This window comes from Zingiber officinale, chromosome 8B, assembly GCF_018446385.1.
Source record: "Zingiber officinale cultivar Zhangliang chromosome 8B, Zo_v1.1, whole genome shotgun sequence".
NCBI lineage: Eukaryota > Viridiplantae > Streptophyta > Magnoliopsida > Zingiberales > Zingiberaceae > Zingiber > Zingiber officinale.
Window position 1 is genome coordinate 27936573 of NC_056001.1, and position 65064 is coordinate 28001636.

The 65064-nt window shown below is 38.0% G+C and overlaps 4 protein-coding genes across 8 annotated transcripts; 1 reads left to right on the forward strand and 3 right to left on the reverse strand.

Annotated features, from left to right (window-relative positions):
- Window positions 1–19628: 19628 nt before the first annotated feature.
- LOC122015328 (histone H2B-like) lies at window positions 19629–20333 on the forward strand. The gene has a single exon (XM_042572160.1). It carries the CDS (start codon window positions 19705–19707, stop codon window positions 20170–20172), a length of 468 nt encoding a protein of 155 aa, XP_042428094.1. The 5' UTR covers window positions 19629–19704; the 3' UTR covers window positions 20173–20333.
- Window positions 20334–21827: 1494 nt separating this feature from the next.
- Window positions 21828–22653, reverse strand: LOC122015327 (histone H2A-like). The gene is made up of 2 exons (XM_042572159.1): window positions 22409–22653; window positions 21828–22326 (listed from the first exon to the last, which is right to left on the reverse strand). Exons 1-2 carry the CDS (start codon window positions 22625–22627, stop codon window positions 22078–22080), a joined length of 468 nt encoding a protein of 155 aa, XP_042428093.1. The 5' UTR covers window positions 22628–22653; the 3' UTR covers window positions 21828–22077.
- Window positions 22654–23645: 992 nt separating this feature from the next.
- Window positions 23646–35010, reverse strand: LOC122015326. Of its 2 annotated transcripts, none has more exons than XM_042572158.1 (23): window positions 34795–35010; window positions 34642–34710; window positions 33493–33679; window positions 33328–33385; window positions 32625–33018; window positions 32458–32526; window positions 31842–32043; window positions 31587–31689; window positions 30063–30719; window positions 29791–29883; window positions 29622–29703; window positions 29468–29527; window positions 29339–29391; window positions 29075–29241; window positions 28404–28551; window positions 28239–28296; window positions 28103–28159; window positions 27762–27998; window positions 25564–25622; window positions 25426–25482; window positions 25185–25278; window positions 24854–24988; window positions 23646–24716 (listed from the first exon to the last, which is right to left on the reverse strand). In XM_042572158.1, the coding sequence occupies exons 1-23, from the start codon at window positions 34954–34956 to the stop codon at window positions 23793–23795; spliced, it is 4125 nt and encodes a 1374-aa protein (XP_042428092.1). In that variant the 5' UTR covers window positions 34957–35010; the 3' UTR covers window positions 23646–23792. The 2 variants fall into 2 exon arrangements, with proteins under 2 accessions (XP_042428092.1, XP_042428090.1); XM_042572156.1 differs by having other exon boundaries at window positions 31833–32043.
- Window positions 35011–56445: 21435 nt separating this feature from the next.
- LOC122017986 lies at window positions 56446–58692 on the reverse strand. 4 transcript variants are annotated; one of them, XR_006121517.1, is made up of 5 exons: window positions 58646–58692; window positions 58143–58566; window positions 57028–57418; window positions 56874–56956; window positions 56446–56780 (listed from the first exon to the last, which is right to left on the reverse strand). XR_006121517.1 is itself a non-coding variant. In XM_042575719.1 (4 exons), exons 1-3 carry the CDS (start codon window positions 58508–58510, stop codon window positions 56940–56942), a joined length of 303 nt encoding a protein of 100 aa, XP_042431653.1. In that variant the 5' UTR covers window positions 58511–58667; the 3' UTR covers window positions 56446–56780; window positions 56874–56939. The 4 variants fall into 4 exon arrangements, 1 of the variants encoding a protein (XP_042431653.1); XR_006121518.1 differs by having other exon boundaries at window positions 58143–58217; window positions 58304–58667; XR_006121516.1 differs by having other exon boundaries at window positions 58143–58667.
- Window positions 58693–65064: the final 6372 nt, after the last annotated feature.

Sequence of the window (65064 nt, forward strand, 5' to 3'; positions counted from 1 at the left end):
CGCTCTGATCGGTCCCCAGACCGATCATCCCTTCACCAGATCGCACTCGTGCTACTGGAACTCACTGGATCCACAATACTCTGGATCGGTCCGCAGACCGATCAGATCTTCCCTGGATCGGTCCCCGGACCGATCCAGCCACTGAAATCAGAACTTCTGATTTTCTCCCCGGGAGAAGTTCAGAAACTCACAGAAAATTACAGAAAATTCGAAAAATTGTGAAATTTTGAGGATACATTCCTCATAACATATACTATCATGGAAAAATAGTTTTCTATGAAAATAACTTCCATTTTTCAATCTTGATACAAAGTTCAAAAACTTTGAAATCGTTCAAGTTTAACTCAACTTTGTATCACAATGTTCAATGATAAATGCTATCACTAGGAAAGCTTCATCAAGGTTTTTCAAATCAATTTTAAAATACTTTTAAAACCATTTGAATTTAGGACCATAATCTTAGGGCTAGATATACATGACTTGTACACAAGCTTTCCCTATGATCCTTAATTTCTTGAATTAGGGTCATCTAGGTACAAGGACAATGCACCTTGATCCTAACTCATGATCCTAATATCTCACACACATCTAAGGTGTATCAAACCACATTCAAGTCAATTTGATGTGAGATATGGGTTAAGGTCAACTTAGGCTAAGTTCTCATGCATTTTCTAAACACCAATTTGATCTCAATATCAAATTATATGTTTGTCCTCAAATCAATTTCATTGATTATAATGCAAGAGATGATGACATGGCATATAATGATATCATAAATAAAAACATGTGCCAATGTCATGATGTCATGGCATAAAGTTTGAAAACTTAAATAAAGCATGACATATAAACTAGCCTAAGCATTATCATGACATTTCAAATGACAATAAAACTAAACATGATGTCATGACATGTGAGGACAAACAATCATGGCAAGATTTAGCATAAATAAATATACCTAGATTACCTATCTAAGTATCCTTAACCACTTTGCTAACCTAAAATTTAACCCTTTGATTGCCCTAAAATGCCAAAATCCTAATTTTGACACTTCTTGAACTCTAGATTAATTCATGCCACTTAAAGATCAAATTTATCCTCAAAACTTGGCATGTTTCATTTTTCCTCGAGAGTTCTCTAGATTTTCCCAAATTGTGCCAATTAGAATCATTATTTTCCATAATGACACATTTTACTCTTCCAAGGAGTAAATGATAATTCCATTTCATTTTCAAAGGTTCACAAAACCTTGAAAATGCTCCTTGAGTGTCAATTTCCTCAAAGTTGGGTTAACTACCCTTCTTATTGGAGTTGACACTCTCTAACCCATTTATGAGGTAGAGAAGATGCTCCTAGGAACCCAATATCTATGTGAGCTCATTGGGTTCACTAAATATTCACTAGGGATGACTTCCCTAGCAACCCTCCTAATGACCCTCTTAGGCTTTGAAGCCTTGGTCATTTGGGACTCATCAAGATCAACTCTAGGGGTGACTCCCCTTGTGACCTTGGTGGTGGTCTTCCTAGCCCTAGGTTTTGTTCCATAATCGAATGGAACACTATGATAAGTGGGCTTGACCACTTGGGACTTAGGTTTGTGACCCAAACCTTTCTTGTCCTTGGACTTGGGTTTTTTACTCTTAAACCCTAGAGATGACTTCTCCATGTTTTTAAGAGCCTTTTCTAAATTATCAAGTCTTGACCTCAAGACTTGATTTTCCCTCTCTAATACCTCAAGTGTTAATTTGTCATTATTCTTTGAGGCATTCCTAGGCATGTGTCTAGTTGATTTGGGATTCCTACCTAGGTTTTCCTTAGCCTTAGATGGGTTAATTATAGGGTTGGCTTTCCTAGTGTTATCCTTATCTAGGCTCACATGTTTGGCACCTAAGCACATATATTGATTCCTAAGATCATCATGCTTATCATTCTTGACAATTGCAATAAAACTACTAGCATGAGTCTTATTATTATTGCAAGAATGTGCCTTAAATGTTACCTTAGGGTTTGCCTTAGCTCCCTCTATCGACGTGCTCGGTCTCTTGTCCTTGTGAGATTGCCTCCCCCTCGGACATTGACTCCGATAATGTCCCCTTCGCTTGCATTGAAAGCACACCACGTGCTCTTTGCCTTTGCCTATCGGGACTCCGGCTTTCTTGACCTTTGGTGCCGGTGGAGACTTCCTAACCCTCTTTGGACACTTACTCTTGTAGTGCCCAAATTCCCTACACTCAAAGCACATTATGTGTAATTTGTTAGGAATTAAAAAGCTTGAGTTACCTAGGTTTGAGGATGGATGAACGCTCTCTCCTTCATCCCTTCCGGAGGTAGAAGCTTCTTCTTCTTGCTCCGAACTTGAAGAAGAACTCTCCTCTTCTTCTTTAGATGTTGAGTGGCCCTCAACTTCTAAATCCATACCTCCATGATGTGAGCTACTTGGCTCACTAGGCTCCTCTTCATGGCTTGAAGTGGGGCTCTCCTCATGGTACTTGGCCAAGTTATCCCACAACTCCTTGCATTGTTGTATTTACCTATCTTACACAAAACATTAGTAGGTAATGAAAATTCAATTGTTTTAGTTACCTCATTGTTGATCGTGGATTGGTGGACTTGTTCCTTCGTCCACTTGTTCTTCTCTAGAGGCTCTCCTTCTTTATCCATTGGAGGAGTAAACCCTTCTTGTACACAAAACCAGTTCCACATATTAGTCCTAAGAAAATACATCATCCTTACCTTCCAATATGCGAAGTTGTCGTTGTAGAAGGGTGGAATGGTGATGTCTTCTCCGAATTGATCCATCTCTAGCTTGTGCTCCCCCGGGTGTTGATCCGTCGAAGAGCGGCCTCGCTCTGATACCACTTGTTGGGATCCTACGTACTCGGCTAGAGAGGGGGGGGTGTGAATAGCCGCCCCAATTCGCTCGTTTCTTCCTACAATTCGTTAGCGCAGCGGAAAAATAGACTAGAAACGAAAGGAAGAATATCAAACCTTAACACAGCGATGTACGAGGTTCGGAGATGATGCTCCTACTCCTCGGCGTGTCCGTAAGGTGGACGAACCCGATCAATCCGTCGGTGGATGAGTCCCCGGAAAACCGGCTAATAAAAACTCCTTCTGGGTGGAGAAACCTCGCCACACTTGTTTGCAACAGCAAACAGGAGTACAAGTACAAAGAATAAGCAAGAAATACAATATGAATACACAAGCACTCTACCAATCTTGCTTTCTCGTCATTGAGTCCGGATGAAGCTTAAAAACCCTAACAAATTGTTCGATCGGGAAGCTCACGCAAGCTTTCGGGAGGAACTCGCAGAGCTCTTATCGCGATCTTGAAGAGAAGAAAGAAGGAAGAAGAAGCGTCATCGCAGCAGCAGACCTCGACCCCTTTATACTGCGAAGAAGACAAGAAACTAGCGTTGCTACGCGGCTAGAACTCGACCGATCTGATCGATCGGGGGACCGTCAGGGCCTATCTTGATCGGTCCCCGGACCGATCGGAGGCTTCACAGAGTTGCCCAACTCTAGGAAATCGATCCGGACCGATCGGCGTCCTGATCGGTCCGGGGCCGTCGGGCTCCATCTTGATCGGTCCCGACCGTCAAGAAGCCTGACCTTACATTTGTTATCCGATTGGTCACCGCACCGATCAAATACACAAGCGTATCCTGGATCGGTCTGCAGACCGATCCAGGGATTTTGCCCAAACCAAGTCCCAAACCTTCCAAACCAATATCCGGTCAACCTTGACCTATTGGTACTTCATCCCTAGCATCCGGTCATTCCTTGACCTGCTAGAATTCTCGCCAAGTGTCCGGTCAATCCTTTGACCTACTTGGACTTTCCTCAACACCGGATGTCCGATCATCCTTGATCTATCTGGATTTTCCCCGCTTCACTCACGGGACTTTCCACTGCCTCACTCAGGATTTCCTACCGCCTAACATCCAAGTTAGGACTTTCTCACCGCCTGGCCTCACTCAGGACTTTCCAACTGCCTAACATCCAGTTAGGACTTTCCCATGGCTTCACTCACGGGACTTTCCAACCGCCTAACATCCCACTTAGGACTTTCCCATTGCAGCTTCACTCACCGGGACTTTCCACACGCCCTAACATCCCAGTTAGGATTTTCCCACTGCCAGCTTCACTCACCGGGACTTTCCGATGCCTAACATCCCAGTTAGGACTTTCCCTCGTGCCAAGCTCCCTGCTTGGACTTCTCCGTGCCAAGTCTCCATACTTGGACTTTTCCAGTGCCAAGTCTCCATACTTGGACTTTTCCCGTGCCAAGTCTCCACACTTGGACTTTTCACGTGCCAAGCTCCCTGCTTGGACTTTTCCAGTGCCAAGTCTCCACACTTGGACTTTTCCGTTGCCAAGTCTCCATACTTGGACTCTTTCCCGAATCAGGTCAACCAGGTCAACCTTGACCTACGGTTGCACCAATAATCTCCCAAACATCTATTCTTGTCCTATATCAAGAATACAACTCTTCCACGAGTGTCAAACATCAACATGCAACTCAACTAGGTCAACCTTGACCTAAGGTTGCACCGACAATCTTCCTAAGTCAAACATCAAAATACAACTCGAGTCAGGTCAACTCGAGTCAGGTCAACTCGAGTCAGGTCAACCTTGACCTAAGGTTGCACCAACAGTCATGACATGTGAGGGCAAACAATCATGGCAAGATTTAGCATAAATAAATATACCTAGATTACCTATCTAAGTATCCTTAACCACTTGGCTAACTTCAAATTTAATCCTAGATTGCCCCAAAATGCCAAAATCCTAATTTTGACACTTCTTGAACTCTAGATTAATTCATGCCACTTAAAGATCAAATTTATCCTCAAAACTTGGCATGTTCATTTTTCCTCGAGAGTTCTCTAGATTTTCCCAAATTGTGCCAATTGAGATTAAAAATGAAATTTCCAATCTTTAGGCACATTTAACTCTTCAAAGGAGTAAATGATAATTCCATTTCATTTTCAAAAGTTCTCAAAACCTTGAAAATACTCCTTGAGTGTCAATTTCCTCAAAGTTGGGTTAACTACCCTTCTAATCGGAGTTGACACTCTCTAACCCATCTATGGGGTAGAGAAGATGCTCCTAGGAACCCAATACCTATTAGAGCTCATTGGGTTCACTAAATATTCACTAGGGATAACTTCCCTAGCAACCCTCCTAATGACCCTCTTAGGCTTTAAAGCCTTGGTCATTTGGGTCTCATCAAGGTCAACTATAGGGGTGACTCCTCTTGTGACCTTGGTAATGGTCTTCCTAGCCCTAGGTTTTGTTCCATAATCGAATGAAACATTATGATAAGTGGGCTTGACCAATTGGGACTTAGGTTTATGACCTAAACCTTTCTTGTCCTTGGACTTGGGTTTTTGACCCCTAGACCCTAGAGTCAAATCCTTAAGAGCCTTTTCTAGAGAGTCAAGTCTTGACCTCAAGACTTGATTTTCTTTCTCTAATACCTCAAGTTTTGATTTATCATTTTTCTTTGAGATATTCCTAGGCATGTGTCTAGATGATTTGGGATTTCTATCTAGATTTTCCTTAGCCTTAGATGAGTTAATTCTAGGGTTAGCATTTCTAGAATTGTTCTTATCTAGGCTAACATGCTTGGCTCCTAAGCACATGTATCGATTTCTAGTGTTAACATGCTTATCATTATTGACAATGGCAATAAGACTACTAGCATGCATCCTACTAGAATTGCAAGAATGAGCTTTAAATGTTACCTTAGGGTTTGCCTTAGCTCCCCCTTTACATGTGTTTGGCCTCTTGTCCTTGTGAGGTTGCCTCCCCCTTGGACATTGACTCCTATAGTGTCCCCGTTGCTTGCATTGGAAGCACACCACGTGCTTCTTGCTCTTGCATGTCGGGACTCCGGCTTCCTTGACCTTTGGTGCCGGTGGAGTCTTTCTAACCCTCTTTGGACACTTACTCTTGTAGTACCCAAACTTCCTACACTCAAAACACATTATGTGTAATTTGCTTGAAATCACAGTGTTTGAGTTACCTAGGGTTGTGGATGTGGATGAGCTTTCTTCTTCATCCCTTCCGGAGGTAGATGCCTCTTCTTGCTCCGATCTTGAACAAGAGCTCTCCTCCTCTTCTTCCTTGGATGTTGAGTAGCCCTCAACTCTCAATTCGCTTCCTCCATGATGTGAGCTGCTTGGCTCACTAGGCTCCTCTTCATGGAATTTTGTCAAATTGTTCCACAATTCCTTGGCGTTGTTGTACCTATCTATCTTGCACAAAACATTATTAGGTAAAGCAAATTCAATGATTTTTGTTACCTCATCATTGATTTCGGATTGTCGGATTTGCTCTTTCGTCCACTCCTTCTTCTTGATAGGTTTTCCTTCCTCATCCATCGAAGGGGAAAACCCTTCTTGTACACAAAACCAATTTAACATATTAGTCCTAAGAAAATACATCATCCTTACCTTCCAATATGTGAAGTTGTCGTGAGACTCGTAGAAGGGTTGAATCGTGACATCTTCTCCATAGAGATCCATCTCTAGCCCGTGCTCCCCCGGGTGTTGATCCGTCGAAGAGCGGCCTCGCTATGATACCACTTGTTAGGATCGTTCGTACTCGGCTAGAGAGGGGGGTGTGAATAGCCGCCCCAAATTCTCGCGTTCTTCCTACAGTTAGGGTTAGTCGTAGCGGAAATACAAGGAAGAAACTAAGGAGAAGAAAAACAAACCGATGTAACGAGGTTCGGAGATGAACTCCTACTCCTCGGCGTGTCCGTAAGGTGGACGAAGCCTACCAATCCGTCGGTGGATTAGTCCCCGGAGAACCGGCTAAATATGAGCTCCTTATGGGTGGAGAAACCTCGCCACAACTACTTCTTGCAACAGCAAGATAAGGAGTACAAATACAAGAGAAGCAAGAAGTAAATACACAGCAAATGTAAACAACCCTTGCCTTCTCGTCGACTGTTGAAGAAGCAACAGCTTCTCAGACGCCAACCACAGCAGCAGCTCAGTCGGAGAAGCTCACGCGAAGCTTGCGAAGAAGAGCTCAACAAAGCTCAAGCACCAGAACAACAGCTCTGTAGCAGAAGAGAAGAGAAAGAAGCGGTAGCACAGAAGATGCCCTCGTCACCTTTATACCTGTGAAGAAGAAACAGCGAAGAAACTAGCCGTTGCGTTGCAACGGCTAGAACCTCGATGCGTGGATCGATCAGCCTACGATCGGTCCCCGCACCGATCGATCGAAAACATTACATGCGCACTCGATCGGTGCGTGGACCGATCTGCCACCGATCGCCACGACCGATCGAGCTCTGATCGGTCCACGCACCGATCGGCGCCTTCTCGAGGCTCGATCACCTTCGATCGGTGCGATCGATACCGATCAATAGCACATCGATCGATTCGATCGGTCACCGACCGATCAGATAACTAGTGACTTGGTTTTGCCCAAACCAAGTCCCAAGCCTTCCAAACCAACATTCGGTCAACCTCGACTGTTGGTACTTCATTCCTAGCATCCGTCACTCCCTTGACTGCTAGAATTCCCCGCCAGTGTCAGGTCAATCCCTTTGACCTACTTGGACTTTCCTCAACACCACTGTCCGATCATCCCCGATCCATCCGGATTTTCCTTGCGGCTTCACTCACGGACTTTTACGGCTTCACTCACGTGATTTCCACACTGCCTAACATCCCAGTTAAGACTTTCTCACTGCCTGGCTTCACTCACCAGGACTTTCCAACTGCCTAACATCCCAGTTAGGACTTTCCCACTGTCTGGCTTCACTCACCAGGACTTTCCATACTGCCTAACATCCCAGTTAGGACTTTCCCTCATGCCAAGCTCCCTGCTTGGACTTCTCCGTGCCAAGTCTCCATACTTGGACTTTTCCAGTGCCAAGTCTCCATACTTGGATTTTTCCCGTGCCAAGTCTCTACACTTGGACTTTTCGCGTGCCAAGCTCCCTGCTTGGACTTTTCCAGTGCCAAGTTCCCTGCTTGGACTTTTCCGTTGCCAAGTCTCCATACTTGGACTCTTTCCCGAATCAGGTCAACCAGGTCAACCTTGACCTACGGTTGCACCAATAATCTCCCAAACATCTATTCTTGTCCCATATCAAGAATACAACTCTTCCACGAGTGTCAAACATCAAAATACAACTCAACTAGGTCAACCTTGACCTAAGGTTGCACCAACAATCTTCCTAAGTCAAACATCAAAATACAACTCGAGTCAGGTCAACTCGAGTCAGGTCAACTCGAGTCAGGTCAACCAGGTCAACCTTGACCTAAGGTTGCACCAACAATTTGGACTAACATTATTTTGTAGGACAAAAGAGCAAATTTGTCTTTGGATGAACAGTGTCTAAGGTGCTTTCAAGCAGTGAAGGCGTTTTCGTACTATTCATAGAAGGCCCCTTCTATGGCTATGAAAGGCATCTTCCACAGGATGAAATTCTGACTTCGCCGAGGATAAGTGTCGGGTTGTTCAGGATCAAATTTTCTAAGTTGAAGGCACCTTTAATAGCTATGGAAGCCGCCTTCCATGCCTTATATAAGGTAGTCTCGAGAATGCTTTAATACAACACTCATATACGAGCTACTACGCATCTGTTTGAGCTTTCGACTGCTCCAGGCTTTTGCTACGACTCTACTATGAAGCTACTGCGCCCGATGACTATTCCGAGGACTTCCAATCGTGGTCGATAAACCGACACTAACACATGAACGCTCTCGCACTCGATCCTTACGTGTTGGTAACAGGTTCTATTTTGTGTACTTAATTACTGCAAGTACAGTGTGTTACATTTGTTCTAACTTTCTTGTACTCGATTCTCTCTTTCGGATGTACTGGAAGAGACTTTTTAGTGGATTATCCATCGATAAGTTCACGAGATCTAGGTCTTGGAGTAGGAGTCACCGAATGCTCTGAACCAAGTAAACCAACTGTATTTTCTTGTGTTCTTTGTTCTCGCTTTCTTATTTCTTTCTCCGTTACGTACTTTGCTTTTAGATTTTAAAAAGAAAAGACGAGTTTTTGAAAACCACGTAATTCACCCCCCTCCTCTCACGTACATATCGATCCAACAGTTCCCAACCGTCTAAACCTCGCAACCTGCTCAATAATTATATCCCAATCGATTGACCAATCGATTGGGAAAGCTTTGATCGATCAACTGATCGATTCTGAGTGCCTCTGTGCTCTTATTGTGCTACGTAGAAAAACTTCTCCCAATCGATTGACAAATCGATTAGAAAACTCATTATTCTTCGTGAAGAAATGCTCTCAATCGATCAATTGATTGATTGACAGCTTTAATATATTACCTAATCGATTCAGAAGCTTATTGTTCGTTCACAAGTTCTCTCAATTGATTGCCCAATCAATTGGGAAAGATCTTGATTGATTACCCAATCAATCAAGACATTTTGCACTATTCTTCATCAACCAATCAATTACCTGATCAATTGACCCTCCAATCGATTGATAGGTAGCAAAATGTGTAGAGATCTAAACGAGCTTCGTTTCATTTCCTAGATCACCTCATTCTGATATCCGAGTCAAAAGTTATGACATTCGGAAGTTTACTATGTTTGAATTCCCTCGTTTCATGCCAACTCCCTATTGGACTTACGATCGTCAAGTGTTCGGTCAACCTTTGACCCTCCTGGACTTTCTCTTTACCAACTTCTTGTTGGACTTCCGATCACCAAGTGTGGTCCTCCTTAAGCCACTTGAATTTTCTCTTTACCAACTTCTCATTAGACTTCCAATCACTAAGTGTGGTCCTCCTTGACCCACTTGAATTTTCCTCATGCCTGACTTTACTCATCAAGAATTTCTCAACTGCTTAGCTTCACTCACTTTGACTTTTCACTTGTCTTCACTCACAAGGATTTTCCAACTTTCTGACTTCACTCACCAAGTGTCCGGTTAACACTGACTCACTTGGATATTTATCTTCTGCCAACCTTCTCGTTGGGCATGCCATTTGTTGTTGCAATATTCCCAAGGTCAAGGTTGACCTGGTTGACTGAGTTTGAATTGGGTTAAGCTCGAGTCTTGATGTTTGAGTTTCGATGTTTGACAATACAAGTCGACAACACATGGAGATTGCAGGTGACATTGTTCATGTGGGGATATTGTGAAGGAGAGTCAAGTAGGTCAAGGTTGACTGGATACTTGATTGGAAAATCCTGGTCAGTGAAGTCAGGTGAAAGTCCTAACTAGGAGTTTAGGCATACTGGAAAGTCCTGGTGAGTGAAACTAGGTAGAAGAAAATCCTGGTGAGTGAAGCCAGGTGAAAGACCTAGTGAGTGAAGCTAGGCAGTTGGGAAATCCTAGTGAGTGAAGCTAGGTGAAAGTCCTGGTGAGTGAAGCTAGGCAGTAAGGAAAGTCTTGGTGAGTGAAACCAGGCAGAGGAGAAGTCATAGTGAGTGAAGCTAGGTAAAAGGGAAGTCCTGGTGAGTGAAGCCAGACACAGGAAATCCAGATGGATCAAAGTTGATCAGACGTCTGGTGTTGGAAAGACCAAGTATGTCAAAGGGATTGACCGGATACTTGGCACGAGGAAATCTAGATGGATCAAGCTCGACCAGACATCTGGTGGAAGTCCAAGTGGGTCAAAGGGATTGACCGGACACTTGGTAAGGAACTCCTAGCAAGTCAAGGGTGATCAGATGCTAGGCATGATGTACCGACAGGTCATGGATGACCGTATGTTGGTTTGAGGGATGTTTGGACTTGATTTGGCAAATCTCACATGGGCTGGATCGATCAACCGATCGATTGGCTCATACCCAATCGATCGGTTGATCGATTAGGTGAGTTCTGCGGAAGGAGAACCTTCCAATCGATCAGTGGATCGATTGGGGAGAATTCCCGATCGCACAGAAAGTCTCCCAATCGATAGACCGATCGATTGGGAGCCTCCAATCGATCGGCTGATCGATTGGGAGTTGCGATTTCATGCGATAAGCCCTGGATCGATTGACTGATCGATCCAGGTGTTGGAGTGTATACTGAAAGCCTAAGCTTTGTAAACATTCATTATGAATAAAGAATCACATTTGGTCAAATTGTCTACATTTAGTTGTAGTTGTTCAATTAATTTATATTGTAGATAATATAGTATATGGTGCCACATACAGAAGATGATATTATCAGTACCTTATAAATTATAAACAGTAGCTCGCGACCAAAATGGAAAGGAACAAACCATTAGAAGGTCGTAGTGTAATTAGGTATCAGTTTATCTTGACTGTATAATTACACTAGTACACTCAGAGTGTATTGAGTAGGACCATTTGAGGTCGTTTCTTTTATACTGACTTTATAAAGAAACAAAGACCTTGGTTATTATGGAAGTGTGTGCTCTTAATCCTAATATAATAACAAGCACATATATTTGATATTTATTTCTTTAATTTATCAATGGGTGAGATTTAGTTCGATGAATCAATAAGCCCGATAAGTTGAGAAATGGTATCACTTATAGTGTGTGTTGTTGATTATAGAAGGAAACTGTGTCCTAGAGATACTAGGTTGATAATGTCCTCAAGAGGAGCTCATAAGGATTGTCATGTTAAACCCTGCAGGTGGACTTAGTCCGACATGATAATAAGGTTGAGTGGTACTACTCTTGGACTAAGATATTAATTAAATGAGTTGTCAGTAGCTCACTTAATTAGTGGACATTCGATATCTTAAACACAGGGAGACTAACACACTCATAATAAGAAGGAGCCCAAAAATGTAATTTGGGATTGGTGCGGTAGTTCAATAATAGTTCTCTAGTGGAATGAATTATTATTGATAAAATTAAGTTGTGTGTTCGGGGTGAACACGGGATGCTTAATTTTATCGGGAGACCAAAATCAATTCCTCCTCTCGGCCCCTATCGTAGCCTCTTATTTATAGAGTACTATACCCACCTAATAGGGGCCGGCCAAGCTAGCTTGGGAACCAAGCTAGGGCCGACCTAAGCATAAATTGGGGTGGCCGACCCTAGCTTGAACCCAAGCTAGAGGGGCCGGCCAAATTAAATTAAAAAAGAATTTTAATTTTAATTTTTATTATGTGGAAGATATAATTTATTAAAGAGAATTTAAATTAAAATATCTCTCTTATAAAAGATCTACAAAAGATTAAAGAAAGAGATTAGATCTCTTTCCTTATTTGTAGATTGGTGAGATATTTTATTTTCTCTTTAAAAATTATTCACATGTTGTAAAATTAAAATTATGGAAATTTCTTTTTATCAACCATGAAGAGATTTTTGAAGAGAAATTTTATTTTTAAAATTTCCGGAAACAAATTAGGAAGTTTTAATTTGTTGATTAAAACTTGTCTAATTTATTTCTTTTGATGTGGCCGGCCATTATAGTTTAATTGGGGAAATTTTATTTTATTTTTTTCAATTAAATCATGTCAAGGAAATTAAGGAAATTTTATTGTAATTAAATTTCCTAATTTGCCTAGGCCAAGGAATATAAAAGAAGGGGTGGGGTGCCTTCATGAGAGACAACCTCTATTATTTCTCTCCCTCTTTTGTTCCTTGGTGTGGCCGGCCATCATCATCCTCTCCCTCTCTTCCTCTTGTGGTGGCCGAACCTCTCTCCCCTTGGAGCTCTTGTGGTGGCCGGATACTACTTGGAGAAGAAGAAGAAGAAGGAGAGAAAACTTACATCTCTTGGAGCTTGGTTGGAGTTTTGATCTTCTTCCTTGGTGAAGCTTTCTTATTGTTGGCCGAACCTAGCTAGGAGGAGAAGAAGGTGGTTGGTGGTTTCTCATCTTGGAAGATCGTTGCCCACACAACGTCCGAGGTTAGAAGAGGAATACGGTAGAAGATCAAGAGGTCTTTCTAGAAGGTATAACTAGTAGTTTTTCCTTTTCCGCATCATACTAGTTATTTATGGAAAAATACCAAATACAAGAGGCTTACGATTCTAGTATTTCGAATATGTTTTTCGATGTTGTGTTCTTTTATTTTATTTTTCCTTGTGATTTGATTGTTCTTTTCGGTTAACCTAAAGTTATTTTAGGAAATTAAATATTAGCTTTCTATAAAAGGTTTTGTCTAGTCGGTGGTGGTTGCTCCCATATCCAAGAAGGTCATGTGCCTCGCCACGTTAGTACTGGGAACCAATTATGGAAATTAATATTTAATGGAATTAATAACTTAAGGTGATTTGGGTCGAACGTGTTAAGTTCCGCAGGAGACCCAAGTTAAAACCTAAAAGAACAAATAGATTAAGTTTTGGAGCAAACGTGTTAAGTTCCGCAGGCGATCCAAAATTTAATTTAAAAGAACACATGGTAGCTAGGAAAAGGTTCAGACCTTTGTACAAAATTTTTGTACAGTGGAACCTCTAGGTTTCCGAGTAGCAACCAACACCAGGCAATTCCAGAGAGCACAGAGGCGCTCTGGACCAATCGGTCGATCGATCCAAAGCCTCCCCAATCAATTGGGAGCAATCCAATCGATTGGGATTCGACCGTTGGCGTCGTATTTAGCTGTTGGCGAGCATTTCTCTCGACAGAACTCTCAGCTTTCATCTCCAATCTTCACAGCAATTCCACAGGCTCTCCACAGAGTTCTCACCGCCAGATCTTGAAGGTTCTTGGAGGCATTTCCAAGTCAAGAGGCGGATCTACAGCAAGAAGAAGAAGTTAGGGTTAGGGTTTCTTGTGTAAATTGTGTAAGCTTTCCCTTGTATTTGTTTCTCTTTGTTTCTTGTTGTATTGAGAGTATTGTAGGGCTTCTCCGCCTTCGGTAATTACCGAAAAGGAGTGTTTACATAGTGGAGGGTGCGTGAGTGTGGATCCTTGGACTAGTCACCTTTTCTTGAGGTGGATACCAAGTAAATCCCTAGTGTTAGCGTTGTGTGTCTATTTCTGTAACGACCCACCTTCTGGGTACTGGCTGTAAGGCCGGTCGCTACAGTTATGCTGTGCTAACTATTCCCTGACCATCTCTAAAGCCTAGATGCGGAAACTGTACTAATTGAAATTTTGCTCAACTATTAACTTTTCATGATTCTATGCATGCTAAGGGGGTGTAGTCTAAGCTATTCATGTCGTCATTACATCCCCCATGGTCAAGGAGCTGAGATAAACCCTTCTTAGCCGTTTTCAGACCTCCCAATCGATCCATTGATCGATTGAAATGGTCGGATCGATCCAGTGATCGATCCAGCCGGCTACTGTGCTCGGACGATAATTTGGATCGATCGGCTGATCGATCCAGGCTGGCCAATCGATCCAGTGGTCGATCCCGAAACCTTCTGTTCGCGACAGAATTGACTCGATCGATCGGCTGATCGATCCAAACGCCTTCTGTTCGCGACACGAGTTGCCCAATCGATCTATCGATCGATTGGAAACCCTCAAATCGATCAGCTGATCGATTCGAGTTACTGATTTCGTGCCAATTGTCTGATTTCAGCACTTATTCGTGCCGAAACTACTTGTAACATTTCTACACTAAATGCCAAACATTCTATCATCACAAAGATAGTATTCTAAGCATGATAGGGTGCATGATTAACTAGTTCATAACATTTAACATACTAGAATGCATAGCATATGGGAAAAGAGAACAAGACTTTAATAACTAGGCTTGCTACAAGTTCTAATGCGTAGTAAAATAAAACTAGATCCCTAGGATCTTTATTCCAGTTCCTGCCACACACATCCTCATCTGCACTGACCTCCAGCCTCCACTGCTAGTTCATTTTCCTTTTACCTGTATCTGCAGTATAAGGAAAATAGTATCCGTAAGCTAAAAAGCTTAGTAAGAAACCATCTACCTCACTAAATCATGCATACGATGCAAATATGCTTTTAAATCATGCTGTTTGAAAAACATACTGAATATGCAAGCATGGCATGGCATGGTATCATACAAAGCATGGCATAACATAAGCTGAGCATAAAATAAAATTGATCATAACATGTCTATAACTGTATATGAAGCTATCATATTTAACAACTTAAATAAGCTGAGTTGATACAAAAGTGAGCTAAGCTGAAGCTGAGCTAATACGGAATTTCATTATGTTTTAAAACTGATTTGGAAAACTATTATATAATAGATAAAAATACTAAACATGCTGCTGTAGGGCCCTGACAACTGTACTTGTTGTGCGCGCATCCCTATCTAAACTCGGGATTGCAAGTTCCGAATCTAGTAGGGTTTACTAGGTTAGCTAAACCTAGGGACGACTATGGGAGTCCAGCCCAGTGGATATCTAATCCAGTACAGTGCCGCTGCTGAAAGTAAAATACTGAAATGCTAATTAGCTAAATCTAGGTTATCTGAACCTAGAACTAGGTTGTCTGAACCTAGAGGCAACTCTGGGAGCCCACCCATTGGACATCTAGTCCCATAAAGCTGGAATAAAACTGATATGCTGTTTTAAATGCTTCTATACATTTAACTATGCTGTTAAAACTGTCTAATGTTGCGCTAAACATTTTTTTATCGAACGCCTAGTGTGCTCCAACTCTCCTCTCTAATAGGGAAACCACCTCTAGGCACCCGACGACGTCTAGAACCTCTATCTGAAGAGGAAAAACGCGTCCGACCCATCCAGAGGTACTCAACTAACCCCTAAATCTGCGAAGAGAATTAAATACACTCTAGATGTCGATAAAAATCTACATATAACTAAATTATAAGCATGCAATCAAACGAGAGCTACTTATACTGCAGGTGAGGGGTTTCTTACCTTGTGTGCTAGATTTCTTACAAATCTAATCGCTAGGAATTCCGGTGGAGACGACTTCTCGATGATCCGCTCGCGTCCACGTGCTCTACTCGCGGAGGGGAACGTCCTCGTGCTGAAATCGTCGCCGGAAAGTGACCTTGGGACCCTAGGGAGAGAACCCTAGGTTGTTTGGGTGTTGACGCCGAGAGAAGGAGAGGAAGGAGGGGTTGGCGTCGGTGAGGGTTTGGAGAAAAGAATTGGCGTGAGGTTTTGTGAGGAGAGGGCTGCCGAACCAAATTAAACCAAACCCACATTTAAGTTTTTCCTATTTATATTAAGCGGATAACTAAGCCCAACTTAAATATAAATATATTTGATTCTCCTTTCCTTTCAGCACGGCCCTGCTGGGTTCACCGGTTACTAAGGCTAACTAAAGGTTTAGCGGACCCGAGAGGTCCCGGGTTCGATTCCCGCTTAAGCCTTTTTATTCTTCTAATTATTTTTGCTACTTCCGCTACTCGGAAAATTCCGAAAAAATATCTAAAAATTCCAGAAAAATCATAGAATAATTCTAATGCAAGTTTGAGAATTTTCGGGCGTTACAATTTCTTTGTATTTTCTGCTGCATTTCATCATAAGAAGCAAGCAACGACGAGCACAAGATCGCGCCGAGCCATTCACCCCCCTCTAGCTACATTTTCGGTCCCAACACCCTTGCCTAACCTTTAGTTAGGACTTCACAGTCAAGTATCTGGTTAACCTTGATCTACTTAACTTTTCTTAACATCAAATTGGTCAAACCTTGACTATAGGGGAATTGCACCAACAATCTTCCTAAATGGACAATTGCACCTACAATCTCCATATATATTGTCAAACATCAAAGTTCACACATTATGACTCAAGCTTAAGTTAACTCAAGTTTAGTCAAATTGATCAACCTTAACCTAGGAAAATTGCACCAACACATACTACTTGTCCAGTCAGTCAGACTTATAATCTTCTTTGACTAAACTTGAGGGGAAGACTTTGTGATGCGGTGATGAAGAAGGGCCCCACCAAGGCAGGATGACCGGCTGACATGGAAATCAAAGTCAAGAATGAAGTCAACGCTGGTCGAACGTGACAATTATGGTCGAGTGGACGACATGTCTGAGTGGACGAGAAGGCCAAACGGATAACTCGAGATACAAAAACAAATAGGTAGCACATCCCCTGGCCGCTGTCCCTGTCGAGCGAGAGGTGTGTCCATCCAGATGAGAGGCATCCTCCGACAACGAGAAATCTAAGTAAAAGGGAGAGTGCTTGGTGCAGTACAACCCAGCGGGCGTGTCCTTGCCAAGCAGCTTAACCAATCCATATATCTCCTCGTACTCTTTTGGAGGTTTGTGGTACTAACAGCAGAGCTTGTTCTGCAAGTAAATCGTACGGTAAAAACTTTAAGACTGTCACATCAGAGATATGCATGCTCGCTTAAGGAAAGGTCTCAGGGGCACCTTTTGACATGTCTTTTCATAGGATACTTGGAAAAACGTGCACACACTTTTGAGATATATGCGCAGACGCTATAATGACACTATAAAAAGGGGTTCTCATCTTTAGGGAAAGATATGCATAACTTTATCATTATACATGATCTTTTGCTACAATATTCTTGATATTCTCTACATCGTCGAAGATTGACTTGAGTATCAGAGGGTCAATACCGGGAACCCCCTCTCGACTCAGTACTGACACTTTTATATTGTAGGATCATATGAAATCTTTGTCAGGTCAAACTTAGGGGGCGTTTGGTTTAGGGTAATAGGAGTGGGGAATGGGAATGAGAATCATTGATTCCCATTATTAATGTTTGGATTATAGGAATAGGAATACAAATAAGGGAATGAATCCTTGAAATTGGGTAATAACTCATTCCCATGTACCCCCCCCTTCAATGAGCCATTACCCTATTTTCATCAATCAAAATATTCCCTTATTCCAAAAATACCCTTGACTTAAAACTAAAATTTTCTCCATTAATATCAAATATCAAAATATATTTATTTATTTTTTCTTTCATATCACTTATCTCTCCTTATTCTCTCTCATTATATTTTCTCTCTCATCATAGTTTCTCTCTCATCATTTTATCACACACTTTCTCTCTCCTATCACACTCTCTTTCCTCTTTTTTCTCATTACACTTTCTCTCTCATCATACTTTCTCTCTCCTCAATCTCTTCCATCGCATTCTCTTCCTTCTTTTTTTCCTCATCACACTTTCTCTCTCATCATACTTTCTCTCTCCTCAATCTCTTCCATCGCATTCTCTTCCTTTTTTTTTTTTCTCATCACACTTTCTCTCTCATCATGCTTTCCCATCACACTCTCTTTTTTCTCATTACACTTTCTCTCTTATCATACTTTCTCTCTCCTCAATCTCTCTTATCACACTTCTTCCTTTTTTCCTCAACACACTGTCTCTCTCATCATACTTTCTCTCTCCTCAATCTCTCTTATCACACTTACTCCTTTTTTCCTCAACACACTTTATCTCTCATTATGCTTTCTCTCTCATCACACTTTCTCTCTCCTCAATTTCTCTTATCACACTTACTCCTTTTTTCCTCAACACACTTTCTCTCTCATCATACTTTCTCTCTCCTCAATCTCTCCCATCATATTCACTGTTATCTTTTTCTCTCACCATACTTTATCTCTCCTCAATCTCTCTCATGACACACTCTCTCCTCTTTTTTTTCTCACTATATTTTCTCTCTCTTCATCCTCTCCTATCATACTTTCTCTCACATCATATTTTCTCTCATTATGCTCTCTCCAATCACACTCTTTTTTTTTCATTTTCTCTCATCACACTTTCTCTCTCTTCATTCTTTCTTATCACACTTTCTCTCTCATAATACATTCTCTCTCATCATTCTCTTTCATCATATTTTTCTCTCACATTCATCTTTCTCTCACATCTAAATTTTTCGCTTATTTTCCTTTAAGGGTAAAAAAGGAAACTTTGATTTATTCCGATAGAAGATATACAATTAACCAAACATTGCTTTTAAGAGTGATATCCATGCTACTACCCATTCTCATTCCACAATACAATGATTCTCATTCCGATTCCTATTCCTAGGAAAGAACCAAACGCCCCCTTATAATCACATCTTTAATTTTCCATCTCCTCCATTCACTTTTTACTATAATTATATATTTCATTAGTCATTCAATTCTCTTCCAGTAAAAAATTCAATCAAATTAATTCATATAGCGACAAAAGAACTTTAGGATTTAAATAAACTAAACCTTCATAAATAAGTTTAACATTCAGCTCATGAAAAATTATTTATATTAATTCAATATCAATCATAATTACTAAATAATAAATTCACTCTCATAAATATGATGCAGTAGTTAAGAGAATTAGAATTTAAATCTCAGTACATAAATTATATTTTAATTTTTTTTATAGGCGACCCAGGGGATATTATTTACTTTTAAAATTAGTCCGATAAATTTAAACATATAGATTATTAAAGAGTAATATTAAATAAATAATCTCAACGACTTATTAAGTTGAATGAACAAACTTGAGTAGGTTACTTTGTTGAATAATGCAAAATTGATTCGACTTTTGCTAGTATCTTTAATAAGCAGGCCTTTAGCCTTCATCGTTAACGGGCCTTATAGAATGTCCAATAGTCGTTGATCAGCAGAGCCTTAATTAAGGCCCATAAATTGAATTAATCCGATTGGATGTCCGCTTCAGGGTCCGGATGCTCAACAATCTAGACCGTCAATGTGGTTTATTTACTTCATCGCTATATCTGACGGTATAAACACAATACACCTCATCGATCCGTGCCTGCAACTTTCTGCCCAATCACCGTCTTCCTCTTCTGTCTATATAAACTCCCCCCACCCGTCGGTTGTTTCCCATCTCGAACTCCTCGTTTCCGTCTCTCTTCGAACCCTCGTTTCTTCTTCCCGATCGCGATCTCCCATGGCGCCGAAGGCCGACAAGAAGCCCGCGGAGAAGAAGCCCGCCTCCTCCGACAAGCCGGCCGAGGAGAAGGAGAAGAAAGCCGCCGCGGAGAAGGCCCCGGCGGAGAAGAAGCCCAAGGCCGGCAAGCGCCTCCCCTCCAAGGACGGGTCTGCCTCCGCCGACAAGAAGAAGAAGAAGGCGAAGAAAGGCACCGAGACTTACAAGATCTACATCTTCAAGGTTCTCAAGCAGGTCCACCCAGACATAGGGATCTCCAGTAAGGCCATGTCCATCATGAACTCCTTCATCAACGATATCTTTGAGAAGCTCGCCCAGGAAGCATCCCGCCTCGCCCGCTACAACAAGAAGCCCACCATCACGTCCCGCGAGATTCAGACCTCCGTCCGTCTTGTCCTGCCTGGTGAACTCGCAAAGCATGCTGTCTCCGAGGGTACCAAGGCAGTCACCAAGTTCACCAGTTCTTGAACTTATGTAGGTTGATTGGGTCTCCGTTGATTCTGTCAGTGATCTCGGTATCTATGGTTTCTTTTGTTGTTTCTGCCTTTAATGCATGTTCTACTGGTAGGTTGTTCATCATGTAATATAGCATTTTCTGATATGCAAGCAATGAGATGATGTGCTTCCAATTTTCTGTGTGCCAAGTTAACATTTTTTTTTTGTGAATTGGTTGTCTATGGATTAATTCTGTTTGTGATTTTAATGCTGGTTTTAAAATGCATTGTTAATGAACGTGTTCCCTACTTGTATCTTGTTGTCAATTACTATTCATGTTCATGATCAAGGCATGCTCATCAAGCCTGTATATTGAATAGTTGACAAAATTCTCCTGTAACTTATTTACCATCTTCTGAATTGGTTTTTGTGAACAATTCCCCAATTCTTGAATTAATTAGGTTCTTAATCTATTGTTTGATTTTGCTCCAGACCTTCGTGCTGATTCAGTGGTGATAGTTCATGAGTTTCTTCTATTTAAGATCTTGTTTAGCTGAAAGCTTCCTCTTTTACTCTATCTTTTGGTGTTCTTTATTGTTTCTAGTAGTTTGTACTTCTTTGTTTAGGGTTTATATCAGCAACTTACTGTTCTTTGTTCATCTCAGATCCTAAAATTTTAATTTTATTTTTTTAATGAAGTTACACCGTTCTTTCCACTGTTGGTTTTGATGAAGTTCTGATTTTATTGCAACAACATAGTGGTTAAAATGTAGATGAGCCTCAGTTCCTGTCTGAACTTGAGGTTTTAATAGATAAAATGTAGATGAGCCTCAGTTCCTGTCTGGTTAAAACCAAGCATTGAAGCTCGTTTACATTATATTAAAATGTAGATGAGCCTCAGTTCCTGTCGAATCATTGAAGCATCTACATTATATTAAATAATTTGTAGATAAAATGTAGATGAGCCTCAGTTCCTGTCTGAACAGAGGCTCATCTACACTTGAGATTGAGCATTTAATCTTTTAGATTTCAAGTTTTTAGCTTCAATGCTTGGTTTGCACCATCATTCGATTTATGATTTTGTTGTTCCTGTGTGAAATTGTCAATAAAAATGGCTAAAAATCTGCAAAAATAGCAGCTAAAGTTAACTCTTGCAACATGAACAAGAAACTGAATGACCCCATATTTTTAGTGGTAAGTTCATCTGCTGTTGATGCTCATGTTAAAAGGATTGAGCTCATCTTGTCGAGTCCTTAAACATATTTCTATGATCACTGATAAGGATGAGAGCCATATTGGTCTAACACAAGGTCAACTGTCTGATCCCAGGTCGAGCCTCAGGTCAAGCTGTTGATCTGCATTGGGGTTGATGGGGAGACTCGGCGTTGGCAAGCGAGTGGGAGTGAAATAACAGATAAAATATTATTTACAAATTATTTTAATATTAATATTTTATTAAAAATCGAGACAGTTGAATTTTTCAAAATATTTATTGTTTAAAAATATATTCTATGCTTTTAAATATTCTAAATTTTATTATTAAATATATATTTTTTAATTAAAAAAATAATGAGATAAATCATCATAGATGATTTCAAATCTCGTTTATAATATCCCTTTCTAATAAAACATATTTAAGATTGTAATCCCATATTTATCTATAGTTGCAAAATTCATTGACAAACACATTGAAGAAAAGTTTATTATTGACATTTAAGAAAAACGGAAGCAAGCGAATCAGGTAAGAACAATGAGAAATACATCTTTCAGATCCTTGATAAGCAAGGTTTCCTCTAGGGATATGCAATTACAAGTCACATGGCTCCATTATACATCATCTCTAACCTAAATGCACTGATCCGAGGATCGTTAGGTATAATGTGAGACTTTCGACGGCAGATCGACGGAGGAGGCCAAGAGGAGGGACCTTTGGAACTCCTAAGTGGCCTTCTTAGGGGACTTACCGGCCTTCGCCGGAGACTTGTTCTCCTTCCCCACCGTCGCCTTGTCCGACTTCTTTGGCAGCAGCACAGGGTTGATGTTGGGCAGCACGCCGCCGTGGGCGATGGTCACGCCGGCCAGCAGCTTCCCTAACTCCTCGTCGTTCCTTATCGCCAGCAGCACGTGCCTTGGCACGATCCGGTTCTTCTTGTTGTCGCGCGCCGCGTTGCCGGCCAACTCCAGCACCTGCGCATTATCAGAGGGCACAAATCGGGATCGGGCCGTAAAAATAGGAGGAAGCTTTGGTCGAATTCAGCGGAGCACTCACCTCGGCGGCTAAATACTCTAGTACGGCGGCGAGGTAGACGGGTGCGCCGCTGCCGACGCGCTGAGCGTAGCGCCCCTTCTTGAGGAAGCGGCCGATGCGGCCGACCGGGAACTGGAGGCCGGCCTTGATGGACCGGGAAACGGGCTTCTTCTTCGGGTCGCCACCTCGCCGCCCAGCCGCGCCCTTCTTCCCCTTCCCTGTGCCGGCGCCTGCTTCCATCTCTGAATCCTCCTGCTGCGGCTAGTGATGAGGAAGGGCATCGGCGGTTCCCACAATTTATACCTCTGAGTTTGAGCTCTCAGGGGCGCGATTACTCGGATCGAGCCGCTTGATGTGCAATAGCCATTGGATTTGCCTCCGATCGACGGCGTAGAATGACTCTGCGTGGTTATCCGTTCGTTTCTGTGTACACCAATGAGAGATCGTTCTGGGGAAGCTTTCCTTCTTGTGCGAAATTAATTAATATTCTAATATAATCTTTTTAAAATATTATTTTAATGGATATAATTTGGAAAAAATCAAAAGATGTCTCGAATCATTATCGGTTTTATTTCGAGAAATATCTTTATTTTTAGGTTGCTTTTGTTCTGGTTATTATTGATAATTATCTATTATCAATAAATCTTATTTGATTTAAATAATGAGCTATAATAGAGAAACCAAAAACCTTATTTGTTGGTTTAGTTATTGAAGCGGATAACTAGCTACTATAATAGCCGATAATATATAAAATTTCACTTTAATCATAATTTTTTACATCAAAATATTTTTATCAACTTAGTTAAAATTATTTAAATCATAATTTTTTTTGTGAAGTTGATCAAAATTACTTTAATTTTTTTTTAGCTAATTGCTGTTATAAAGTTATAATTTAATATAATAGTATTTTATGTATAATCATTTTAATTAGAGTGGAACATTATATTCCCATTATAATAGTTAAAAAAGTAAAAAACAATTGAAATAAAACATATGGTGAGACATATATTTGATAATTTTTAGATAATATATACTCATTTGATGATTGTGAGGCGTTCTTTCAATTTAATTTTTTTTTACATAATCTCAACAATTAATTAATAATATTTTGCAGTTTTATAAAATATTTGTTTTAAAATTAGCTGTCAGAAAATAATGGCATGAACAAAATTCCACCACTTTGCTACATCACTTTTCCATTAAATAAAATAATAATTTTAACAGTTGAAAGATAAAAAAATAAAAAATAATTGGAGAATTTCAGGTAGAATATTCCAATGATTATAAAATTCTTACAAGTATTTTCACTATAGCAAAATGTGGATAAACACAAAATGAGATCTAAATCATGGAACAAATGCACAGACAAACAGATATTCACTCTGAAATAAGAGACAAAGCTGAGCTAAGAATCAGGAGCACTGGCTCCTCTCCACTTCCTGCATAAACCCCTTTGATAGACCTTGTCTACCTTGATTTCCTTAGTTGGATGCTTCCCTTCTTCCGCTGATGTGGGCTCGTGCTGACTTGGGACTATGCGCTCTCCCCTTCGATAGACTTGTTGTGCGTTGATCTTTGCTGATGTGGCCTCTTGTTGACTTGGCACTATAGGCACAAGTTTCTGCTCTTCAGCTGACATGGCCTCCTGCTGACTTGGTGCCATGGAGTCTTTGGGATTGAGATCTTGTGCCATCATTTCTTCAGTCTGATGATTTGGCATGATGGACTCTATCTCTATGTGACAAACTTGTCGTGCCTCGATTTCTTCAGACGTGCCCTCTCGTTTTGTTGATGTGGCTTCATGTTGGCTTGGCGCTCTGGCCTCAGGATAAACCATTTGTACTTCAATTTCTTCGAGTGCATGCCGTCTTGCTGCTGACATGGCCTCCAATTGACCTAGCACTATGAGCTCCGTTGTGTAGACCTCGTGTCTCTCGATTCCTTGAGGAGCATGATCCCGTTGTGCTGTTGTAACTTTATCCTGTTGACTTATTTCTGCCAGTTGTACCTCAACTTCTCCTGCTGCTGATGTGGCCTCCTGCTGACTTGGCAGTATGAGCTCCATGGCATCAACCTCAGTCGTATCGATTTCTGGCACATGATTCCCTTCTGCGGATGTAGTTTCCTCCTGCTCCATTGGGCAGACCTCATCTATCTCCATTTCTTTAGGACCATGCCCCCATTTTGCTAAAGTAGCTTCCTCCAATTGACTGGTCACTTCCATGGCTTCTTGTTGACTTGGCACGATCAGCTTCCTGACAATCGCCTTCTCCAGAATAGTGGTCGACTCAAACATCATCAGTGGATACTCCATCAAATATGCCTTCAACTGTTCATACCCAAAAAAAAAAAAAATAGAAGAAAATTTCAAGCACCCATAGGACAATCCAAGTGTTTTGCTTACACTAACGACATATTCTTGATAAACTGAATTGGCAACAACTTTAGCATGAGAGAGCAGCTAACCTTTTCCTCAGGCATTTCTGAAAACCCAAGCTTCTCTGTCCATAATGAGAGCATATCTTTGGTAGTGGGAACTATGATGCACTCGACTTCCAAGCTTGACAACATTCGCTCGACTAGTGAGAAAAGAAAGTAATCCTGATTCCAAGTAGAAGAAAAACATAAGGAGAATCCAACAAGTAATGTCTATGCCATATTTCTCAGTTGTGTATCGGTCAGCAATGTTTTTAGATTCTTAGCCAAGGCAAGCTTAATCAAGGGAATGATCGCAAAGCCTTTGTTCACATTTTGACTCAATTAGGATGGAGAAAAATCACTGTAAATGCCCACTCACCTTTCCTCGGTATTTTTCACGGGTAGCCACCAAAGAGATTTCTGCAACATGCCGACCAAAAACCCTAAAGATTGCAGCTGATAAAATGACCGACCTGAATTTTACAGAAAAAGAATTAAGCTATAAAAGATTTAAGGCTGTTTCCAAATAAGATTGCAGATGCCATCGGCAACCTAGTTTTGCCAATGGGCTTAAATATAAGAACAAAATATCTTTTGTTAAAGAGGAAAATTAATATTACTTTACAGCAATGATTGCACAATATACTCCACCAAGCAATTTGCCTGCTGCATCTTCACTGCAAAAATCCAAAATGCTACACATCACATACGTGTGCGCACGCACACAAATGACAAATAAACAAATAAATAAAACTTACCCATAAACCATAGAGGTTAGGAAATCATTGCCTCCTCCAACGATAGGATAATATACTTCCTACTGTCAGAAAATTGATCACATTAAAATTAGATAGAACACAAATATCCTCATTGTGCAGTTAAAATGCATTAACCAATAGGGGGTTGGGGATGATCCTAATTTCAGTATTGACCTAACTTTACAGGCACCACACCTGCTCACCGATTGTTACCATTGAATGATAGAATCATTGAATTCGACACACAACACATAGACTGTAGAACTGTTGGTGGCCGGCTAAAGAGGGGTGAATAGCCTTGACAACTAAAAAGAACTTTTCTCGAATTTACGGTTTAATTAATCTAACACTTACATAAATAAAATAAATGACTGAAAGAAAAGGGGCACGAAAGGGTTACTTGGTTACAACCGGGGAGGTTGTTAATCCAAGGAAGTTGGAGCTTAGTAAACAATATCCTTCAGGCAGAGAAGCGAAGTACTCAATTATAGAATAAAATAAAACTAGAATGAATTACAAGTGTTGTTCTGAACCTCTTGGACCAAGACTGTATTTATAGCCTTGGTCGGGGTGCCTGGAAGGATTCCAAGCGCCTGGAATGGGTAGAATTCTATCCCCGATGCAATGGTTAAACGCCAAGTCGATTTGGGTAAAGTTTGGATTCCGGGCGCTCGGATGGTCCGGGCACCTCGGATTAGTTCCGGGCGCTCGAATCAGGAAAGTCAACACAATTAGCTTTTTTTTCGTCCGGGTCTTCCGCTTCGGTTCCGCTCGCCTCGGTCCGGGACTTCCGCTCCGGCTCCGCTCGCTTGGGTGATTTCGGCCATCCGAAATAGGGCTCACCCGAACCCAACTTTCGGCCTTCTCGAGCAATCTTCCGCTCCAACTTCTCGTCCCTCGGAAACGCTGCACGCCACCTTTTCGTTCGCCCGCGTACTCTTCCGTAGCACCTCGTCCCTCAGACGCACCAAACCCGTCGGCTCTCTCCCGTATCGTCCTTCTCGCTAGTTGTGTCTTTTGCTCAACTTCCTATGCTCTTAAGTTCCTGCACACTTAGACACAAGGTTAAACCTAACAGGACCTAACCTAACTTATTTAATCATATCAAAACTATCTTGGGTTCCAACACAGACTATTGATGCAGTTGGTACCCTATAGCGGGTGCTCGATCCTTCAGTGGCAACTACAGATTATTGATGGTCTTCAGTATTGGGTGGTCAAGTTCCATTTAGACGGCCTTTGCTTCCTTAATTCTTCTATTATGACTCAAAAAGAACATGATAATTACTTATTGGTGGTTCACTTTTGATGGAAGTGCATTTGATCTGTGCTTTCAAAGACAGATTATAGCTGATTGCTGTTCTCCTCATGACAGGTCATGCAAGGAATTTCAACTTCCTAAATGGAATAATTGGGCACAGATAAATTTGAAATTTAACAGCGATGTGAGGAACTTCTTCAGAAGTAGAGTTCACTGAGGTTATTTTGCTACTAGACCCTGTGGTAGTGGTGGTCTATTTTCTTGACAGTTTGGTGATACAAATTTGAAAATATCAGTTTAGTGGTAAATCGTCCAAGGCATGCCAACACACATTAATAGTTCGTCAATTATATAATACGACCATATCTTTACCATGGTAGAATTACCTCCTACCTCTCCTTTGGATAGGCACATATATCTGCTTGACCAATTCTGGACGCTTTGTTTTTTTGCAACAGAAGTTGAATCAAGAATCATCCACCAAATTACGTACCAGTCAGAGTCTTCAATCTAGATCTGTTCTTCTGCAAAGGAATGGCTCAGGTTTGGGCCATCTATCTCAATGAAACATCTAGACAATCAAACTCAGTCCAAATCAAGACCTAAGCCATAATTGAATTTTTGACTAACCTCTGAATGGTTCCGATTCATAGTACATAAAAGAGACACTACCAATAAAAGGAGGTTGCGCCTATACCTACTCTAACTTTCAGAACAGGAGATGGAAGGGTACAGACTCTTGAGATATGTTAATGAAGTTCATTTGCACTATGTTGAGCCAGACCAATAGCCTTTATTCGCGTATAGGTACTTCTACACAAGTGTAAATAGAGACAAACAATTGATGCATGTTCACACACAAAAAAAAAAGAGCTGTGCATGTGATTTTAGAAAAACATTAAAATATCTTTCTCCCATCAATCAAAAATAAACTTACTTTGAAAACTTCAATGGTCTTATCAAGCTTCAATTTGTCACTAACATAGTTACCACTCAAAAGTTGCCAGTAGATACCAACTTCAAGGACATCAGTCAAATCACACCCAGAAGTTTTTAACGAACTGCAGAGCCAATCTGGAAAAGACTTTTCACCGTCATCGACTAAGCTTCGCAGACTAGAATGAATGGATTCACATTCTATAGAACAGAACCACGTGCAATCCAATGGGACTTCCTGTATCAAATCTTATAAATAAAAATAGCAATGGTGCCTCCGAACAGTATTTATCATGTTAGGTCAGCATAATAACTAAATGGAACAAAGGAATCTGCAGTCACCTTTAGGTTGCAAACTCCATGATCCTTTAAACAACCAATATGGTATTCCCTTTCACACTGAAAGTAGAAGTCATCAAACAATGCTACGATAAATAATGCCAAAAGAAAGAACTTGAAGGGAAAACAAGTGGCATACTTGTGTACAGAAAATAATTGTTTTTGGACCAAAAACATTGAGAATGAAAGAGCCATCCCTGGATATATTGAAAGAGACAATTTTATAACATGACACAAGCCTAAATCACAATTTAATACAACAACAACAAAAGAATCAAGGAATTTAGTTTAGATGGTAACATACTTGCAAAGGGTGCAACAAAGAAATTCATCTGTTTCAGTGATTAAGCGAAGTCTTGAGCGACCATTTATTGCATGAGGTCTAGACCTGAGATCCATACAATGTGGACAGTAACACTCACCACCGGGAACAATTTGTAACTCCAAGCAAGCTGTAAATTTGTGGCAAGTGAGTAAGCATGCCAGCTAACTTTTTGAAGAAGGATATAGACAGATAGTTTATCCAAGTTAGATATGATGACATTCCGGTGCTACTAATAGTCCGTAAAACATTTACTATGGCATAAGATCTAAACGTCCTGATAATTAGGTTTGAACTACATAAAAAATGTTCAAATTTCGGATTGTTCAAATCAACACTAGCTGTACTAGTTAACAGATAAAATTAATTTGGGAATTTGATTACAGAAATAGCATATCAAACGAGGAAGATCAAAAAAAACTTGATTAGCAACAATAAAACAAGATAAAATTTATTTAAGTATAGATAATGATATAGTAGGAGAGAGCTCAATGGCGTAAAAAGATCCATATAGCCGACCCCACCTGGTGGGATAAGGCACAGGTGGGATAAGGTTTGGTTGTTGTTGTTGTTGTTGTTGTTGTTGATTACATTACAAAAATACTGACTACTATAATTACAATAAGGTTATCTAAATATTTGTTTACTTTCACCTGGGTGGAAGTATTTGGTGCAACCATCACAGCAAACCAGGTTCCCTCCAGTTCTGCAAGTAGCACATAATAATTTGTTGGAACTTGCTATCAAGTTCTGATCATTAAACAGAGCACTCGACAAGTCATGGAGTGTTATCCCATCAGAAGTATAAATGTTGCGGTATCTGCACAAATACAGAAATATATTTAAGCCAACTAATTTTTAAGTTTTGTACTTCGTCATTTCTCAAATCAATCAACAAAGTCACAATATTAGCTTACGGTTGGCGCCTTTGATGGAACCCAGCATGGGCTTCAAACTGTGAAGGGCTCATCTGATTACAGAGGGCTGGTTTTAGAATTTTAATGCCACTAGTACAGTTCAACTTGACAAAAATGGAAATAATGTACCTTCTTGTGACAGCAATCACACATGATACAATTCGCTTCTTTACGACCAGTCTTGATTGTCTAAAAAGAAAGAAGGTAATCATATCATTACAAAAGGATCGACTCAAAAAATGAAACTAATTTGACAGGAAACCCATGATAAAAAAATAAATACCTTTCCTTTTATACAGTAAGACAATCTAGATCCATCTTGAAGACCATCATCATTGAAAATCAATTGGTGCAAGCTATTATCCCTAAACAAAGAAAAATATCTCAAATTAAATCATCTTTCAGAAGGCACGAATGGAGATGGCTTCACTCTTTATCAGAGTAAATCATACCTTTTCTTGGAACCACTTCGAGAAGTCACCTTATGTTTCAACTGGTTGCTATTAGATTTTGATGCATTAGATACCCCTGACGATCTTCGCACCCTAATTAGTGCAAATTGAATACAAAATAATAAGAAAGAAATTGAAGCAAGTTCCTTATTTATCCAACTATGGAGCTGAAAACTAATTCTCCAAAACTTGAAAGTGATTAAACATTAAAAGCACATCTTCAGTTACAGATGAAATACAGAAGTGATATCTATTTGTCTACAAATATATACCTTTTTGTCAACTGTGACAGACCATCCAAGATGCTTAAGCTCTGTAAGTGTTTAAGTGATGATTCAAGTTCTGGGAGATCTAAATTCACATCAGTACTAAAAGTTGAACTTGAAACAATGCAAGGACCTCCTTTCATGACAGACATTGAGTTGGGCTTCATTCTGAAACTCAGAGTTGGATCAGTATTTCTTTCTGTATTTAATTGCAAAGATCCAGGAATCCCAGTGATATCTGGGGATGCATGAGAATTGCACACTATCGATGATCCAATTGGCTTAGAACTCAAAGAAACATTTGAAGCTAGGGAAGGAAAACATTCTTCTACTTTTCTTGATTCAGGAATCCCATTGATATTTGACGATGAATGAGAATTGAACTCTGTAGATGATCCAAATGGCTTAGAACTCATAGTAACACTTGAAGCAAGGGAAGGATGGCATTCTTCTACTTGTCTTGATTCAGGAATTCCAGTGATATTTGGCGATGCATGAGAATTGAACTCTATAGATGATCCAAATCGCTTAGAACTCAAGGTAACACTTGAAGCAACAGAAGGGTGACATTCGTCTACATGTCTTGTGAAGCTTGTGGAGCTTTTCATATTATCTAAAAATAAGGCTGACTTTGTGTCGCTTCCTGCTTCTTGCCCCAGGGCCCTGTTTTCGGAGTTTACATTGGATAAACCAAAAGTTTTTTCCTTTATAATACTATTTACCCTTATGTTGACAAAGAAAATTTTAAGAATTGTATAAACAAAAATTTCTGTTAGATTTTTCTTTTTCCCCCAGCACACTGATACCTAACAGCAAAAGCTTGACAATAAAAGCATTCAATGTTCAATTGCATGTTTGATTGCCATGTTCAAAACACCCCTACAGGTGCTGACAATAGCTAGTTAACTTGATTTGGAAGATTACAATATAATCAAACCTTTTGCTGACATATAAATAACAAGCAAGATGGGAAACAAAACAATTGTATACTTACACTTGTTTTAAGCCTCATCAAGTGTAACAATCTGCATCCTGTGAATGTGTTAATTTGGCATTTAAGAATATATAAAACTAACAACCTCTTCAAAAGTAACAATCTCTATTCTGTGAATATGTTAATTTGATGTTTAAGAGTATATAAAACCAACTAGCATAATTGAACGAGTTCGGTGGTCTTTTTTTCATGTAGTTTTGAATAAACAAGTTTCTGTTAGAACACAATAATTTCTGTTATAACATAAATAAAGAAACTAACTGAGGTATTAGTAATGATATAGTCTTCCATAGAGAACAAGAGAACTAAAATCTATGGAGTTGGCGCCAAATAGTCAGGATATTGTTTAGATAAAAAAAACAATGTGAATGATGAAATAGTAAAATAAATATTTTTATCATAAACTGAACCTTATTAATTAATTTTAGCTTAATTAAGTATATCTTTCTATAGTAATTAGTAAATGATATTTCCAGAGAAAATTCACATATAATACTTGTCAGAAGGAAATTGTAATATGAATTCTGATAACTCACTGTAGAACTGAGTTATCTGTAATTTGAATTTTCAGGGCATTAGGTTCAATTTCATCCACATCTTTGCTGATTTGTTTTTGATTGATATCCACAGAGAATGATCCTAGAAACAGAAACAAAAAAAAAACATAAATTTCTAAATCATCTAATGAGAAGATTGAACCCTAATATCTTTAATAGAACCAACCAACAAAAAGTTCATAATAGAAAATCTCTCCAAGAAAAATTTGGAAAAAGGTTGCATACCTGAGTTACCTTTCCATTTTTCGAAGTGTTCTATAGAAGGTTGGATCTGAAACTCCATTAACACTTTAGGAAGTGACCCAAGTTGAATATGTCTTTCCTTCAAGATTTTCACTAACCGATAGATAGTTATACCACACTCCAAAAAGATGTAATTATTTTGATTTTTTGAAGTCGTATCTGCATGCTTTTCAAATTCAAGAGCAGAAATCACCTACATTTTTATGTCATGATTTCAGAAAACAAAGTATTTCACATTATAATAATCTCATAAGATTTATAACTTATTTTATATAGCCCAACCCGAGTAGAAAAGAATTGGATATACTCTACTAATTAGATTACCATAGAACTACCTAAATTACATATCTGAGCAATATAGGCTAGGTAAAAGTGAGAAGCATGAAAAATTCTGCAAATACAAGACCTAGTTGTAGTCATAGCTTTCAATATAAAAATATAGACTGCTTTTGTGCTCACTAACAACCAAAGATTAATGGATATTGGAGGAATAGATTCAGCTACACAAGCATATGGATTAAGTAGGTGCTTTAGTATAAGCAGTGTGCTAGTTAAAAGCTGACAAGCAGTTTCAGTTGAAGAGAATGGGAAAAGTATAGCAACTAACATTGTTATAGTTACATGAGGAGCAACCACAACGGTACCCAAGATCGCTTATAATTCCATGAAGCCTTGCCTGGAAATAACCAACCATTTGTGTAAAACATGACACAAACATTTACAGAAGGAAGAATAAAGTTAGGAGATAGAAATTAGCATATGATGAAATTTGACCTCGCCCTTTTTATAAGTTACAGATAATCCATCTAGGATTCCAGTTGACAGCAAGCTTCTGACATTAAAAATGCGGCTATTTTCTGTAAGTTTTTCAACTTTTCTTTGTTGTTTTTTATCAGGGGTTTCAGAGAAGTTCTTCTTCCCTTCTGCATTTACTCCACATTCCATCACTTTGTGATGTTTTTGCGCTTCATTATCTGAAACCAACTCGACACCATATTTGACTCCTTGCTTCTCATTCGAGATAAGCTTATCTAGATCATATTGCATGAGAAAATATTCATCAGGCCTCTGCAACTTTGTCAAATTAGAGCAACAAGGTGAATCTTCTGCTGATTTTAAAGTAATATCATCAATCTCTTTCACCGGTCCTGATGCCTGCTCCTCGATACTGAAGGAACAGAACCAAAAGGAACAATAAGTTTCTTACCCAATTCAACTGGAAAAACATAGTATGACAAAACGCATGCTGGTGATAATTCACAATGTATATAAAGAAATAATTAAACTAAAAAATACCTTTTAAGGAACTAATTAGTGGCCACTTGGCATTATGAAAGATTGTGTGAAGAAAAAAGATATATAATGAACCACAAATTACCAAAGAGGAAATTCCAATGAAAAATAGCCATTATATCCTACCAAGTGACTGTGCCTTACTACATGATATATAATGTCCAGCTATGGCTCAATAATATACCTAGTCTCATCTGCAATTGAACCGATAATTTCGACATGTCCATTTGGCACAAACAATGCTGCAAAGGAAATAGATAAACCTCTTGAATCCAATAACCCAATGCAACCAGACTTGAATCATAAAATACGAGAGAAATAAACTGAAATCACTTAGAAAGGCTTTCACCTTTCCACTTTTGAAATTGTTCCATATTGGGTGGGCAGTGAAAAACTTCTTTAATAGCTTCATCGAGAGATCCAAGATTTGTGCCTTTCAATCTATTCACTATTGTATAAATAGTTACCCCGTTTTCCAAAAATACATGATTCGAAATCCCATCTGCATTCTTCAAATACTTGAGAGCAGATATTATCTGAAATTGCACAGACAGAGAAAGCATAAATCATGAACAAACTGTTATCATCTGAGAGTAGATTCATTGAAGTCCATGTCCTATAATAAAAAACATATAAAAATATAGCTGCTGGACTAAATGTAAAGCATAACTTCACAATGTTAAGTAAGCACAACAAAAAGTAGGAGTGTCAAAAATGAACCCGACCCGACAACTCAACCTGAGTCGACATGAAAAATATCGGGTTGGGGTTGGGGGTTTTCGAGTGGGGTTGGGGTGTTTTCTGGTTATGTTAGGATTGGGTCGGGTTCAAGTTGACCTGAATTTAGGGTTTAGTGGGGGTTAAATCAAATTTTATTTTGAAAATTAGGATGCTTTTATGTATATCAATATACATTTAGTATGATAATGATGAAGTATTGAGATAAAAGTAAAGAATTATAGGGAAAATAGCAAAAAGAAGTCATTTTTAATGAAGTTATTCGGGTTGGTCGGGTTATCCAGGTTTAAGGTTTTCAAGTTGTGTCCGGGTTGGGTTTAGGTTGGAATTTTTTTTTGTAAACTCTTTGTTTCAATCCGATCTAACAAGAAAATCCAACCCACCCGAATTGACACCCCTAACAGAAAAGAAAATTTTGTGGTGGATGAAGATGAATGGGTATACTTAGCATACCACACCTTGTAAGACAAGATAAATCACTGCTGCGATGGGCATGGTTTTAAAAAGCCCAAGCAATCCACATGTTTAGTTTATTTAAGCTAATTTCAACTAATTGACTTTAAAAAACTAAGCTATCGCATTTAGTAGCTTGTAATTAGTAATTATAGTTATTTTGCAAGTAATAAATACTTTAACTATCAATATAAGTATCTTCACAGTGCCTAATCCAGTATGTGCGTCGAGTCAATTGTATAAGTCTAAATATCTTACCACAATTCATACAATTAATGCAAATATATTAAAAAGCACAGAGTGTAACCTTGATATAATCCAACGAAGAGCAACTGAAACGAAATCCAAAACCTTTAATAAACCCCTGCGACTCCACCTGAGAGCAGAACTCCGCGCAAAGTAAACCTCCATGCGGAAAAAGAAAAGGAACCTACAAGCCGAAAGAGATCTCGATGCTTACCCCATTGCACTTGAACGAGAAGGGTAAACCCTCGAGGAGCCCAGTGGAGAGCAAGCCTTCCTCGTCGGAAAGAATGCTCGTCGGCGTGTACTGTGCCGTCACCGGCGTGCTCTTGTTCTCACACGTGACAAGGTTTTCGCCGTCGCTGTCGCCGGCGTCCATGGAAGGAAAGCTTTTTTTTCGGCGTGGTTCGGCGTACCAATTGAATCGTTTAATTTATCTAGTCAATAAAAATAACAATAAATTTTATTATAATGAGCCCCTTAATTTAATTTTTATCTAAAAAAGAATTATTTTTTAAATATTAATTATTTTGATTAAATCAGTCTCGATTTTATAAATTTAAATTTGGTATCCGAATTGGAATTAAAAATTTAAAATTTAATTATGTAATTTATGACTCTCTTCTGAAACCCAGTTTAACCAAAGTTTAATTATTTTTGATGTTCGATAGTTTGTTTGATTTCTTACAAAAGTTCAGTTACCAAAAAAAAAAAAAAAAAAAAAAAAAAACGTACCTTGAATATGGTATTTATCAAAAGATGTATCGTAATACTATTTATACTAAAGGATGATTTTTTTTTTTTAATTTCTCTTTTACCCCTCCTGTCAATCTCCTCTTTTCATTCATTATTTTCCAAGCATTTAAGTCATATTTTTAATTAAAAATAATTTTATGATTCGGTCTCACCCTCTCTCTCCCTCCATCCCTCTTCCTAGTCTGATAAACACGAAACGATCATGAACCTCCTCCGCTTGCCATACATACTCGTGCTATTTGGAGGGATTGCAAAAGACTATTTAGGGTTTAGAGATATTATCGTAAGAGTTCAAGAGACGAGTTCAAACGACAGTAATGATTAAGAACCTTAGCGTTGAAGAATAAATTTCTAGCAAGACTGAAATTAATAGAAGAAGATAGATAAAGATTTAGCGATGTATGCATAAATTTACTACTGTAAAATATGGTTATCATGTAAAGAAAATTACAGTTTTATAACAAAGGGTAACGATAAAAATCGTATTTATGGTGTCATTAGATGTGTGGGGAATAAATATTGAACAACACCTGCAATATGATGTACTTCATTACTTAATCGGTTTACAAGGCGCTCCACTGTAATGCTAGATTTTAGCTAGACCTTGCTCATACATGTTAGGTTGATATGATAGGTATCAACATGTTGGGCTTGATGTGCGATCATTTAGGCTCATTTTTTCATTGATCAAAATTTTAGTTTGATATCATATCTACTTCTCCTCGCTCAACCCTTCGTAGTGATTGGAACTTTGCATAAATCCAATTACCCTAAGTTCATCAGTGGGTCTGGACCAAAATTGAGTTTGGACCAAAATCCATTGATGGACCTAAACATGTTTGATTACACTAATTTAATCTGTTGTGAGTTTTTGGTGGTGTAAGGAGTTAAATTGTGTTATCCATTGCTTATTTAGGGCTCTTAGTGGTGGTCCAATGTTATGAGAAGTTTCTGCTTTAATACAGGCCTGATATCATCCCATATCAGGCCTAACATGGGTCTTATATGGGATCATATTAGCCCAACGTGATATTTGGTTAAAACTTTGCTTTTACACCATATATACCTTTTCCTCGCTAAACTTTCCTAGTGGTTGAAATTATGCAAAATTATAAAAATCCTAGGTCTATTAGTCAGATTATGTCACAACCACTGATAAATTATGAAAATCTAATATATACACCATATCTATCATTACTTGTTCTTTGCTAAATTAGTATGTACAACATCACTTGATTATATAGTTGTAACTTTGTTAAATTAGTTTGTAATTTATTTATCATGGACGATCATATTACTGAAAAAATTCTCTCTGAGATATGAAATACGCTTGATGCAAATTCTTGCATGGGACATGAAGCTAATGTAGAAGAATTATCTAGAACAAATATTCCATTATTTTTTTAGTATAGTGGTGTGCAGTACACAAATAGAAATACAAGCAATAATTTGACATTTGATCTAAATGAAAAAGCAAGTATTTTAGAAGATGAGGTTTTGAATCCTTGTACAACACTTGTTAATTACTTTGAGCCTACTTGGAGTGAGGAGGAAAAGTATTATACCCGAATTAGAGAAGAATTATAATATAATACAGATGTACAAGAATTCTTAGTTGATGATATGCAGATTGAACAATATGAAATTCTCTCCGAGCAGTATAGTGACTTAGAGGAATAATTCCCAATAGTTGATAATCCATATATTTTAAATTCTCAATTGCTCCAGAGGCCAATTAAAGAGGCAACAGATTAGCATGAATTTTGTGTTGGATAGATTTTTCCGTCTCAATAAGAGTTCAAGAATGCACTTGTGAAACATGTCATAGTTAAACATACGAGATATAATCCAGTTGACACATGAAAAAATAAAGTAAAAATCATCTGCTTCAATTAACCATGTACATGAAGAGTAGTTGCCCAGGAGATGTAGAATTCACTGTTACGAAATATGTAAAGGAACACCAATATGACACTATTAGGGAAAGTGTTGATCATTAAGCATGCTCTTCCTCCTTTGTCGTCTTTTGTTGAAGAGCAATTTGTTGCCAATGAACAGTACAAATGAAGTATGATTATATCAAATATAAAAGCTAGGTTTGGAGTGATCATATCATACAGAAAAATATACATAGCTAGGGAGAAAGTGATGAAGAAGGTCGTTGGAGATTATGACAAAGCATATAGAGATCTTCTACTATATCTGCTTGAGTCAAGAGTTAAGGATCCTAAAACCTATGTGACACTACATAGAAATAGTGATAATCAGTTATAGCGTTGTTTTGGGAGTTTTGGAGCTTGTCGAAGAGTATTCACGTCTTATCTATGCAAATTGATCAGAATTGATGCCACATATCTAAGAGGGAAGTATTCGGGTGTATTGTTGATGACTACAACAATTGATGTTAATGACAATGTCCTCCCAGTAGCCTTTGGAATCGCTGAAGTTGAATGTGGGTCTGTATGAGAGTGATTTTGGATTATACAAAGAGATTCTTTGTTGTTGATACACAGTCAATGAGCATAGTATCAGATAGACATCGCGACATTATATCAACAGTTAGGAAAGTCTACCCAACCGCCCATTATGCTTTCTGTTACTAACACATGTCTTGTAATATGGTAACAAATATTGGCGATAGGTCACTTTAGGCTTGTTTTAGGTAGCAACATGAGCAAGCACAACACTCCAATATGATCTCATAATACAGTCCATGCTTGAAAAACATCCAAACGCCCATAAGTAACTTCAAAACATTGACACTAAAAGATGGGCTAATGCACATTTTAGTAGGAGAAGGTACACAATATTAACCACCAATTGTATAGAGAGTTTAAATGTTTTGTTCAAACATACACGTGAACTTCTCATAAACAAGTTAATTGATAATACCAGAAGAAATGTAGACCAATGGTTCTTTGACCGTATGGAGGAAGTCTCGAAATGGTATGTTGCTTTGACACCTCATGCTACCAAAAAAATGGATTCAAGGAGAGAGAAAGCTAGAAGATATAAAGTCCACCTCTACTATGAATCTGAAACCGAAGTAGAGACATGGGATGCTTCATTCATTATTGATTTGAAAAGAAAATATTGTAACTGTTGGGAGTTTCAAATTTCAAGACTGCCTTGCTCACATATTATTGTCGTCATCATTCATCGGAACATGGATACATTCTCATATTGTGAGCATTATTTTTATTCACAGAATTAGAATGCGACATACATAGATCGTATTTACCCCTGTTAAAGTAAGGAATTTTGACCTAGGGGCGTAAATAACATTATAGTTCTATGTCCCCATAGCTTTGTGCAACCGGGTAAGCAAAAAAAGGCACAGATCGAGTCAAAATATAATGGGAAGGTAAAAATTAAATGCAGTTGGTGCAAACAACTGGGTCATAATTGAAGGACTTGTAGAATGCCGCTAGCCCCTGGTTTTTGACTTACGTGTATATGTATACAGGAATATTCTACTTGATTTATATATTTTGTAAGCAGGAGTGAATCCATATATTTTGTATGCAGTACATCCATAGTGTTGTAAGAAAGATAGTTGTGCAAAGTAATGTTACTGTTATATCTTTATATGTAGTATTTATTTTTTAATATAGTGTTTGTTGGTGTAGCAGGGCCGGCAAGAGGGGGGTGAATTACCTGAAAATAAAAGTATACCTTCCTCTAGACTTTCAACTTAAAATAATAGCAACTATAAAAATAATGAAATAACAGAAAAGAAAAGGGAGACCAGAAATTGACTTGGTTACAATCAAGACGGTTGTTAATCCAAGGCGGTTGAATAGCTCCAATAGCAGAGTCTCCTTCACTGTAGGTGGAGAAATCTTTTTACACTTAGAACGCTCACTAGTTGCTAGGAATTGATTACAAAGTTGATTGCTTGAATGAATATTTAATTCCTAGGTCTAGGGGTCCTTTTATAGCCCTTGAAAAGTTTATCTCGAAGGTCCAAGACGCCTCCAACAAGGGTTCAAGGCGCCTCCAACAGTTTGACCGGATAAAACTTTATCCGATTGCAAACGGTAAGTTTTACTGGGTCTGAGGCGCCTCTGACTGGGTCTGAGGCGCCTCCAAGCTGTCTGAGGCGCCTCAGACAGTGGAGGCGCCTCCAGCATTGGTCTGAGGCGCCTCTGGCTAGTTTCTTCAACTCCTTTTGGCTTCCTTTCTCCTTCCGAAGCTCCGATCTTTTGGGTGATTGTGGCCAACCAGAATAGGGCTCACCCGAACCCAATTCCCGGCCTTCTCCTCGAGCAGGCTTCCATCCCGACTTTACGTCCCTCGAACGTCGCGTACGTTCTTCTCGCCCACCGATGTACTCTTCCGCAGCTCTCTCGTCCTTCGGACGCACCAAGCCTGTCGACTCCCTTCCCGTACCGTCTTCCGCTCGACTTCCTGTACTCCTAAGTTCCAGCACACTTAGATACAGGGATTAAATAACAACAGGACCTAACCTAACTTGGTTGATCACATCAAAATACTCACGGGGTCCAACAATCTCTCCCTTTTTGATGTGCATCAACTCAAATTCAAGTTAGGGTAAAATCAAATAAAAAGTAATTTAAGAAAATTACTAACTGACATTTAAAGTCTAAATTTGCAATTAAACTAAATTGCAACAAGCATAAAATTTAGTTCTAAATGTTGAAAAACACAAAAAAATTTAAACCAAAGTTAGTTTTTTAATTCCCCAATTCTCCCTTAACTTGTACCTATTTCTCCCCCTTTGATCATAGCAAAAATCGGGGTACAAAACATTTTCAAAATTAATTCTTAATATTTAAATTATTAAAAAACTTAGTTTAAGACAATTTCTAAAAATTTATAAAAAAAATTTTCTAAGTCTTTTGAAAACATTATTCTAATTTAGTTCTAATTTCAGAAAAAAAATTTTAACTTAGGAAAAAATAGTTCTACAGATTTTCCAAGTAATAATTCTAAGCAAGAATATTTTCCTAAGTATGAAAAAAAATTAAAGCATTATCTAATTTTAAATTTTAATGCTTTAATAAGAAGTTAATTAAACATTTCATTTCAATATTTTGGCTTCTAGGTCGTGGCGAGACACTAGACCTTCTTGGTTATTGGAGCAACAACCACTTCCTTAAACAAAGCCTTAAAAGAAATTATCTGTTTAATTTTTCTTTTGAAAGCCTTTATTTAATGAGAAAAAAAAATCAGTCTAAAACGGATTTTGGAATCCAATAAAAGTTCCTTCCTACTGGGTTATTTAAAAACTTAGGGGTATATAGTTTCTAAGAATTTTCCTAAGTTGTCCTTGATATTTTCTAATGTACCAATTTAAATTTCCATAAATCCTTAGTTTCGATTTTGGAAATTTATTTAAGCATGCATTATTTTTTAATTTCTCAATTTCAATTTTTAATTTTTCATTTTCTAAATTTAAGTTATCATACATATCTAGTGGACATGCTTTTGCTAAGTTCAATTTTAATTCAGTATTTTCTTTTTCTAATTTTGCTAGATCATTCGTAAGCAATTTGATAAATTGAAATGACTGAGTAGGAGTGAGATCACGTACCTTACTTACCTTAAGGGGTGATGCTCCCCCTTCATCACCGCTTTCTTCTTCTTTTGATGTTTCTCCCCCTTCATCTATACTTATCTCTGAGTAGGGGTGTCAATTCGGGTGGGTCGGGTCGGGTTGGGTCGGGTTGGATTTTTTTTTATTTTTTTTAACCCAACCCGAACCCGACCCGAACCCGACTTCAACCCAAAACACCTAAACCCGAACCCGAACCCGACCAACCCGATCAACCCGAACCCGACCCATATAACCCGAAAATCCGATTCAAAACGACTTTTTTGGGATATTTTCCCTATAATTCTTCACTTTTATCTCAATACTCCATCATTATCATACAAACATGATATTAATATACATAAAAACATCTAAATTTTTAAAATAAAATTTGATTTAACCCCAAAAAACCCCACAAAACCCTATATTTAAGTCAACCCGGGTCAACCCGAACCCGACCCGACCCAACCCGAAAATATTTAACCCTCCAACCCTCCAACCCGAACCCGACCCGAACCCGAAAATGCCCAACCCGAACCTGATTTTTTTCGGGTCGACTCGGGTTGGGTCGTCGGGTCGGGTTCATTTTTGACACCCCTATCTCTGAGCTTGAGTCATCTTCGAAGAGATGGTTAGCCATCAGTGCTAATCCTGAGAAGGCTTCGGCTTCTGATTCGGAGGATGAAGAACCATCCCAGGTGGCATTCAGATTCTTGCGTGTAGAGGACGTTGGTCTTTGAGGCTTCTCCTTGTACCTTTTCTTCAACTTCGGGCAGTCATCCTTGATGTGCCCTTTCTCGTTGCAGTTATATCATTAGACCATCCTTCTGTTCCGTTGATGTTTCCTCGACTACGATTTAAACTTATTAGTTTTAACGAACTTATTTAATTTTCTTACCAGAAGAGCCGCTTCAGTTTCGTCGATCGACGCTTCAGAGTCGGGATCGTCCTTTTCGTCTTGTAGGGAAATGTTGAGGTTCGACTTTTCTACTTGTTTAGGCTTTGCAAGTCGAGACTCGTGAAGTCCGAAGGTAGAAAATAGACTTTCTAAACTACTTACCTCAAAGTCCTTAGAGATGTAGTAAGCATCTACTAAGGACGCCCACTCTGGAGTTCTTGGGAAGGCGTTGAGCGCATACCGGATGGAATCTCGATTTGTTACCGTTTCGCCGAGATTTGTCAGTTGCGTTATCAGCTCCTTGATCCTCGCTTGGAGTTGCGCAACCTTCTCGTCGTTGTTCATCCGAAGATTTGTTAGTTGTGTCCGGAGGACGTCGCGCCTTGCTAGCTTCACTTCTGAGGTGCCCTTGTGGAGCTCCAAGAATTTATCCCAGAGGTCTTTGGCAGAGTCGTAGCTTCTGATCCGACTTACCTCCTGGGGCGGCAGAACACTAAGTAGGTGAAATTTGACCTTTCCGTTGGCCACGCAATCGGCCTACTCCTTCTTCGTCTAGTTGCACTCTTCTTTATCTTTTGGCACTGCATATCCATACTTCATTATTAAAAGTATATCAAATTCAGTTTTAAAAAATACCTCCATTTTTCGCTTCCATGTAGTGAAGTCTCCGTCGAACTTCGGGGGATGAATGTTAGCTCCGGCTATCGTCTTGATCTTTGTGCTTCAGTTGGCGGTTAGTCCTTCTAAGGCGGTCTGGTTCTGATACCACTTGTTGGTGCAGCGGGGCCAGCAAGAGAGGGGTGAATTACATGAAAATAAAAGTATACCTTACTCTAGACTATCAACTTAAAATAATAGCAACTATAAAAATAATGAAATAACAGAAAAGAAAAGGGAGACCAGAAATTGACTTGGTTACAACCAAGACGGTTGTTAATCCAAGGCGGTTGAATAGCTCCACTAGCAGAGTCTCCTTCACTGTAGGCGGAGAAACCTTTTTACACTTAGAACACTCACTAGTTGCTAGGAATTGATTACAAAGTTGATTGCTTGAATGAATATTTAATTCCTAGGTCTAGGGGTCCTTTTATAACCCCTGGAAAGTCTATCTCGAAGGTCCAAGGCGCCTCCAACAAGGATTCAACGTGCCTCCAACAGTTTGACCGGATAAAACTTTATCTGATTGCAAACGGTAAGTTTTACTGGGTCTGAGGCGCCTCAAATGGCCTTGGAGACGCCTCTGACTGGGTCTGAGGTGCCTCCAAGCTGTCTAAGGTGCCTCAGACAGTGGAGGCAGCTGAGGCGCCTCTAGCATTGGTATGAGGTGCCTCTAGCTAGCTTCTTCAGCTCCTTTTGGCTTCCTTTCTCCTTCCGAAGCTCCGATCTTTTGGGTGATTATGGCCAACCGGAATATGGCTCACCCGAACCTAATTCCCGGCCTTCTCCTCGAGTAGGCTTCCGTCCCAGCTTTACGTCCCTCAAACATCACACACGTTCTTCTCGCCCACCGGTGTACTCTTCAGTAGCTCTCTCGTCTTTCGGACGTACCGAGCCCGTCGGCTCCCTTCCCGTACCGTCCTTCTCACTAGCCACGTCTTCCGCTCGACTTCCTGCGCTCCTAAGTTCCTGCACACTTAGACACAGAGATTAAATAACAACAGGATCTAACCTAACTTGGTTGATCACATCAAAATACCCACAGGGTCCAATAGTGTTCTATGATATGAGAAGTATAAACCAATCCCAGCAAGACAGAACTAATACTTCACACCATATCTCTATTTTGTAAACTAAAAACTCACTAGCAGTTGTGAATTTTCAAAAATATGATAGGCTCAGTCTAACAATGCATTTCAACTTTACAGGTTGGAATTGGAAATTTCAAAGTCCTGTAAATTTATTTTCAATTCTAAGTTATGACTTAAATAAAATAAGTATTGTTGTACTTGAAAAATAAAAATAGGACAGTGGTTGATGTTCATTGAATACAAATTAGGTGTACTATTCTGTGTCAACTGACAAACCACAAGAACTTCAGCAATAGTAGTTAAAACTATGTTTTGATAGCATATCTAGGTTCCTCTCTCTCAAACCTTCCTAGGGAACATGAATTTGAAAAAAAATCCAAATACCCTAGGGCCATCAATAAGTTTCGTTTAAAATTCACTGATGGACCTAGATAGGTTCGATTGTACCTATTTTAAGTCTTGTGACTTTATGGTGTTATGAGAATTATTTAAAGCTCTTTAGAGGTGCTCCAATATGATGATAAATTTTAGCATGATTGTGGGCTTGATATGATCCGTCCTTGGCCGCTTTGTTCATTAATCACAATCAAGATTCGATATCTAAAATTTCACACCATATCTCAGGTCTGTAAACAAAAAACTTGTTAGCAGTTGAGATATTTTTCATAAATTCAAATAGGCTAGCACCAATAGTGTTAGTTAGAGCCCTAGAGCCAATCATTTGATGATTGTATTATGGACTTGTCGTATCATATTCTTATATAAATAAAGGCATTTGTTTAGTTATTATACTTATTTGTATTGGTGCCAAATAAACTAAGTATAATAGCGTCCTTGAGTAGAAGGTTCTTACCTATATCAATCGATTGCTTGAATCGATAGTGAGATGATATAGGGAACACTACTCTTAATCATTCCTAGTCGAGTATTAACATTCAGGGACAATGTTAATGCAATAAGACTATCATGTAGGTCAACTCGATGACTATATCTCACAAGTCATGGATATAGAGATATCAAGTTGACACATGAGTATGCATTGGAGAATGTATACTGAATGACCCGCCATGAGAAAGTATCATGGATCGTTATATGAGTATCATATACTTTCTCATGTGACTATTAGTATGACTACTAGTCCTTAGACCTGAAGTCACCATGGATCCCTACATAAGGAGTTATGTACTTTGGTTTCGTCAAACGTCACCTGTAACTGTGTGGACTATAAAGGCGATTACTGGGTATGTAACAAATTATGCGGAGGGATGTGAGTGATGTAGATGGGATCTATCCCTCCTATATGACGGGAGTGACATCGATATTCTTAATAGAGTGAGACCACGAAGTGCATGGCCATGCCCAAATGAGTCAATATGAGATATTGAGCTCATTTGATCGAGTGAGTCTACTTGGAGTTCAAGATTTAGATTGGTCAGAGGATGACACGGTCTATGTCTCACATTGATCAATCTAGATGTCTAGGATAGAAGGACACTTGTCATATATTGTGAGGAGTCACAATTAATAGTCACAAGGTGATGTTGGATCTCAACATTCTTGTAACTTGGGTAGTAATGATGGGTTGCTAGATACCGCTCATTACTTATGCTCCTAAATGGGTTTAGGGGCATTGCCAACATTACAAGAACCTATAGGGTCACACACAAAGGACAATTAGATGGAGATTAGGTTCATATGATGAACCAAGAGGATTAGATTCATGTGATGAATCAAATTGGATTAAGAGTAATCCTAATTGGGCTAATTGAGTTGGACTCAAGTTGATTCATGTGTTCAATGAGTCTAATTTAGATTATGACTCATTGAATCAATTTAATTAAATGAATTAGATTCATTATATTAAATTGACTTGAATTAAATGGTTGGATTAGATCTAGGGGTGAGCAAAAATTCGATAAAACCGAATTAACCGAACCGAACCGACCGAATTTAGGAATTCGGTTCGGTTAATTCGGTTTTCGGTTTTGTTTTTAAAATTCGGTTCGGTTTTCGGTGAATCCGGTTCGGTTTCGGTTTTGAGTTTTGTAATTCGGTTAAACCGAATAAAAATATTTATTAATTTATTTTTATTTAAAAATACAATAAATAAAATAAAATCTTTTCTTTTTTTTTAAATTAAAATCAAATAAAGTTTTAAAATTCGGTTTAATCGATTTATTCGGTCAAAAACCGAATTAACCGATCTTTTATCGGTTTGATCGGTTCGATTTTTGTAGAGAATTCGGTCGATTCGGTTGGTTGAAAAAAAAATCAGTTTATTCGGTTTTCGGTCTATTCGGTTCGGTCGGTTCGGTTTTGACCGAATGCTCAGCCCTAATTAGATTAACCATGAGAGAGATTAAGTCAAGTTTGACTTGACTTGAGAGGAAGAGGAAGAGTCAAGTTTGACTTGACTTTATGCCACATCATTTGTTGTGCAAAAGGCGGGTCCCGCCGCCTAGCGGCCCCCTAGGCCTGGCCCCACAGGGATCCTAGGAGGAGGTAAATCAGCGGTGAATGCTGGCCCAGGTAAAGCGTGGTGTCTCCGGAATTTAACACAGCCGGCCCAGATTATTTATTATGCCACATCATTTGTGACTTGACATTAAGTGGCCAATGATGATGTGCCACATCATCATGTTTAGCACATGTGTGTGCCACCTCATGGAGGTTACAAATTCCCTCTTTAATGGCCACATTAAATGAGAAAGGGGGTTACACTTCTTGAGGTGGCCGGCCACTTTTGTAGTGAATGAAAAATTCATTTTTCATTCAAGGCTCATTCAACTCATCTTCTTCCTTGCTCTCTCTTCTTGCTCTCCCTCTCCTCCTCTTGCCGTGACTGATCAAGGGTGTTAGCACACCTTTGTCTAGTTTTTCTCCACCCATTTGTTCGTGTGGATACTTCTAGAGGATCGTACGCTTGACGATCTCGAGATCCGGCACTTCCTTGGACGAGCGGGATTCGCGAAGGGCACGCATCAAGGGTAAAAGGTTTTCTCCTTGTAAATCTAGTTTAGAACTAAGTCTAAGAAACTCGTACTTGTATTTTTGTTTTATTTTACTTCGCACAGATCCGGTGGTTTGGGGTTTCGGGGTTTTCGCGACGTGAAAAAGCGATTTTCGCGGCCCGAAAAACCCAACAGTGGTATCAGATCCACGTGCGAAGTCTTGTACGAGTTTATTTTGTATTTTTATGAAAAATACCAGATCTATAATATTCTATAAATTTTCTAATTTTATAGTTTTTATGGGTAATTTTCTCGTAGAAGCGAAGCACAAGTGTTTCGACACTTGTAGGCTTCGACTACCGAGAAGCTTTTCCAAAACGGCAAGGTTTCGCCCCAAATCTTTTTGGGACAGTGGGCTAAGGCATTGTAGGATCGCTAAGGAACACTCGCGATGGTTAGATCGCGGGTAGGGGCGTTGCCCCTGGCCCCGCAAGGGGATTCATTCCGCGATTGCGCCCGAAAACCGCTAAACGGGACCGCCGCGAAATTTTACTAGTAAAATTGTAAAAAATAGTATTAAAATTACATAAAATTATGGAAATTACATAATTTAGAATTATGTATAATTTGTGATGGTCATGGCCCAAAAAAACCTAATTTGATTGAAAATGTGTTGTAATTCATAATACGGCCTGCGTGCCGTCATGTGATATGCGTGTTATATATTTGATTCACGACCTGCGCGTCGTGCCTTTCTCTATTTTATATTCTTGTTGTAAATTAGTTTAGACTCGAATGTAACTCGAGTTTTAAAATTATAATGTACAAAATTGGAGCCGTGGAAGGTTCACTCGAGACGGAGTTACGAGGAGGGTGCGAGCAACACAAGATGGTCAAAGGAAGAAGCTTGAGAAGCTGTTGACCTTAGGTTGACCATCCGATCTTCTCATTGGCTTGAGAAGATCGTAGTAGGGCCATGACTAATCACAAATAAATTTAATTAATTGCTTGTGTGTATGTGATGCATGATTAGTAATTAATTAGTGTCTAACGATTAGATTAGATCTAAATCGTGTACAAGATGCACCCTCTCGATTAGATTAGATCTCAATCACATCAACTCTAATGCCTACTGTGCCGTGATACCTATCACTACCTCGATCACATGTGTTGTTGAATCTGCCAAAGCAGAGCAACATATATTATCTTAGTAGGGTACGAAGGGACAATCTTGGTCCCGCTTATCAACGCATGGGCGAGTACAAACACAATTAGATTGAGTATTCCTAGTTAACTCGGTGGATCAAGTACAACTATAGGCATTCTTCCAACGGTTGGAAAGATAGGGTATAAATCACATTTATATTAATTCTTGGGCGTATTAGCTAAAGCTAACTCAAGTTTTAATATAACTGCGGATAATGATCCTATAAACAAGAGTTGCATAGAGATGTAATTGGTAAATCGTTAACTACCGATCATACTAAATCTTGGGCGTATTAGCCAAAACTAACTCAAGGGTTAGTATGATGTGGATCTTGTCCCACATGAATTATAGAATTCAGTGGGAGCATCATTTAGTTAAAGGTCTAATTAAATGATTTAAAAGAATATGATATTTATTTTCTGCATTTTTCTGTTGTAGATAACCATGACGTCGAATACGAACTCTTTCTCTCTGCATTCTGTCCTTGAGAAGGACAAGCTCAACGGAGCAAATTTCCTGGACTGGTACAGGAACTTGAGAATAGTTCTCACCCAAGAACATAAACTGTATGTTCTGGAGCAGCCCATTCCGGAGGCTCCTCCTGCCAATGCCACGCGAGCAGATAAAGACGCTTACAAGAAGCATCAAGATGACACATTAGATGTGTCATGTCTAATGCTCGCGACCATGAACTCTGAGCTTCAGAAGCAACATGAGTTGATGGGCGCTTATGATATGGTTGAACATCTTAGTCAACTGTATCAAGGACAAGCGAGGCATGAGAGATTTGAGATCTCAAGGGCACTATTTCAGTGCAAGATGTCAGATGGGGCTCCCGTAGGCCCATATGTACTCAAAATGATTGGGTACATAGAAAACCTACAGAGGTTGGGATTTCTTCTTGGCCAAGAGCTGGCCACTGACCAGATCTTGCAATCCTTGCTGGATAGCTATAGTCAATTCGTTCTAAACTACAACATGAACTAAATTGACAAGCCACTGCCCGAGTTGCTTAGCATGTTAAGAATTGCTGAGATCAACCTTAAGAAGGTTAAGCCCAACTTTGTTCTAATGGTTCAGAAACAAAAGGGCAAGGGCAAGCTCAAAGGCAAGGGAAAGTCCCAAGCCAAGGGCAAAGGCAAGACACTGAAGCCTAAAGGAGGGGTCGCCAAGGATGCTACCTGCTTCCACTGCGGTCAGACCGGGCACTGGAAGATGAACTGCAAGGTGTACTTGGAAGATCTTAAGAAGAAGCGAAGTGAGACTTCCACTTCAGGTATATATGTTATAGAAGTCAATCTATCTATTTCTTCATCATGGGTATTAGATACCGGATGTGCTTCTCACATTTGTACTAATGTGCAGGCGCTATGGCAAAGGGCAGGTGGACCTACGCGTAGGCAATGGAGCACGGGTTGCTGCTGTTGCTGTAGGGACTTATTTTCTATCTCTGCCCTCTGGGCTTATATTAGAATTAGATGAATATTGTTATGTGTCTGCTTTAACTAAGAACATAATTTCAGTTTCTTGTTTGGACAAGAAAGGTTTCTCTTTTATAATAAAGGACAAATGTTGTTTTGTTTATTTAAAAGATATGTTCTATTGTAGTGCACCTCTGATGAACGGACTCTACATTCTAGACCTTGAAAGCCCTATCTATAACATAAATACCAAGAGGTTCAAGTCAAATGACATGAACCAAACCTATCTCTGGCACTGTTGTTTAGGTCATATAAATGACAAGCGCTTATCCCAGCTCCATAAGGATGGTTTGTTGGACTCATTTGATTTTGAATCTTATGAGACGTGCGAGTCATGCCTACTAGGCAAGATGACCAAGACTCCCTTTAGTGGGCACAGTGAAAGAGCGACTGATTTGTTAGGACTTATACATAGTGATGTATGTGACCCTTTCAATGTCCCTGCTAGAGGCGATTATAGGTACTTCATTACATTTACTGATGACTTCAGTAGATATGGTTATGTGTACTTAATGACACATAAATCTGAATCCTTTGAAAAGTTCAAAGAATTCAAGAATGAAGTACAGAACCAGCTTGACAAGAGTATTAAGATACTTCGATCAGATCAAGGTGGAGAAACCTTAGCCATGAGTTTCGTGACTATCTAGCTGAGTGTGAGATTCTATCCCAACTCACTCCTCCTGGAACACCACAGTGGAATGGTGTATCCGAAAGGAGGAATCGTACCCTATTAGATATGGTACGGTCTATGATGAGTCACACAGATCTTCCTACATTTCTTTGGGGCTATGCTCTAGACACGGCAGCTTTTATACTCAACCAAGTTCCATCCAAGGCCGTGATAAAGACACCATATAGGATATGGACTGGGAGAGATGCCCAGGTGTCTTTTATGAGGATTTGGGGTTGTGAGGCTTACGTTCGACGTCAAGTCTCAGACAAATTAGGACCCAAATCTAACAAGTGCTACTTTATTGGATATCCCAAGGAAACTAAGGGATATTACTTCTACATTCCCAGTCAGCACAAGGTAGTTGTGGCAAAGACTGAGGTCTTTCTAGAAAGGGACTTTGTTTCTAGAAAGACTAGTGGGAGTACGTTCGATCTTGAAGAAGTTCAAGATGCGAACAATAGCACTGAAGCCTCGATGGAAGTTGAACTGGAACCACAAAGTGTTGTGGATGATGTTGTTCCACAAGGAGGTGAGGAACGACAACCAGTTCAAGTAGACATACCTCTTCGCAGGTCTGATAATGTACGTCGTCAGCCTGAAAGATACTCATTTCTCTTGTCTGACCATGATGACGTTGTGCTCATAGAGGATGAGCCTACCACCTATCAGGAAGTTGTTATGAGACCAGATTCTGAGAAATGGCTAGAGGTCATGAGATCCGAAATAGAATCCATGTACACCAACCAAGTATGGACTTTGGTTGATCCACCTGAAGGGGTAAAACCAATTGGGTGTAAGTGGGTCTTTAAGAGAAAGACTGACATGGATGGACTTATCTATAAGGGTCACTTGGTAGCTAAAGGTTTCAAGCAAATTCATGGTATTGACTATGATGAAACATTTTCTCCAGTAGCGATGTTTAAGTCCATTCGGATCATTCTTGCTATTGCAGCATACCATGACTATGAGATATGACAGATGGATGTCAAAACCGCGTTTCTGAATGGAAACCTGCTCGAGGATGTGTACATAATACAACCTGAGGGTTTTGTAGATCCACAGCGTACTAGAAGAGTATGCAAGCTGCATAGGTCCATTTATGGACTAAAGCAAGCTTCTCGGAGCTGGAATCTTCAATTCGATGATGCGATCAAACAGTTTGGTTTCATCAAGAACAAAGATGAACCTTGTGTCTACAAGAAGGTTGTAGGGGATATAGTTGTCTTCCTCATATTGTATGTGGATGACATACTACTCATTGGGAAAGACATTCCTTTACTTCAGTCTGTCAAGACCTGGCTAGGGAGTTGTTTCTCAATGAAGGACTTAGGTGAAACATCTCGCATTCTTGGCATACAGATCTATAGAGATAAATCTAAGAGATTGCTTGGCCTAAGTCAGAGTACATATATTGACAAGGTACTCATTCGGTTTGTCATGCAGAACTCCAAGAAGGGATTTCTGCCGATGTCACATGGCGTGAGTCTTTCGAAGACTCAAGGTCCCTCTTCTAGAGATGAGAGAGACCGCATGGATCAGATACCTTATACCTCAGCCATAGGATATATCATGTACGCCATGCTATGTACTCGACCTGATGTCTCGTATGCTTTGAGCATGACGAGCAGATACCAGTCAGATCCAGGTGAAAGTCACTGGATAGCGGTCAAGAATATTCTTAAGTACTTAAGAAGGACTAAAGAATATTTCTTGATATATGGAGGCGATGACGAGCTAGCTGTAAAGGGTTATAGTGATGCTAGCTTCCAGACCGACTAGGATGATTATCGATCGCAGTCAGGGTTCGTGTTTTGCATAAATGGTGGTGCTGTGAGCTGGAAGAGTTTGAAGCAGGACATAGTCGCTGATTCTACAACAGAGGCCGAGTACATTGCTGCATCAGAGGCAGTAAAGGAGGCAGTTTGGATCCGCAAGTTCATCACTGAACTTGGGGTGGTTCCTAGTATCGCTGACCCTATTGAGCTCTATTGTGACAACAATGGAGCTATAGCACAGGCTAACGAACCTCGCTCACACCAGCGGACCAAACACATACTACGGCGCTTCCATCTTATTCGAGAGATTATCGACAGAGGAGATGTGAAGATTTGCAGAGTACCTACAGAGGCTAACATCGCAGATCCCTTGACCAATGCTTTGGCACAGAGAAAGCATGATGGTCACACTAGGTCATTGGGGCTTAGAGCCTACACTGATTGGCACTAGTGTTAGTGGGAGATTGTTAGTTAGAGCCCTAGAGCCAATCATTTGATGATTGTATTATGGACTTGTTGTATCATATTCTTATATAAATAAAGGCATTTGTTTGGTTATTATACTTACTTGTAGTGGTGCCAAATAAACTAAGTATAATAGCGTCCTTGAGTAGAAGGTTCTTACCTATATCAATCGATTGCTTGAATCGATAGTGAGATGATATAGGGAACACTACTCTTAATCATTCATAGTCGAGTATTAACATTCAGGGACAATGTTAATGCAATAAGACTAGCATGTAGGTCAACTCGATGACTTGATTTCACAAGTCATGGATATAGAGATATCAAGTTGACACATGTGTATGCATTGGAGAATGTATACTGAATGACCCGCCATGAGAAAGTATCATGGATCGTTATATGAGTGTCATATACTTTCTCATGTGACTATTAGTATGACTACTAGTCCTTAGACCTAAAGTCACCATGGATCCCTACATAAGGAGTTATGTACTTTAGTTTCGTCAAATGTCACCCGTAACTGGGTGGACTATAAAGGCGATTACTGGGTATGTAACAAATTATGCGGAGGGATGTGAGTGATGTAGATGGGATCTATCCCTCCTATATGACGGGAGTGACATCGATATTATTAATAGAGTGAGACCACGAAGTGCATGACCATGCCCAAATGAGTCAATATGAGATATTGAGCTCATTTGATCGAGTGAGTCTACTTGGAGTTCAAGATTTAGATTGGTTAGAGGATGACACGGTCTATGCCTCACATTGATCAATCTAGATGTCTAGGATAGAAGGACACTTGTTATATATTGTGAGGAGTCACAATTAGTAGTCACAAGGTGATGTTGGATCTCAACATTCTTGTAACTTGGGTAGTAATGATGTGTTGCTAGATACCGCTCATTACTTATGCTCCTAAATGAGTTTAGGGGCATTGCCAACGTTACAAGAACCTATAGGGTCACACACAAAGGACAATTAGATGGAGATTATGTTCATATGATGAACCAAGAGAATTAGATTCATGTGATGAATCAAATTGGATTAAGAGTAATCCTAATTGGGCTAATTGAGTTGGACTCAAGTTGATTCATGTGTTCAATGAGTCTAATTTAGATTATGACTCATTGAATCAATTTAATTAAATGAATTAGATTCATTATATTAAATTGGCTTAAATTAAATGGTTGGATTAGATCAGGCATGAGAGAGATTAAGTCAAGTTTGACTTGACTTGAGAGGAAGAGGAAGAGTCAAGTTTGACTTGACTTTATGCCACATCATTTGTGACTTGGCATTAAGTGGCCAATGATGATGTGCCACATCATCATGTTTAGCACATGTGTGTGCTACCTCATGGAGGTTACAAATTCCCTCTTTAATGGCCACATTAAATGAGAAAGGGGGTTACACTTCTTGAGGTGACCGGCCACTTTTGTAGTGAATGAAAAATTCATTTTTCATTCAAGGCTCATTCAACTCATCTTCTTCCTTGCTCTCTCTTCTTGCTCTCCCTCTCCTTCTCTTGCGTGACTGATCAAGGGTGCTAGCACACCTTTGTTTAGTTTTTCTCCACCCATTTGTTCGTGTGGATACTTCTAGAGGATCGTACGCTTGACGATCTCGAGATCCGACACTTCCTTGGACGAGCGGGATTCGCGAAGGGCACGCATCAAGAGTAAAAGGTTTTCTCCTTGTAAATCTAGTTTACAAATAAGTCTAAGAAACTCGTACTTGTATTTTTGTTTTATTTTACTTCGCACAGATCCGGTGGCTTGGGGTTTCGGGGTTTCCGTGATACGAAAAAGTGATTTTCGCGGCCCGAAAAATCCAACAAATAGTTGGATTTAAATCTATATGGTGCGCTTGGAAATATAAAATAATCTTATAATTTGATTTGAACTAAAAGAAAGTTATGACTTTAACAAAATTATTCTTGTTGTTTTTATATAGTTTCTCCTTGCTCGAACCTTCGAGTGATTGTGAATTTGAAGAAATCCAAATACTTAAAAAAAAAAAAGAGTAATATATAAAATAAAATAAATAGATTAAATAGAAAATAAATAAATTAAAATAATATATATGTATATATATATATATATTAATATAAAAAATAAAATTAAAGAAAAATAAAATAGAAAAAAATAGAGTATATAGATTTAAAAATCATATAATGGAATGAAATATATCTATAAAATATAGAATATATTTTTATAATATAAAAAGGAGTAATATAAAGAATAATAGATTAAATATAAAATAAATAACTTAAAAGTTAAAAAAAATTAATAAAAATAAAATATATATATAATAATATTAAAATTAAAATTAAAATTAAAGGAAAGTAAAATAGGAAAAATAGAGTATATAGATTTAAAAAATCATAAATAAAATGAAATATATAAAATATATTTTTATAATATAAAAAGGAGTAATATATAGAATAAAATAAATAGATTAAATATAAAGTAAATAAATTAAAATAAAAAAATATAATAAAAATACATATATATATATATATATATTAATATTAAAAATAAAATTAAATAAAAAATAAAAAAAAAGAGTATATAGATAAAAAAAATTATATAATAAAATGAAATATATCTATAAAATATAAAATACAATTTTATAATATAAAAAAGTAATATGTAGAATAAAATAAATAGATTAAATAGAAAATCAATAACTTAAAAGTTAAAAATTAATAAAAATATATATATTAAAATTAAAATTAAAGGAAAACAAAATAGGAAAAAAATAGAATATATAGATTTAGAAAATCATACAATAAAATGAAATATATAAATAAAATAAAAATATATTTTTATAATATAAAAAAGGAGTAATATATAGAATAAAATAAATATATTAAATAAAAAATAAATAAAAATGTTGGTGTAGACAACATAATTTTAATTGTAAAAGATAAAATCATAGCTGATGTCAAAAATAAAATCAAAGAGCTCTAAAAATTACTACAAAGCAAGGTCTCAGAAGAGCCACGAGTATCCCTTACCAAGGATAAAGAAGGCATAGAACCTAATCCGCCAAGACTACCAACTATTTTTGGACTAGGCTTGAAAAGAAAGAGAACCCAGAGAAAATAAATATCTGAGTGTTAAAAAAAAAGCAAATAGATTGTTTAGGATGTAGAACTAGAAGCTCCTACCCCATCAAAGACTGAAGACACATGTTCATCAAATATATAAATAAAATGTGTTGAATTTAAGAAGCTCAAGACCAAAATATTGAAGGTAGGGTCGATTGTAGGTAATTCATTCTTTTGTAATCCTTAATGGCATGTTAGGATTTGAATTTTTTTTAGCCAGCGAAGACATTTTTAAGAAGAATATGAGTCAGTTAATGTAAGTTAGTTGGTAACGTAATTGCATAATTATGTAAACCAATGATGAATATTGGAGTTAAATAATAATTAATAATACTAACTTATTTTTGTTGTTTTTGATTGATTATGTAGGGCTATAGTGCTTTCAATATTGTCCAACAATACTTTCTTATTAAATATGCAATCTTTTATGACAATATTTGATTGGACTCAAACATCAATGGAGATTGCATAAATGCTTATTGGACTATTCTAGCTAATGAAACTAAAACCTCTAACTCACCATAGTATTCATCCATATTTTGTGGGGTTGGATTTGAAGTAAATATTTGAGCACATGATCTTGTTTTTATATATATTAGATGTAGTCAACTAAAATTTTATCTTGTTTACATAGAAAATGTTTAGAATGATGCACGTGAATGCATTAAAACATTGTGCTAAAACTGACGAAGGCAAGCCATTAGATGTATTTTCTGTCCTCTAAATAATGAAGATGATTATTGACATCTAATAGTCATAGACCTAGAGGAAGGTCATATAATTCATTATAACTCTCTTGGCGTCATAGAAAATTACCACTATAAGAAAAAAAGTTAATAGACAACGCTTTAAAAGCGTTATCTATGTGGCTGAAAAAGCGTTGTTAAAAGCACTGTTATTAAATGTCTGCTCAAAGACAACGTTTTAAAAGCGTTGTCGTTTGTAGCACAGACAACGCTTTTGCAACATTTTAAAAGCGTTGTCATTTTTTGCAAAGACAACGCATAAAAAGCTTGTCTTTGTTAAAGACAACACATAAAAAGTGTTGTCTTTGTTAAAGATAACACATAAAAAGTGTTGTCTTTTTTAAAGACAACGTATAAAAAGCGTTGTCTTTTTTAGCAAAGACAACAGTTTCACAATGCATAAAAAGCGTTATTTTTTTTAGCAAAATAAAAGAAGTTTTAAACTATTATCTTTTAATACCAAAGACAAATAAAAGATAAATGAAAATTAATCTACTTCAATCAATAACATATTATTAAATAAACAACTAAGATAAATATATAAATTATCATCCCTACACTTTTATAACAAACATAATTACTCGCATACAAAGAAATTTTAATTAGAACATACTCAAAACTACTCCTATCGACTACATCTTATTACATGAACTTAAAGGATCTTGATAGATGCTACTTATCCTCTTAACTTGAATGCTCTTTACTCATTGGCTTTAACCATCTTCTCGCTTAAATCCCAAAGCCTTCTTGATAGTTCTTCGTCGAAGTACTTTCCAGTCACACTCCTGAGGTTCAGATGTAGTGCCACATAGCATGTAGTTGCTGCTCCTGTAATCACAGAATGTAGATAAATGAAATAAATCAAGTTCTCATAACATCAGATGACTATCATATTCAATGAAAATAAGAGCATAACATAACCTAGAATTTGGAAAAAAACAAACGAGAAGAGAGAAGTTCCCTTGTCCTTTTTTGTCTCCTCCAATCTCAAAGTGCTTGCATATCTGAGAGAACAAAATAGATATTAGCAATAGGTGGAAAAATTACGAAGGATAGAGAGGTAGAATATTAGTACAAATTTTTATTGGATGTCGTGAATAATGCTTATAGCTCTGGCATTGAAGTGTCAACACAATCTTCTTTGTTGTTTTGGCCTGAAAAAAGAATTAGTTCTATTGCTTACAATTTTATATAGCTGAGCATTAAATACAACTATGAATTTGTTTTAAGAGACTAAGCTCAAAACAAAAAACTTCATTGTCTCTAATCACTGAAACTTGCCTATTATTTCAACTGCACCACACGATTATGAACTGATTATAAATGGGAAAGACAATAACAACAACATGGATACATCAGTAAGAACTTAGAAACTAGAGAGATGTATAGGAAGCTTATGTCTTCTTCATCAAAGCCTTCTCGACGTAGCGCTTCTTAGCAAACATCTTCCTCTTAATTCCCAGAACCTGTAAATAAATCGTAAACATTTAAGACAGTTCCACACACATGGAAAATCCTTGAGTTAGAAGTAAATACTAGCTAGAGTTAAAAAAAATCCCATCCTTTTGGCAAACGCAAACTCTCATGGACCACCCGGGCTAATAAAAAACTAGACAATTTAATAAAATTTATTTTATTAATTTGAATACTAGTGATGACATAACATTGTATATAATTAAATGAAGGAATAAATGATATTTGATATTTTCTTGATGCACCGTATATTTTTCAATTTCTCTTAGCTTTCTTTTTCAAGCAATAAAACTCAGGTAGAAAATAATATCTCAAATATTTATATTTCAGTATTAATAGTAAAAAATCTCTATAAGCATCTCTAGAGGTATGTAACATTAGTCAAGCCATAAAAAATGGTTAGATAGAAATTGGATGAGATGAAATGATATTTTACTGCTAGAAACGGCTGGCTACATTTAATCTCATTCATGTTTGTCTGCAAACTATGATTTTAGCTTCTCTTGCTTGAGTTAAAAATTCTTCTACCTATTTTCTGACACTAAATAACATCAAACTAGTATAGATCTGGTTATTGTTCCCCAAATCATATAACATATCACTCAAGGATAAAGTTAAAACATCTAAAAAATCTCATCAAGGTACAATTAGTAGAAAAACACTAGAACGAGAAGAAAAACCAAATATTAAAGAGTAATAAGGAAAAAAATATCTCACTTTTCAGCAAGCTTCTTGAGCTCCTCATCGATTTTCTTCCTCACTATTCTTCATGGCATTCAATGATTTGATAAGCTAAGAGAAGGGACTGCTTACTTGGATCTGAGCTTCATTCGATCTAGTTCCCTTGAAGATAATCATAGAAAGGGGAGGACGGGTACCTGAAAGCTAACGGAGGTGAGCAGCGCGACCATGCCGTGGTAGAGCACGGTGAGACCCTCACGAGGGACGATGCTACGAAGGAGGTCGACGGTCGGGAGGGATCGTCGGGCAAGGGCGAAGGAATTCGAGGAAGCGGGAGTCGACGATGGTTGTTGCAGGTGGATATGGAGCGTGTCGAGTGGATAGCTGAAGGTGACCCCGACCATGCCGTTGATGCCCCCCAACTATTCGCCAAGAACTCCATCCAGAACTCCATTATCTTCTAAAAAAAACATGCACACCCAAAGGGTGAGGCAATCCTAAAACCTACCAAGGAGGCAGCTTTGCGCTTAATCGCTTACTTGTACCCAAAGAAGAAGCGGGGGGGGGGGGGGGGACTATGGTTGTGCTAGGATCGAGAAGTTGACGGAGACAGAGACGGAGTTTTGGGTTGGTGGTTTCGGCGAAGGGAGTTCACGTGAAAGGAGATCGCGAGTTAGGAGGTCAAATTGTTAATTTAGGTTGTGTGGCGGAAAAATAATTGGGGAAGTGAAAAATTTTAGTCAAATATTAATTGATGGTTTAAAGATTAATAAAATTGTTAATAGATAATATTTTTCAAAAAATGTTGTCTTTGACCCACAAAAATCATTAATAGATAACGATTTTTAAAAAAGTGTTGTCTATTAGTTAGAAAATAAATAGATATACAACGCTTTTCACTAAAAGCGTTGTTAAAAAAAAAGATAACACTTAAAAAAAAACGTTGTCTTTTAAGTGTTGTAAAATCTAATTTTTCTTGTAGTGTACACTACTATTTTTGATAAAACTGTAAGTATTAAGTTTTATATATATATATATATATATATATATATATAAGCATTGTATATGTATTATTTACTAATATCATTTATATGTAAGCGTCATTTTTTAAGGAGCTAAACTGGTCATACTATCACATATGACATCATGGTTTAACACATTTCTCTAGGAGATACTTTAAATCAATTAAAGTAAGCCACGCAAAGCAAAATAGTAAGTATTTGTTTATGTTCCATCATCTTTATCTCAAAATAGACTCTTACAAGTTTGATATTATTTTCTTGTAGGTTAGATTGTACTTTTTTTTATGATGCACTATGCAAAGAATTTAATGTTTCAGAGATCAACGAACTTTATACAAGCTGAAATGAGAGCTTATAGATTTAGGCTAAACATAAAAATAATGATTGAGAAAAACTTTAAATTATAAATTATATATTTATAATTAAAAATAAGTGTAATATGTTGTTCTTGTAATGATATACTATTCGTTTAATGTATATTATGTTGTATCAAATTTTAGTTGAATGGTTGTAAAATTTTTAAACTACATTTTTGTGTTTCAAAGTTTGAATTACATATAAAGCCCATGTTGGGCATAATATTATCCATATCAGACCCATAATCAGGTTGAAATTTTTTGTAACATTTAAACACCTCTAGATAGCTTTAAAAAATGTGTACATTAAGGATTTTAATGAACAACACACCCTATCAAATTTTAATTTACAAAAACAACAACCATCAATTTATTTTTAAGTCAAAACTTAGTTAGAAATTTCCAATTCACATACTGTAGACTTTAAATCCAATATTAGACCTAGCCTATTTGAATTTCTAAACTAATTCATAATCCATAGTAAGTTTTTAGTTTATCGAATGAAGATATGGTCTTAAGTTTTAGATATCAGGATCAAAAACTTGATAGTGATCGGTTAAACAAAGTGGTCGAGGTTCCAACCTATCAAGCCCACGTAGGGCCTGATATCATACCATATCAGGCCCACGTTGGGCCTGATATTATCCCATATCAGGGTCACAATCAGGTTGAAAATTTTTGTAATGTTCGATCACCTCTAGAGAGTTTTAAATAAGTAATGGATAGTACCATTGGAGTCCTTGCAAGACCAGAAACTCATAAGACTTAAAATAGGTGCAATTAGAGATGTCTAGGATCATTAGTGGATTTTGACCCTAGGGTACTTAGATTTCATTAAATTCATGTTCCTTAGGAAGGTTTGAGAGAGGAGAAGCTATGATGTTAAAACTTAGTTGTAACCACTACAAATGAAGTTCTTGCTCTGTGTCAGTTGACACGGAATATGTGAACCTTATAGATTTCCATTCCATGAACAACAAACCCTATCAAATTTTAAATTATGGGGATAACAACCATTTGTTTTAACTTATAACTTAGTTACTTTGAAGTTCTCAAATTACATGCCTAATTTATATTTCCAAGCAGACCTTGTAGACTTGAAACCCAGTGTCAGACTTAGCCTATTTAGATTTCTGAAGAATTCCAACTGTTACCAAGTTTTTAGTTTTCAGAAGAGAGATATGGTGTAAAGTATAAGTTATGTCTTTTTTCACTGATCAACACTGTAACACCTACAAAACTATAAGATAAGTATATGAGTGTTAGTTGCTTTAGAGCATAAAAGTTAGAAGAATCAAAAAAAAAAAAAAGAAATAAGAGAAATAAAAGAAGAGGTGAAGATTTGAACCATGAACCTCTCATAAAGAATAGAAATAAAATTATGTATGATAACCACTAGGATAATGAATAACATGTGAATGGGAAATGATGGAAATTGTAGTTAAAAGTAAAGATATAATTAAGTGAGGGAACAAGAGAAAATCAAGTAGCTTTCCTTCCTCTTGTTTACCTCTTGGTTAAGAAAAGGAGTAGCAAAAGACAAGTTGTTTTCCTTCCTTCTTTCTCCTCTATTTTCGTGGGGTTAAGGGAATAATGAAGAGAAGAGTTAAGGGGAAGGAATGAAGACACATTCTCATTTGAAAAATACATGCATGCATTAAGGAGGAAAGGAAGCAAAGTTCACCTTTGTAACTTCCACCCACTTAGCATAAAAAGGAAAGGAACTAAAGGATTTCATTTTTTTTTCCTTCTCCCTCACCCTTGCCGAGACTAGAAGCCTCCTTCCTCATCTCCACAAGCCAAGTTTAGGTTTCTCCCTAAGAGAAAACTAAACTACAAGAAGGAGCCTTCAAGGTGTACCCTTCCAAGCAAGAGAAATCAAAAGGAGTGCTAGAAGAAGAAGCTCCCTTCTTCCTCTTCACCAAGGGTACCAATTCTTTAAAGATTAACAAGTGAACACTAGGTAAGCTTCCCCTCACCTGTGGTACAATAGTTTATACGGTTTTTCCATGGAGATAGATCGCTTAAAAACCTAGGACTTGCTTTGAGAAAATTCGGCCAAAAACAAGAAGAAGAGTCTAAGAAAGTTGTAATTGGATATGCTTACTATTTTTTTTGTGACATATATTTTATGTAAGAGGTTAATCTAAGTTTTCCATGCTAGAATAAATAATGAAAAACTAGATCCATAAGCCTTAGACTCTCGGCCAAGCATGAACAAGAAGACTAGGTAAGTTAAGACTCAAACTAAGCATGTTTCCTTATTCTTTTGTTATGTACCCTATGATAATGAGGTTGTCAACCTTTTCTCTTACTTGTATGTTGTTTGAAACTCCATTTCCATGCTCATGAATATTCGGCCATATAAGAAGTAAAGGCCTAGAAGAGTTATAAACCTAAGACTAAGCATGCTAAGATTTTTCCTAAGACAAGATATGAAGCTAAATGTTATGACATGATTGTATGTTAGTTATGAATCTTATTCCATGCCTATGAAGGTTCGGTTATGATGAGATTTGAATGTCTAGGAAAATTGAAACCAAGGCTAGGAGGCTCATGACCTTCTTGATAAAATAATATGAAACTAGTTGATGCTTTTATGGTTGCTTGTTACATAGAATTTTGGTTATTCATAACTTTCGGCCACACCAAGTTTTTAAAGCTAGGATGTGTAGATTTGTAACTAAATTTACTCATGTTGTTCCTTGTTATGATACCATGAAAATTGTGTAGGGTTTCCATGCTTTTAGGCCATATGAAAAAAACAAAACCAAGCTCATATGTTTCGGCCACCTTTGGATTAAAGGCCTAGGAAAAATTAAAACCTAACTTATATATGTTCATGATGTTTCTTATGGTAAGTACTATGAAAGGTAGTTGTGTTTTCCATGCTCTTATGCCACTAGAAACTTAACTTCATGCTTGATAGGTTTCGGCCAATACTAGAGTAAAGGCCTAGAGAAATTTTGAAAACCAACTTACATATGTTCATGATGTTTCTTGTGATAAGTACTATGAAATGTAGTTGTGGTTACCATGTTCTTATGCCACTAAAAACCTAGTTCCATGAGTTATAGGTTTCGGCCACCTTGAGTTAAGGGGTCTAGGAAGTTTGAAATTTAAAACAAATATGTTTATGTTGTTCCTCATGAAAATGTATAAGATATTGGCTTAATGTGCAACACTTCCATGCTACTTGTAACCTAGAATGAGACAAGCTAGGGTTCGGCCATGATAAGATTAGGAGCTTAAGGAACTTAGAACCCAAACTAAATATGCTTAAGTAGTTTCCTATGAAATATGATATGATATGAGTTTAGGGTTTACATATTTCATGTTGCTTAGAACTTGTTTGCTCTTCATGAAAGGTTCGGCCATGAAAGAATTAGAAACCTAGGAGGGCTTAAAAATTTAGGTTAACATGCTTATGACCTTTCTTATGTTAGTATGTGAAGATATCATGAGATTTTTATGTTTGTATGTTGTCTAGGGATCATGCCTCTACTCATGACTTTCGGCCATATGGGTTTAGTAACCTAGATATACCTCACATGCTATGAATGAATCAAGAGATGATATTTAATGATTTCATGAATGGTGATGTCTTTTCATGTTATGTGATATGTTCTTTCATGTATGCTTATGACCCATGTATGTGCTAGGTGCTCAAATATGCTTACTTTATGACATGAGAAAATGATACGTTCATTATGCAAGCCTATGATTCATGCATGTGCTGTGTGCCCAAATATGCATACTTTATGATAAGTGATATGTTCATGATGTATGTTATGATTCATGCATGTGCTGTGTGCCTAAATATGCATGTTTTATGATATGTTAAGAAATATGATATGTATGAAATGATAAGAACTATGATATGTATGTCATGCTACTTTACTTTATGTATGACTTGTACCAAGGGTGGGCTCCATAAGCGCCCCGGGGTCGATGGACTAAGAAATGGGCCTCGTTAGGGATGGGCTCCTAAGTGCCCCTAGGTCGATGGACTAAGAAACGGGCCTAGTATGTATGCCTTGTAGGGTTCAAGACTTGCTACCTTGGACCTACATAGGACGCGCGCATTATGTATGTGGTACAAGCCGGGGCCCTAATTATGTTGAGATTATGTTTAAGTATGTATTGTATAAAGTTTTCAAAAGACATATTGCATATGTTGCATGATACATGTTTAAGAATTTACCATGCTTATACTTTATGATTATGTCATGATAGTTATGATGATGTTATGCTATGACAGGATACGTTTGATGATCATGTTATGTTATGTCATGATACTTTATGCTATGTTACGATATGCCATGATATGCTCTTGACATGATACTTTTATCTTTATGCCTTATGACTTGTGATTTTAATATGCTTTACGGTTTTTGTGAGTAGGAAAGGAACTTACTGAGCCATGAGTGCTCACAGCTTACTTTCTTGTACCACAGATAAAGGCAAGGAATGGATGTACTAGGGGAGCAGCAGGAGGGGCTAGAATGATGTGTGCGGTAGTGGACTGGCTAAAAGAAAAGACCTACCTTTGTTTAATAAGAAATTTACCATGTTGATGTTTTTATTTTATGACTCTATGACCTTAAGTATGTGTTGGGTATTAAGACTCAAAATTTATGATAGGTATACTATGTGGTTCTTTTATGTCTATGGTGAGTTTTAAGTAAGAAAAGGTTTTTAAATTCTCTAAGTAAGACTTCCGCTGTGTTAAGTATGTATGCGTAGCAAGGTAACCCCCGTCGCCTTAGCAGGAGGGGCGGGGCGTTACAAACACCACCATGGCAATTTGGATATTGTGATTTTTATTTCACTAAGCAATAGTATTGTTATTCCTGAGACAATTTAGTATACACTTCTCATATCATACATATCATTGTATTAAACAACAAATACTACATACAAAGATATAAAACTAACAACACTATGTAATTATATTTTTACATTCCCTACCCAACTATTTTGCTTACAATACTATGGATAATTAATCCGATGTTTTACGGAACATGTCCCTCAAAATTGATATAATTACATCAATTCTATTTTTTTATGTCTCCTTATTTGAAATCCATCTTCAGATCGTATAGAAAATATCGAATGTATTGTATCACAAAGAAACCACAGTCGATGCTGTTTATAACATCAGCAATTTAATATTTGATATTTTATATCAATATTTTCTATTCACACTCTTTGATCTTGACTTACCTAACTTCTTGTTGTGGATATTCTATTGTGAGAGATACCTATTGGTCGAAGGGATGATGCCTTTCAAAATTTGGATCAATAGCAATAAGGTGCTCACTGCTATATTGTTTTAAATGTGATATTTGATACCTATAAGATTGAACAAGAAATTATAATTTTACATCAACTAGCATTCATATTATATTACTAACATACATATGAATATTGGATGCTCACCGTTACTTCAAAATCATATTTGGATTTACTTCCATTTGTTAGAGAATTGTAATGATTGAACATCATTGATTTGGTATCCACCATCAATAAGTGGAAGTGTGCATTATCACTGCATAAAGATGTAAAAATATACCTAAA

What these genes read in the sequence shown, in the direction of transcription:
- LOC122015328 (XM_042572160.1), top strand. Translation starts at nt 19,705, where the DNA reads ATGGCGCCGAAGGCCGACAAGAAGCCCGCGGAGAAGAAGCCCGCCTCC.
- LOC122015327 (XM_042572159.1), bottom strand. Translation starts at nt 22,627, where the DNA reads ATGGAAGCAGGCGCCGGCACAGGGAAGGGGAAGAAGGGCGCGGCTGGG. An exon ending in TAGAGTATTTAGCCGCCGAG is followed by an intron (nt 22,327 to 22,408) that starts GTGAGTGCTCCG and finishes GATAATGCGCAG; the next exon opens with GTGCTGGAGTTGGCCGGCAA.
- LOC122015326 (XM_042572156.1), bottom strand. Translation starts at nt 34,956, where the DNA reads ATGGACGCCGGCGACAGCGACGGCGAAAACCTTGTCACGTGTGAGAAC. An exon ending in ACAGATAACTCAGTTCTACA is followed by an intron (nt 30,720 to 31,586) that starts GTGAGTTATCAG and finishes CTCCGAAAACAG; the next exon opens with GGCCCTGGGGCAAGAAGCAG. An exon ending in CTGTCACAGTTGACAAAAAG is followed by an intron (nt 29,884 to 30,062) that starts GTATATATTTGT and finishes TGCACTAATTAG; the next exon opens with GGTGCGAAGATCGTCAGGGG.
- LOC122017986 (XM_042575719.1), bottom strand. Translation starts at nt 58,510, where the DNA reads ATGGTCGGGGTCACCTTCAGCTATCCACTCGACACGCTCCATATCCAC. An exon ending in TCACCTCCGTTAGCTTTCAG is followed by an intron (nt 57,107 to 58,303) that starts GTACCCGTCCTC and finishes TTCTTTTTTCAG; the next exon opens with GCCAAAACAACAAAGAAGAT.